At 38.9% G+C, this 72,089-nt stretch overlaps 5 protein-coding genes and 1 pseudogene across 5 annotated transcripts in view; 3 read left to right on the top strand and 3 right to left on the bottom strand.

Moving 5' to 3' along the window:
- The window catches only part of LOC100674278 (olfactory receptor 51H1-like), a 1,271-nt gene extending 430 nt beyond the window's left edge, over nucleotides 1-841 (top strand). The window contains exon 1 of the mRNA XM_003421430.3: nucleotides 1-841. This exon is cut by the window's left edge and continues 430 nt beyond it. Coding sequence (XP_003421478.2) covers nucleotides 1-841 — 841 coding nt within the window.
- A 10,906-nt stretch (nucleotides 842-11,747) lies between these two features.
- Nucleotides 11,748-13,392, top strand: LOC100674564 (olfactory receptor 51T1). The gene has a single exon (XM_010600945.3). It carries the CDS (start codon nucleotides 12,146-12,148, stop codon nucleotides 13,127-13,129), a length of 984 nt encoding a protein of 327 aa, XP_010599247.2. The 5' UTR covers nucleotides 11,748-12,145; the 3' UTR covers nucleotides 13,130-13,392.
- A 1,824-nt stretch (nucleotides 13,393-15,216) lies between these two features.
- LOC100670092 (olfactory receptor 51A7-like) lies at nucleotides 15,217-17,063 on the bottom strand. The gene has a single exon (XM_023540572.2). It carries the CDS (start codon nucleotides 16,999-17,001, stop codon nucleotides 16,045-16,047), a length of 957 nt encoding a protein of 318 aa, XP_023396340.2. The 5' UTR covers nucleotides 17,002-17,063; the 3' UTR covers nucleotides 15,217-16,044.
- Nucleotides 17,064-27,933: 10,870 nt separating this feature from the next.
- Nucleotides 27,934-30,871, top strand: LOC100674855 (olfactory receptor 51A7). Its single transcript, XM_003421432.4, has one exon. It carries the CDS (start codon nucleotides 28,296-28,298, stop codon nucleotides 29,247-29,249), a length of 954 nt encoding a protein of 317 aa, XP_003421480.3. The 5' UTR covers nucleotides 27,934-28,295; the 3' UTR covers nucleotides 29,250-30,871.
- Nucleotides 30,872-38,032: 7,161 nt separating this feature from the next.
- On the bottom strand, nucleotides 38,033-50,610 carry LOC100675142 (olfactory receptor 51G2). Its single transcript, XM_064289503.1, has 2 exons — nucleotides 50,541-50,610; nucleotides 38,033-39,084 (listed from the first exon to the last, which is right to left on the bottom strand). The coding sequence occupies exons 1-2, from the start codon at nucleotides 50,608-50,610 to the stop codon at nucleotides 38,033-38,035; spliced, it is 1,122 nt and encodes a 373-aa protein (XP_064145573.1).
- Nucleotides 50,611-52,480: 1,870 nt separating this feature from the next.
- Nucleotides 52,481-53,378, bottom strand: LOC100670382 (olfactory receptor 51G1-like; annotated as a pseudogene).
- Between the last annotated feature and the right edge of the window lie 18,711 nt (nucleotides 53,379-72,089).

Below are 72,089 nucleotides of genomic sequence, written 5' to 3'. Positions count from 1 at the left end.
CAGTACCACTTTCCTTGCCAATGTCACCATCCTTGTTGTCATCAAAGTAGAGCGCAGCCTACACAAGCCCATGTATTATTTTTTGGCCATGTTAGCTGCCACTGACCTCAGCCTTTCATTCTCTTCCATGCCCACCATGCTCAGTGTTCACTGGTTCAACTGGCGCTCAGTAACCTTTGATGCCTGTATCACCCAGATGTTCTTCATCCACACCTTTGAGGGAGTGGAATCAGGTGTTCTGGTGGCTATGGCCTTTGATCGCTTTGTTGCCATTCGGTTTCCTCTGCACTATGCTACCATTCTCACCCATGGTGTCATTGGCAAGATAGGTGCAGCAGTCCTTCTGAGAAGTGTAGGAGCTGTGTTACCAGTGCCTTTTCTTATCAAAAGGCTACCTTTCTGCAACTCCAATGTCCTTTCCCACACGTACTGCCTCCATCAGGATGCCATGAGGCTAGCCTGTGCTGACACCCGTGTCAATAACATCTATGGCTTACTGGCTGTGATCTTCACCATTGTGCTAGACACCTTGATCCTTCTGGTCTCTTATATTCTAATCTTTCATGCAGTCTTGGGCATTGCTTCCTGGGAAGAGAGGCTCAAGGCTCTCAATACTTGCCTCTCTCATATTTTTGCAGTGCTGCTTTTCTATGTGCCTCTCATTGGCATGACGCTGATTCACCGGTATGGGAAGCATTTGTCACCTGTAGTACACACACTCATGGCCAATATCTACCTGCTGCTCCCCCCTGTGCTCAATCTCATTATGTACAGTGTCAGAACCAAGCAGATCTGGTGGCAGATAGTCCGGGTTTTCTGCAGAGGCAGGATTGACCCTTAATGGTGTCTACTACTTCTGTGGAAATGCAATGAAGTCAGAGAAGAGTATATAATTCAGTGCTGTACGATATGACTGCCTGAAATGATAGAAATGCTCTATTTCTCTGTTTAAAACAGTAGCCACTAACCACATGTGGCTAGTGAGCAATTGAAATGTGGCTACTGTAACTGAAAAAATTAGTTTTTTGTTTTATTTACTTTAATTAATTTAAATGTAAATTTAAATAGCCACATGTGGCTAGGGGTTACTGTATTAGATAGTGCAGTTCTATTGGGTTTTAACATTGCATAATGGTTTTGATAAAAGTGAAATTTTGTCTTATACAGCTTGTTAAAAACATGAAATTTCATTTCTGAAAACAACAGCATGTGACTTTTTAAAAACATATACAGTAATATTTACTCTTTTTGGTTATGTATGTTTTGACAAATGGATGGGTAACCTCACCAAAACCAAGACACAGAACAATTCCATCACCCTCTAAAATTCTCTCATGTTGCTCTTTATAGTCCACCCCACCTGCCATGTCCAATACTGGCAACCACTGATCTGTTTTCATCTCTATAATTTTTTCTTTTCCATAATGTCATATAAATAGAATCCTAAAGTATGTATTCTTCTGTGTATGGCTTCTTATTATAATGCATTAGAGATTTACCCATATTGTTGCATGTGTTGGTAGTTCATTCCTTTTTAATATGGAGTATAATTCCATTATATTCCATTGTATAACAATCTTTTTTTAAAAAAAAAAAAATCCACCCAAATCCCAGATTGTTCTTGCTCCATTCTAATCATTCCGGAGAGGAAGAACTTCTGGTATGACATTAGGAAGAGCTCTGCGGATCTGCTTCCAGTGAAACTGGTGGAGATTATTTAAAACAAGCAAACATTTAAATTCTCTGGAAATGGCCCCAAGGACACACAACAAATGAAGAAACATTTATTTAAAAAGATCTACTTAAATTTGGTAAGAAGAGTAGGAGTCTATTGTATGAAAAGCAAGACCTAGTCCCCCCACTCCCTCAACTCAGTGAAATAAAAAATCCAGTCCAGACTGGTACAGCCAAGTACAGAGGAATCCCTCTAAGTCCAGCTTCCAGTAGGGGAACCCTCTTCCTGGGAGAAGTAGAACATCCTCATCATTTCTCATCCTGCCTACAGCTACCTGCCCATATTAAGCTCTGGGCAGTCATGTGTAGCAGAGAGGTGGAGCTCCTTTCTTTAGTTCAGCCCTCACTTATGGGATAAAGGCTCTACTTTGCGCATGGCATCACTGAGGATACTGGGGCCTCATCCTCATAGATATGTGGTTCCATATTGGGAGAGATTATCAGAGAAGAACTAAGGCTGCTGTTCCCCCTCCCCCCACTAAGTACTTAGCTCCTAAAGTGAGGAATATCTCAGATAAAGGGGCCACATTTTCCTTAACCTCAGCTTCGATATCCAAGCTCTGAGATTTTACCTCAGAGCAGAAGAAGTCCTGTAAAACTGAGAGCTCCTAACCTCTTCCGAAAAGAACTGACTCAATTTGCAACAGAGTGTGGAGAAGTTCAAACCTAAGGGCACTCTCAAAAATAGTGGTGGTTGTGATAAAAGACAATTGGGAAGAGATTGGTAGATTCATTGGAACATATAGGTTGAACTGTAGGATGGCTAGCCCTGGCAGCACAACGGTTAAGCGTTTAGCTGCTAACCCAAAGGTTGGTGGTTCAAGCCCAGTGGCAGTATGGGAGAAAGAGGTGATAATCTGCTTCTGTAAAGATAAAACCCATTGCTGGCAAGTCAATTCTTACTCATAGCCACCCTATAGGATAGAGTAGAACTGTCCCATAGGGTTTCCAAGGCTGTAAATCTTTACAGAAACAGACTGCCACATCTTTCTCCCACTGAGTGACTGGTGAGTTAGAACTGCTGACCTTTCAGTCAGCAGTCGAGTGCTTAACCACTGTGCCACCAGGACTCCTCTTATAAAAATTCTAGCCTATGAAAATCCTATGAGGCAGTTTTACTTTGTCACATGGGGTCACTGTAAGTCAAAATCTACTCCGTACCTGGCAACAACATAGGCTGGCTAGTTAGCCTAAGAGAACCAGGAAAAGAAACAGCTGGGAGGAACCCACCCCAGGAATTACCTCTTCAAAGGAGCCTGAATGTGATAGGTTTAGTCTGTGGAAGAAGGATGGCTAGAATGTTCCTCAGAAGAGAGTTGGAAAGACTTTTGTCTTACATAATTTGGACATGTTATCAGGAGTGACCAGCCCCTGGAGAATGACATCATGCTTGGTAAAGTAGAGGGTCAGTGAAAAAGAAGAAAACCCTCAATGAGGTGAATTGATGCAGTGGCTGCAACAATGGGCTCAAGCATAGAAACCGTTGTGAGGATGGCGCAGGACCTGACAGTATTTTGTTCTGTTGTACATAGGGTCGCTATGAGTCAGAACTCGATGGAACCTAACAAGTCTGAGGAGCAATTTATGCTCCAGAGAATTGTTGAAAACAATCAGGCAATCAGTCAGCAATTAGTGGAGCTTAATAGCTGGGTGTGGTCAGGAAAAGAGACAAAGAAAGTCCTGCTGAAACAACTGGTGTCCTAGGGTTTTCTTTTGAGCTGCCTTCAAATGAATTCTGACTCTTAAGGGTCCCATGTGTGCAGAGAAGAACTGTGCTCCCTAGCATTTTCAAGGCTGTGACCTTTCAGAAGCAGATTATCAGGACTGTGTTCCCAGATCTCTCTGGGTAGGTTCGAACCACCAACTTTTTGGCTAGTAGTTGTGGACCACCCAGGGACTCCTGTTGTCCCAGAGTAACAGTGAGCATACTCAAGACTGCACGTGTTGAGGAACAACATCAGACGCTTAACACTTTGGTGGAGGTGGGGAAGATAGACTTCACTAAAATAATCTAGCCCTTCACTAAAGAAATAAAGAACGACATAACAATATCAAGCTCGGAGTGGGTGGACGGGTAGTACTCAGAGTTGCTATAATATTTAACCTGGCTATATTTTAACTACTATAATAGTTCCAAGATGGATTCACTTATGCTAAGTCCCATATCAGCAAACCAAAACCTAGGTAGTTTCTACTTCCTGTAAATGTCTGACCTTCCCAGGAGCTGAAATATAAGTCAATCAATTGGTTCTCTCAGAAATGGAAACCTAAGCTAACCAATTAGAACTTCCCTGCTCAGTCAAACCTAGCTCAAAATTTCCCCTTAATTTCAAATAAGGAGATACCTGCCAGCCATTCCGAAAGTTTGCCTAGTTGAGTCAGAAATGACTCGATGGCACTGGGTATAGCATCCTTGTTCCTGTATGTCTGTGCCCGTAAAACTCTTCAGCTTTGTCTGCCTTCCAGACCTGATGCCCCCAACTCATGAACTGAAAGTAGAGCTCAGGAGTTCCTACACAAATATAGTCTTGTGGGAATTTTATTTTTGACAATATATTATCAAAAATGTCCAACAAAAAAAATAGGAACCATACAAAGAAACAAGAAACTATAAGCCATACAAAAAAAGCAAGCAACAGAAACCATTGTGAGAGTGAATAGATATTCAGATGTCAGATTCGATAGACAAAGCCTTCAAATCGCCATTATAAATATGTTCAAAGAACTAAAAGAAATCATGATTAATGGAGTAAAAGAAGGTAAGATGACAATGTTGCATCAGAGACTATCAATAAAGAGATAGAAATCATAAATGAGAACCATTTTTATCACTCTTATTCAATGCTGTATATTGAATTTACCACATTTTTACACAAAAAGCAAGTGTTGTGTGTTACTTGTTCCTGTAAAAAAATTAGCATAGTGCTTATGAAAATATCTTGTGTCGGGAGGGTATGGTTGGCAAACAAACGTAGAAAGCGTGAATTATTTGCATAAAAATATGATATTTTGTCTTGTCTTTTGTGTTTATTTATGTCTTCCTGGAGTATTTTCTATAAAAGACATATGGGTATGTGCAAGCTAGTGTGGAGATAAGAAAGAGAAAACAGCATATGTAAAGGCTGAAAGCATAGTGCATTCAGTGAGCAGGAAGAAGAGGGAATTCTAAACATACTTTAGATTTGCTTCATATCTCCCTTCTTTCCAAAAGGCTTTGCTGACCTGCCTTAGAGTATACTGGAGTCTTTCACTTTGTTGTTGTTGTTGTTAGGTGCCATTGAGTCAGTTCGGACTCATAGCTACCTTATGTACCACAGAACGGAACACTGCCCAGTCCTGTGCCATGCTCACCATCGTTGTTATGCTTGAGCACATTGTTGTAGCCACTGTGTCAATCCATCTTCTTGAGGGTCTTCCTCTTTTCAGCTGATGGTCTACATTACCAAGCATGATGTCCTTCTCCAGGGACTGATCCCCCCTGACAACATGTCTGAAGCATGTAAGATGTAATCTCTCCATCCTTGCTTCTAAGGAGCACTCTGGTTGTACTTCTTTCAAGACAGATTTGTTCATTCTTTTGGCAGACCATGATATGTCCAATATTCTTTGCCAACACCACAATTCAAAGGTGTCAGCTCTTCTTTGGTCTTCCTTACTTATTGTCTATCTTTTGCATGCATATTATGCGATTGAAAATACCACGGCTTGGGTCAGGCGCACCTTAGTCTTCAAGGTGACATCTTTGCTTTTCAGGTTTTTTTGCAGCAGATTTCCCAATGCAATATGTCTTTTGATTTCTTGACTTAGATTACATTGGAGTTTTACACTACATACTTTAATTACCTAATGGCATTTCTTCCCTGCTACTCTATAACATTTATAAGAACAGAACTCTTTTTTATTTCACTGTATCGTATCCCAAGTACTTAATGTAGTTCAGAACATGTGGTGGACAATTAATATATATTTTTGAATTAATGAATGAGTGAACTCCATACTTTTGCCAGATTGAGTTTATGCTTTCTAAATTCACTATTCTCCTTTAATATTAGTAAATCTCATTTGACATTCCAGGAGTTGCTCATCTTTGCTGATAGGAATCAGGGTGAAGGGGTGGTACTTACATATGAATATGAACATTACTTGATGTTTAAATTTATGGATTTACTTAACTTTTCTAGGTACTTATTGAAAAAGCATCTTTGCTCAGTGTTCCTGCTAGAGAAAATGGGTGGGAAAATGTTTCAAGGAGAATAAAAAGTCTCAGAATATTAGTAATGATCAGGGTTATTAATGCATTGCCTACAGTGGAGAACTAGGTCCTGTTCAAAATCAGGCTTAAATCATATCTGGTCATGCAGTTGGGAATGAAGCAATCAACAGAATGCATAGATTATCATGTATTGCAACCAGATTTCTCAAAGATATGATTGGACACAGACTACAATGTAAGACAATATAACATCGTGGTTAAAATCATGAGCTTTGGAGTAAAATAGAACAAGGATTTGAATACCAGCTCTGCCACTTCCTAACTTTGACATGAGTAAAGTTATTGAAAACCTCTCTGACCTTCAGTTTCTTCTGCTGTAAAATAGTGGAAAATAATACTTATTTCATAGGCTTGATGATGAAAAAAAAAAAGACTGTGTTTAAAGGGCATAGTAGAGTTTTTGGCATATATTGTGTTCAACAAATATTTGCGTAATTATATTTAAAAAGGTTAGTGGGCTGCAGATGTGGCTCAGTTAACAGGAAGGCTTATTGGGAGGGATTCCTGCATAAGAGGAGGAACACGCAAATGGCCAGGGGATCATGAGAAACTGAGGATGATGAGAATTGTTAGGAAGAGTACATGTTGGCAGCAGTTAACAGAAGAATACCTCTTTTCTCTGTCCTCTCCAACTCCAGCTCTGATGTTCAGGCAACCTTTCTAACTGAGTATCTGTAGCCTAAGGCTGGTTAAAGAGGAATTGTTGCAATTATCTGACCCAGCCAGTCAGATTTTGTAGACACCCGTTTCTGTCAGCCCCAGGGCCTGCATTCTGCTTCCAGCCCCTGATAGATGGTGTTTGCTTGGATTTGGAAGCAGAATATGAAGCTTAGTCTGAGTTGCTGTAGAAGAACATATCCATACGGGCTTCATCATTCTTGCACCACCCATTCACTCACCAATTAAGATAGCTCCGTGTTTCCTGATGACTCTACTAGGCTGCTTATAAAGCCTTCCACCCTTGGGAGCTGGTTCTGTCCCCCTTCTGTGCTGTTGGTGGTATTTCCTGCTGCTGTGAGCAGGTAAGGAGAGTAAATAAATGGGGAGGAATTAAAGAGAGGGGAACGGTAGGAACAAGGAGGGGAGGGAGAAGAAGCAATGCATTGATGGCAATAACAAGTATGGTGGGATGAAGAATGGAGGGGTATAATGGAACCTAAAAGGAATTGAGATAGGAGGACAGAGGAAAGCAGTAAAGGAGAAAAGAAGGAGAAAAGGGAAAGGGATGCAGAACTCTTTACTTGTGGCTACGATTGTTCAGCAATCGATCGATGATACTAACAGTCTAGCGTGCCAGGTCCTTTTTAGTAGCTAGCATCGAGGGAGAAAAAACAAGCATGCTCAAACTCTCAAGTAACTCACTCCAGGCAGAAAAAGGAGATGGCACTTTCATATGAAAATTACCAACATCGGCCACCATACCTCATTATTAAGGGCCAGATGTAAGGACAAAGCAATAAGTGGTAGAGAGATTTACAGACGAGAAGTTTCAGATTAACTGACCCAGAGCTGTCCGGGCAGGGTCCAGATTATGAACAGAATAGGTTTTCGGCATTGAGTAAAGAACACAAGGTGGGGAGGGAGAGATGTAAGTGAAGAAGATAGATTTATACACCTTTATTGATGCCAGAAAGCAGGGGTGTTAATCACGGGATCACAAAGTTATTGAGTTAAGAAACTGTTATCAAAGTCATTTAATATAGCCATCTGTATGTGAATGGACAGATCTTACCCTCTGCCTAGCCAATCAAATGGAACCTGTGGTTGAAGACAGAAATCGGTAGCCTATTCCTCTGGTTAGTGGCAGTGCAGAAAAAATCTTGACAAACTGAGGCATTGAACTTTGTCCCACTACTGGTTCCAGAGACCACAAACTCACTGAATTTATAGAGAAAACCCTCTGCTCTTTGTTTTGTCTTCGTATCTCCATTCAATGGAAACACAAGTTCCCAGGAAGCAAGCAAAATGAGCCTCTTTTTTTCTTCTCTCCCTGATCCTTATTCAGTGGCATCTTTCTGTCCTTTATGAGTCACTGTTCTAGAACAGAATACAACTGGAATATACTTTACTGGCATCTTCTCTCCCTGTTACTCTTCTACTCAAAACTCCTCTCTACATACCCCACATGGGGACAGACACAACAAAAATATGAGCAGATATTCACATATTTTTAAATGCACGTTAACTCCACATACGTTTTTCTTTACATGTGTCGTGAGGATACAGTTCTCTATTTTACTTATTTCTCATCTCTATTATTCTTTTTATGAATCACATAGGTACATGATATAACAATTATTTTATTTTAAAATAAGAATATCACACAGTCCAACTTGTCTCATAAGCCTCGCTTCTCTGATGGTGTGGTTCAGTGTAATAAAAAATGGACTTTGGAATTAGCAGATCTGGTTTTGAATCTTGAATCTGTATCTAGCTATTTTACCTTGGGTATGCTACTTTAACCTCACTGGATCCATTTTATTTCTTTAAAATAGAAGAAAAAATTTACGTCAATTTTTTGCTGGGATTATATAAAATGATACATAAAGCAGCTAGCAAAATGTATGTCATATAACAAGCATGCTAATTCTCCTTTCCCCATAGCCTACCCTCTTTTATTTATTTCCAAATCAGTGAAAGAGTGAGCACTCTTCTTTACGTTTTCTGGTTGGTTCTAGGCTCAATCTACATCTCTATCATCCAGTATTCATCCGTCTTTATATCATCTATCATTTATTCACTTATCCATCAATATTTTAACAGTTGCTGTTGAGTTGCCTCTGACTCACGTTGTTGTTGTTAGGTGCCGTCGAGTCGGTACCGACTCATAGAGACCCTGCGCACAACAGGACGAAACACTGCCCGGTCCTGTGCCATCCTTATAATCCTAGTTATGCTTGAGCTCACTTTTGCAGCCACTGTGTCAATCCACCTTGTTGAGGGTCTTCCTTTTTTCCGCTGACCCTGTACTTTGTCAAGAATGATGTTCTTCTCCAGGGACTGATCCTTCCTGACAACATGTCCAAAGTATGTAAGATGCAGTCTCGCCATCTTTGCCTCTAAGGAGCATTCTGGTTGCACTTCTTCCAAGACAGATCTGCTCATTCTTTTGGCAGTCCAGGGTATATTCAATATTCTTTGCCAACACCACAATTCAAAGGCGACAATTCTTCTTCGGTCTTTCTTATTCATTGTCCAGCATTCAGATCGTATGATGCGATTGAAAACACCATGGCTTGAGTCAGGTGCACCTTAGTCTTCAAGGTGACTTCTTTGTTTTTCAACACTTTAAGAGGTCCTTGTGGCAACCCCAAATGTGTCAGAGTAGAATTGTCCTCCATAGGGTTTTCAATGGTTGATTTTTTGGAAGTAGTTTACCAGACAGTTCTTGCAAGGTGCTTTTGAGTGGACTTGAAAGGTGTTCCCAGAGAGTGTATTCTAGTGAGGGAAAGAAATGTGACCAAGCAATTACAACAAAATATAAGCATTATAAAAAGTATATAAAAAGTGATTTTGGAGGATATGTGATGGACTGAATGGTTTTGTGTTGCAGAGGGACTTATGGATGGTTATTGCCTAAATGGAGATTCACTTATAATACCCAGCTTTGTGAGGCTGAGAAGAAGAAGAATGCAACAGAAATCTCAACAGTTTTGTTCTCAAATAGTTATGTTTTCCTATCTGACTATTTTGTCTTCCCTGGTTTTCCCAATAGGCCTCCATTAATATTTTGCCTTGGCTTCTTACTTCATTCAATTTTACTAGGTTGTGAGAGTTTTAAATACAGAAATAGTTCTTCACTCATTTCTGTCTTCCTGGCCCTCAGCACAATAACTGGTAGGAAATAGTCATTTAGAGACCTGAGTGGTTGATTTGGTTCAGTGCATTTATAATTTATATCTCATTTGGCATCAGCTTTCCTTTGTCTTACTTTTCTTTCCCAATCAAATACTAAAACCAAAAAACTCATTGCCATCAAGTTGATTGTGACTTATAGTGACCCTATAGGACAGAGTAGAACTGCCTCATATGGTTTCCAAGAAGTGGCTGGTAGATTTGAACTGCCAGCCTTTGGGTTGACAGCTGAGCTCTTAGCAACCAGGGCTCTAACCAAATACTGGCCATGTGTAATGTATCAGTACTAATGATTAAAATAGAAAAAGTATTGCTCCATCTTTTTTTTCCCCATTGATGTAACAAGTGATTATTTCCATCACTGTTATTAGTAGACTGGAGGAGGGTTAAAAAAACAATCCATGATCCTGCATATTCATTTTTATTTAGTGACAGTTAGGATCTGGCATTAATATTCCTTATATTTACTCTGTCACCAGTGCAGCAAGCCCAGACTACTGAAAGATGAAGACACTTAGGCCCTGCTGTGTCCACATAGACAATTGGGCTAGGTATATCATTCCTTGTTAGCTCTTTGTTGATGACTACTTGAACTAAGTAAAAAAAAAAAAGAAAGAAATCAGCAATGATAATATCAGTAGTCAGTTACAAGTTACAAGTACCCAGTAGAATTGTAATGGTAATATTAAGATTTAGGTCCTAGCTTCTGCCTCCTTTGTCACTCTGGTTCTTTTTCTTTGCAGCCTCCATTTTATATACTTTCTCATCCACTGAACTGCGTTTGATTCCAATATGTGATGTCATCTCAGCCTGGCTATTCCTGTAGTAACTCCTTTTGTGTTGCCAGGCCCTACTTTCAGCTCATTCATGCTTTTTCCAAAGTCATTCATCACATGTTGCTGACTGTTCCCATGCACAGATCAACATTCCTGAAAGTAATCTAACAACAGGGATATAACTAGGCCCCACAAAAGTGAATTTCACTAATTTACTTAGGAGAACTCTGTATATTGGCAGAAGTGGTTTACTCATAGCAGGTGAAGGAAAGCAAGGAAGGAGGAATGCACAGTTTGGTCATCCTGGATCCTCCTAATAACATAAAGTAGGTGCAAGGGCTACAGCTCAATCATAGTGTAGCCATTTAAGAAAAGTGTGGTTTCCAAGGTGACTTTTAAACTCTTGTTCTGACCTTGACAAAATATCAGAACTGAGGTAGAAGCTTTTTTGACAGGGGCCTTATGTAGGCTTATCTCCTATGCCCAGATCAGGATACTTAAATCATTTATTTCAAAACAATTTCTGGAATTCTTGGTGAGATTCATTAGAGCAGTCTGCTCGTAGTAAATGGATTCAAGATCATATGGTGGATATTCATGGAAAGCAGTAGAAATAGGTAACCCCAAGGTATAAGATGGAGATAAGGATAACAGGGATCAGTAAATCAAACCAAAACCAAACCCACTGCTGTAGAGTCAATTCCAACTCATAGCGACCCTATAGGACAGAGTAGAACTGCCCCACAGAGTTTCCAAGGAGTGCCTGGCAGATTTGAACTGCCAAGCTCTTGGTTACCAGCTGTAGCACTTAACTACTACGCCACCAGGGATCAGTAGACCTGGGAAATTACAGACACAGAAATAGAACACCAGACAAATCCAAGCCCCATAAACATGTGCAGTGGAGGAGAAAGTAAGTTACAGGAACTGGAATAGAGAAACCCTTCTAATAGAAAAGTCTAAGAAAGGAGTGTGGCCCATGACAGGGACAATGATAGCTCTGTATACAATATCCCAAACCAGCTTCCAGTAAGAATATTATAGGGTTTGCCTTCACAGGTGCCCAGTAGCTCCTGTGTGCCTCTCCATTACTTCTAGAGCAACTTATGTGGCATGGAGACTTAATACAAAGGTACATCAAGTTGTAGTTGTGGTTGTTGTTGCTTTGTTGGTATGGGCGCATGTGTGTGACAGAAATTGATAGGTTCTTCCTACCTCAAGTCAAGGTTAGTCTGGGCACTAGAGTAGGGATTAGCCTAGAGAGACTGATGGTTACAACACAGACAGGGTAGAGGCAGGAAAATGGGGCTAGGGTCTGACCAGAAAATCCAAGACACTAAAATTAAGTGATAGGCAAAGTAATTAGATTGGGGATGTTGAATAAAGAGAGACAATTGTGTAATTGTGGAAAGGGTTCAAAAAAGAGATTAGAACATGAGAAAAGGATCAATATCATAATAGGCATGGTAACTATTGCTTCTCTTTTCAGGTGTGTCCTCAATCTACCATGTTAATTTTCAATAACACCACATCGCCCTCCTCAAATTTCCTCCTCACTGCTTTCCCTGGCTTGGAACGTGGTCATGTGTGGATCTCCATTCCTGTGTGCTGTCTCTACACCATTGCCCTCTTGGGGAACAGCATGATTCTGTTTGTCATCATTACTAACAAGAGTCTCCACAAGCCTATGTACTATTTCCTCTCGATGCTGTCAGCTGTTGACCTATGCTTGACTATCACAACCCTCCCCACTGTGCTTGGGGTTCTCTGGTTACATTTCCAGGAGATCAGCTTTAAAGCCTGCCTCATTCAAATGTTCTTTATACATACCTTCTCCTTCCTGGAGTCCTCAGTGCTGGTAGCCATGGCCTTTGACCGCTTCATGGCCATCTGTAATCCACTGAAGTATGCCACTATCCTCACAGACATGATGACCACGGTGATTGGGCTGGTCATCTGCATCCGGCAAGTAATTATCATGTTTTTCATGTTTCTAGCTTTGAAGAACATGTCTTTCCAGGGAGGTCAAGAGCTCTCCCATCCATTTTGCTACTTCGCGGACATAATCAAATACGCATATTCTAACCCTTGGGTGGCCAGTTTTGGGGGCATGTTTTTTCAGCTGTATCTGACTGGCACTGACTTATTGTTCATCCTTTTATCCTATGTCCTCATCCTCCGTACTGTTCTGAGCATCGTGGCACCCAAGAAGCAACAAAAAGCCCTTAGCACTTGTGTCTGTCACATCTGTGCTGTCACTGTTTTCTACGTGCCAATGATCACCCTATCTATGGCACATCGCCTCTACAGCTCTACTCCAAGAGTGCTCTGTGGCATTTTGGCCAATGTTTATCTGCTTGTACCACCTGTACTGAATCCTGTAATTTATAGCTTGAAGACCAAGACAATCCGCCAGACTATGCTCCAGCTGTTCCAATCCAGGGGTTCAAGCAGATCCAGTGGGAGGGGTCTTAGAGGAAGGTGGGGCTGAAATGGTGGGGGATTGTCACAACATGAATTATGTATAAGTAGGAAAGGTATTTAGGACATTGGTATCCCCAGGCATTTTGGTTACTTAGGTGATTCCAACTCAATTATTGAAGCAAAGAAAAACAAATTTCTCTGAGCTTATCAAAGAGTTCAAGAATTAATACAATTCAAAATCAAATTAATTGTGTATACGCCCTTCAAATATTTTTAAAAATAATCACATGGGCTCCCATGTACAATAAATGCATAATAAGACCACTTTATCCTGACAAAAAATTTAATGATCTATTTAAGAAAGAAAATTCTTAGGCTACGAATAAATGACAATAATTTTTTTTCATTCAGATAAATAAACTCTTATTTTTTTCTTGTGATTAAATTTTCCAGAAGGCAATGAAGGTTTTTCCTTGACTTGGGAAAAAGTTATACATGTGCTCAAATGTAAGCACATAGAAATTTGCTATTTAACTCTAGGAAAATCTTGCATGGTTTTCAGTTCCTGAAGTCACCTCTACAGAGCCCTATGTCCCCAGAAATGTATTCCCTGTAACCTATGTTTTCTTTCCTTTCCTCCTTAGCGGAAGTGAAACTTTTTCAGTTCTAATTGCTGTTTTATATTTCCAATGAGTCCAATACGTAAAGTTAGAGATTGCCTTTGATTCTTTTCTCACCGACCAGATATTTAAATACAGTCCTAATTGTGATTCCATAGTCCCTTTTTGGTGTCTACTCTGTCTATGAAACACATTCTTTTTGTGTTTCTGCCCTTAATTATTGGATTGTTAACTTCCTACTTAGCTGTTAGCCACTGCCACCTTCCAGTGTACTTGCAATTGCACAGTGTCTTGAATGTTTTCAACAATCTTTAGATTACCTTTATTAACAACACTTGGTTTGTGAAGAAGAAACCTCAGGTACAGGGTTGATATGGTGTTGCAGAGAATTTTTCTACACACAGAATTATGAAACTGTAGTTCTCCCCCAGATAATATCATGTCTGAACACAGTACACCAAGTAGATATTCTGGTCTGGACCACTTTCTCCTATATCAACTTCATACTCCCTGGCAGGCAGGAAGCACCAGGCCCAAACTCTGGTATGTGAACCTAAACTTTCTTTGACTCATACAAAACTTCATTGTAAAGCTCAAGTGCTGCCAACTCTGTGACTCTGCTTTGCTTAAGCTCTAATCTCCTCTGCTTTAATCATTACCAACAATATTCACATTTATTTATAGATACTCCTTACTGATTTTGTCAATAGGTTTTCTATCAGTCCAGACGTTCAGTGTTGAGAGTACTTGTAATTTAGTAACATATTCTGAGTTGTGAAAGGTGTTTTTCTTTTTTGTTTTTTCATAGCAAATTGGGAGATGTTATATCAGGACCTACTAGCCAGCTGGAATTTTATACGTACTGTATAAGTAGCGGAGATATGACAATACATTTAATTTATGAAATCCTTTTGAGGAAACAAAATACAAATATGAAAGACAGACATGCAAACCAATAACATAGCAACATAAGTAGAGAAATGTTGGGGCCACAGAGAATCTCTTAATTCATAATACAAAATAGTTAAGGGTTGACTTATTCTGAATTTTAAGATTTCTACATTTTTCTGCTTCTATGTAATCACAAATAAAAGATGAAAAGAAACAAATGGATTTTTAGAGAAAATAATTCAAGACAATCATCTTTAGTTGACTATCTTTTTTTTAATGGAACTATATGTACATGAATATGATTTTATCTTGCATAATATGTGGTGATATTTTCTGCTACATTAAAACTCTTTCTAGTTTAAAGTAATTGAATATATCCTAGTTCAAAATACCATGTGCATAAACAAGCAAGAGAGCCATTATTTTATGATATATATTTTTACAACAGCTAATCAAGAATATCAGTGTTTCAAAAATTACTGTATTTCTATCTTTACTACTCCTTACTGTAGCAAAACTATCACTCTATCCTCCTTTTAGTAGCTATGGTTTCATGGACCCCTCAAGTAATGTAGAGAAAAAAGCTGGTCTGTTTTAAAAAATGTTACAAGAGAGTTTATTGTCATCATGATGCATGGTTATTAATGTTCTAAGGTAAAAGAGATAATCACTTATTGTTCAATTTGATTGTTAAGGAAATTAAGAAATATAGAGGTCTATGGCAATGTTTCTTTCTGTGAACAAAATGATTTTCACATTTTGAAATGGGAAATGGGAAATGATTGTAAGCCAAAGCATATTTGACCATAGACATCTTTCACTTAAATGGTGAATCCAGAAGAATTGCCACAAAATTCACTGAAGGCCCCTCAACAAATATTATCTGGAGGCCACCTGGAAGATGACCAGCAACTGGATTGGGGTAGCATCTTTTAACTTCCAGGTCTTTTGATATTCATTTTCTTTATGGAGATAGAATCTCTACTGCACATGTACTTATCCTTGCGCTGTGTTGTTAGATGCCATTGGATCGAGATTGGTTCATTGACCCCATGTGACAGAGTAGAACTGCCCCATAGGGTTTTCTTGGTTGTAATCTTTATGGAAGCAGCTCACTAGATCTTTCTCCTACAGCCCCGCTGGGTGGGTTTGAACCGCCTACATTTCAGTTAACAGCCAAGCTCTTAACTATTTGAGCTTGTAAACAGTGTAATTAAACAGTGTAATTAAAATTCCATATCAATGTGTTGATTCATGATTTTAATAACATTGTGTAACTGTCCAATAAATATCTGTCTATATATTTTTTTTATTCCTATATCAGTCCTAAATTTAGAGACCTCAGAGCCGATACAGTACTCCAGCCCATATGCTGTACCAATTGTAAGGATGATTAAGGCAGATAACCATCACTTCTCCATAACACTTTGCATAGATAGTGCTCACCCTGCTCTCCTTTTTTCCCATATCTTTATCTTAGACCCAATTTCCCCAGAAACTTTTCACGAATTTGCTGTGTCTTCACACAATATACAATGGGGTTCATCAAAGGTGGCACTAGCAAGAAAATGTTAGCAATGAGGATCATGGCCATTAGGGATTTGTGCTTGCCAAACCGATGGATGGAGGCCAAAGCAATAATGGGCACATAGAATATAAGCACAGCACAGATGTGGGAGACACAGGTATTGAGGGCCTTGAACCTCTCCTTATGGGATCCAATTCCCATCACAGTCTTTAGGATGAACACATAGGACACAGCAATGAACACACTGTCTGCTATCACACAGAGGGCAACAAAGAAACCATAGAAAAAGTTGACTGTGTTGTCAGAGCAGGCCAGCTTCATGACATCCTGATGGAGACAATAGGAGTGAGAAAGTAGGCTTTTCCTACAATATGTCAACCTTTTCAGAGTGAAAGGAAATGGAAGCACTAAGAATATACTTTTAATGAGAAATACCAGACCTATTTTGGCAACTCTAGCACTGGTCAGGATAGAGCTGTATCTCAGAGGGTTGTGTATGGCTAAAAAGCGGTCAAAGGACATGAGCAGAAGAACTGAGGATTCCATATCTGTGAATCCATGGATGAAGAATTCTTGAGCAAAGCAGGCATTTGGAGAAATTCCTGTGGCATTGAACAAGAAGACCCTTAGCATAGTCGGGAGGGAGGAGAGGGATAGGCCCAGGTCAGAGACGGCCAACATGGAAAGGAAATAGTACATGGGTGCATGGAGTGAGGGCTCTGTTCTGATCACAAAGAGGATGGCGCAATTGCCCAGAATGGCCACTAGGTACATGAGGCAGATAGGGATGGAGATCCAGACATGAATATGTTCCAATCCTGGGATTCCAACCAGGAAGAAGGTGGAGATTTCAATTTCAGAAGAATTGAGAGTGTGCATGGTGAGTAGGTTGAAAAGCATCTATTCCCAGAGCCAAAATTACACTTTTGACAATGTTTGTTGTCCTCATTTTCCTTCTCTCATCACTTTTTTCTGAGGCATAGACAAAGAAAATTCCAGTTTTGGAAAACTTCCCCTGTCAAAAAAGTAAAATAATAAACTTTTTTTCCTAAACATACTGTATGTAGTAGCGTGATATAATGCTAACTGGGAGATCAGGAATAGAGTTATTGTTTTTGACCAGTCACACCTCACCATAAGGTACTTAGGAAGAATACTCACATAAATAACTCTTCTCGAAATAAATCCACGTTTAACTATTAGGCTTTGCTCTGCCTACTGCCAATTCAGTGAAAAACTTTATACAGCCAGGCTGGACTATGGAGTAACTCCTTTTCCCGGCCCAGAAACAGACTAGAATTTAAAGACAAACAAACAAACAAATTAAACAAACCGGGAAAATCCAGAAAGTAGGTTGTAAAAGAACAGATAACCAGTGGTTTCTCACGTTTCTAGAGTTATTTGCTCCAAACTTTTCAAGGCCAGAGCTTGAGCTTCTAAAGCCGCTTTTACACACCAGCTTTCCAAAGGGAGAAGCCCAAAGAAAGGACAGAAAATATGCCATGTGTGCTTGACTTGTAACTCAATCTTATAGTACAGTGAGAGTTCCATCTTCTTAGCAAATAAAACGTTCTTAAACATGATTAATACCGATAGCAGTGCCCTCCATCTTTTAACATGGGAGAGGGGGGCCTGGACTTTCTTTCAGACCAACATAGACGCTCACAGATATTAAGTGGCTTAGTCAACTAGATTACAGGGCAGCTATTGTGGGTAGCAAGGTTAGACGTAGCGGGAGTACTGCCTACATCCATTTTTTCCCTGAAATCATAATATAAATGAAAATTTTAAAGAATTATAAATTTTATGAAAAATATAAGGGAAATAATAGGAGAGTTGAGAGGTTAGATGCGTAATAAAAACTTTACCCTTTATTTCACTTACTTTGATAGTAATAAGTAAACTTAAATATGAGTTTATCCAAGTGATATATTATGTAGACCATGTTTACAAACAGGATGAGGAAAGGGGGCATTCAAAATGATTTTGTAAATTGATTTCTTTGAGAGAAAATTCTAAATTTTACTGTGCCTCTGGGTGGATTCCAACTGCTAATCTCTGGGTGAGTACCTGAGTACTTAACTCTTTGTGCCATCCAGGGACTCCTAAATGTTACTAATAAGAATTAAAATTTTTGAATGCTTTAATTTAGTCAGCCATTCTTTTAAACTCTTTATATGTATCATCTTATTGAATCCTCAGAGCAACCTTATGAGGCAGGTACTGTTGTTAACACAGTTTATAAATTAGGAAATAAAGAAACGACTTGTAAAGGAAAGATCTGAAATTCAAATCTAAGTCTGTGTTATTCCCCTACTGAGTGTCAACAACTACCTTATACTTCTCTTTATGTTCCTTCCTTTCCAATCACATATCAGTCATTTGGAGTGGATGGGTTGTTCTTAGATTCCCGTTCCAAAGTTCTTTTTCCAATAATTTGAGGCCATAATATTATCTCACCTATTCTTTCTTCCAAGACTAAAGCCCTCTCTTCAGATTCCAGTCCAGTGGTTAGAATGCTGCTATCCGTGGACTAACTTCTGGACGTGGGATGTCTGTCTATTCTTTACTTAGGCAGACGGTTTATTCCCTTTCATCAGACTATCTGAACTTATTCCCAGTACTTTTTCCTCAAGGACTTCTGACTCCAGCTAGCATTTTATCTAAATGTGCAAGAACAATTGGACAATGTCTAAAATAAACTATAGATAAGTGAACAGTGCCAACGTAAAAAAAAAAAAAAAAAATGGCTAAAGGGGAATTTAGGGAGAGTTAGCACCTTCTTAATTTTCAAAGCTTCTTCTTCAAATTAAGTAAAGCTCTTCTCTTGCAATGCAAATATAACTCCAAGACAAGTGTCCCCACTCCCCATTGCAACAGCTTTTTTTTTTCTCTTTTAATCTCTAAGTTTCTCCTGTGCCAAAAATTCTGGAGCTTCTACTACATTTGCCCTTATTCTCAGCCCTCTCTAAAACCCAGTTTTTGGAAGACTCATGTTTCAGATACACTTCAGGAGACAAAGCCATGTTAAAAAAAAAGTTACGGTTTTATTGCACTTACCTTTTTACCTCATAGGGAAAGAGAAATAAGTTTAGACTAGACACTTCTCAGCCTTGGTGCCCCATATCTGCTGGCCCAGACTTTTATTTATAGACCATAAACACTTTATCTATTTTCTGAGTTTTGCTCTCTTGGGACACTGTTCTTCCAGCTCCGCCACCTTCTGTAAACACCTGATTTCACTGAGAAATTTCCTAGGAATTTTCAATAGAAGACCAAAATTTTGACTTATTGGTTCCCAGAAGGCCAAAACAGGGTCAAACTGAAATGGACCAAAAATTTCATAAACCTAGATATTTTAAAGAGAGCCTGCCCCAGAGATTGGGGAAAGCAACTGAGGCTACCAAGAAATTATTTAATCCGAAATTAATTGATACATTATTTTAGGTTCAGTTTCTTTTTTCTCTCATAGTCAAGAAAAGTGTCTTTCCTTTCTTTATTATTGAAATACAGTTTATACCTACTGTCTTAGTCATCTAGTGCTGCTCTAACAGAAATACCGCAAGTGGATGGCTTTAACAAAGAGAAGTTTATTCTCTCACAGTCTAGGAGGCTACAAGTCCAATTTCTTGGTGGTATGAGGTTCTCATGTCTCTCTGCTCGCTTATCCATTTTCTATCTCAAAGAGATTGGCTTAAGACACTAGCTAATTTTGTAGACTTCAGCAATATAACTGCCGCTAATCCATCTTATTACATCATAGTGATGGGATTTACAACACATAGAGAAATCACATCAGATGATAAAATGGTAGACAATCACACAATCATACAAGGGAATCATGACCTAGCCAAGTTGACAGGTATTTTGGGGGGACACAATTCAATCCATGACACTAGTAAGATATAGAAATCTGAAGTGTACAGCTCAATAGATTTTTACCTATATATGCAGTCAAGTAGCCATCAACTACCTAAAAACCAAAAAAAAAAAAAAAAAAAAAAAATTGCTGTGTAGTCAATTCCTACACATGGCAACCCTATAGGACAGAGTAGAACTGCTCCCATAGAGTTTCCAAGGAGTGCCTGGTGGATTTGAACTGGTGACATTTTGGTTAGCAGCTGCAGCTCTTAACCACTATGTCCCCAGGGTTTCCAAAGGAGTACTAAAATCTCCAAATCTGGTTGTGGATTTGTCCTTTTCTTTTTAGACCTGTTAATTGTTTATTTGTACATTTGAAGCTGTTCTATTTTATATATATATACAATTTAGGAATGCTCTGACTTTGTGGTGGATTGATTGGTTTACCAGTACAAAATGTGTTTTTTCTTGGTGATAATTCAGTCCTTAAAATCCATGTGCTCTAGAATGTTCTCCAGAATAGACCACATCTTAGGCCACAGAGCAACCGTCAACAAAATTCAAAACACTGAGATAATACAAAGTATCTTCTCTGACACGATGCCATCAAAGTAGAAATTAACAACAGGAAGAGCAAGGAAAAAAATCAATTACATGGAAACTGAATAACACCCTGCTTAAAAACCACTGGGTAATAGAAGAAACCAGAGATGGAATAAAAAAAAATTCCTAGAATCAAATGAAAATTAGAACACTTTATATCAAAACCTTTGGGACAAAGAAAGGCAGTGTTCAGAGGTCAATTTATAGCAATAGATGTACACATCAAAAAAGAAGAAAAGGACAAAATCAAAACATTAACTACACAACTTGAACAAATAGAAAGAGAACAGCAAAAGGAGCCCACAGCCACCAGAAAAAAGGAAATAATAGAGATCAGAGCAGAAATAAATGAAATAGAGAATAGAAAAACAATAGAAAGAATCAACAAAACCAAAAGTTGGTTCTTTGACAGGATCAACAAAATTGACAAATTATTGGCCAAACTGACAAAAGAAAAACAGAAGAGGATGCAAACAACCCAAAATAAGAAATGAAATGGGGCACATTACGACAGACCCAACTGAAATAAAAAGGATCAAAGCTGAGTATTATGAAAACCTATACTCCAACAAATTTGAAAACCTAGAGGAAATGGACAAATTTCTAGAAACACACTACCTACCCAACTAACACAAAATGATGCTGAAAATCTGAACAGACCCATAACAAGAGAAGAGATTGAAAAGGTAATGAAAAACAAATAAAATAACCCTCCCAACAACAACAAAAAAGCCCTGGCCCAGATGGCACTGGAGAATTCTACCAAACATTCAGAGAAGAGCTTACACAGGTACTACTCAAATGATTTCAGAGGATAGAAGAGGAAGGGATACTTCCAAACTCATTCTATGAAGCCGACATAACCTTGATACCAAAACCAGGCAAAGACACCATAAATAAATAAATAAATAAATAAATAAACCAATAACTCTCATGAATTAAAAAAAAAAAAAAATTTTTTTTTTTTTAGACACAAAAATTCTCAACAATATTTTAGCCTACAGAATTTCAGCATCATATCAAAAAGATAATACACCACAATCAAGTAGGATTCATACCAGGCATGCAAGGATGGTTCAACAATAGAAAATCAATTAACATAATTCACCACATAAATAAAAGAACCACATGATCATTTAAATTTACACAGAAAAGGCATTTGACAAAGTCCAACACCCATTCCTGATAAAAACTTTCAAAATAAGTATAGGAGGGAAATTCCTCAACATTGCAAAATGATACAACCATTTTGGATAAAGATATGGTTCTTCCTTTGAAAGCTAGAAATAGAAATACCATATGATCCAGCAATCCCACTCCTAGGAATATATCCTAGAGAAATAGGAGCTGTCACAAAAATAGACATCTGCACACCCATGTTCACTGCAACATTATTCACAACAGCAAAAAGATGGAAATGACCTAGATGCCCATCAACAGATGAATGGATAAACAAGCTGTGGTACATACACACAATGGAGTACTATGCAAAGATAAAGAATAATAATAAATCTGTGAAACATCTTACAACATGGATGAATCCGGAGGACAGCATACTAAGTAAAATAAGTCAATCACGAAAGGACAAATATTGTATGAGACCACTACTATAAAAATTCATGAAAAGTTTTAGACACAAAAAGAAACAATCTTTGATGGTTGTGAGGGAGGGAGGTGTGGGGATTGGAAAACACTACATAGACAATAGATAAGTGGTAAATTTGGTGAAGGGTAAGACAGTACACGTTGCTGGGGAAGCTGACAAGGCTTGTTCAAGGGAAGGTCATGGAAACTCCACAGTCATATGCAAACTCCCTGAGGGACTGAATTGCTGGGCTGACGGCAGTGGGAGTCATGGTCTTGGGGAACATCTAGCTCAATTGGCATAACATAGTTTATAAAGAAAATGTTCTACATTCTACTTTGGTGAGTAGCGTCTGCGGTCTTAAAAGCCTGTGAGTGGTTATCTAAGGTACTCCACTGGTCTCACCCCTTTGGGAGCAAGTAAGAATGAAGAAAACAAAAGATATTAGGAAAGATTAGTCCAAGAACTAATGGCCTCCACCAGACTGAGTCCAGTACAACTAGATGGTGCCTGGCTACCACCACTGACTACCTTGACAGGGATCACAATAGAGGGTCCTGGGCAGAGCTGGAAAAAAAAGTAGAACAAAATTCTAACTCACAAACAAAGACCAGACTTACTGACCTGACAGAGACTTGAGAAATCCTGAGAGTATGGCCTCTGACACACTTTTAGCTCAGCAATGAAGTTACTCCTGAGGTTCACCCTTCAGTCAAAGATTAGACGGACCCATAAAACAAAACAAGACTAAAGGGGCACACCAGCTCAAAGTCAAGGATTAGAAGGAAGGGACAGGAAAGCGAGTAATAGAGAACCCAAATTCGAGAAGGGAGTGTTGACATCTCATGGGGTTGTTACTGAATGTCATAAAACAACATGTGTATTAGCTATTTAATGAGAAGGTAGCGTGTTCTGTAAATCTTCATCCAAAATACAATTTAAAAAAATCCATGTGCTCTGATAATAATATGGCCCCACATGTTATGCGTGATGCATCTTTTTTTCCATTCTTTTACTCTAAACTATCTGTGTGTTTACATTTCCAGTGCACCTTTTGTAATCAGCACATGTTTTCTAGGCCAAGGTGACAAATGATGTTTTATAATTAGAGTTTTTAGCCCATTTACGTTTCATATAATTGATAATATATTAGTTTAAATCTATCTTGTTTTCTCTTTGTCTCATATGCCTTACGTTCTTTTTTACTGCTTTTCTGACTTTCAAATATCTTGAATCAAATCAAGTATGTTTTAGTATTCTATTTTTTCTCCTCAATTAGCTTTTTAGGTAAATTACCTACCTACCTATGTACGTACATATACAAAGAAAAATACAAAACACTACTGCAAGAAACCAAAAGACATCTATATAAATGGAAATATATACCATGCTCATGGATAGGTTAGACTCAACACTATGAGTACGTATCAGTCTATCTACCAATCTATCTATCTATCATCTATTGGCAGTGGGTATTATGGTATGCATCTATAACTTATAACAGTCCATCACCAAGTTAACATTGTACTCCTCCAAATGTAATGTAGCAACCTTTTAAGAGTATACTTCGTTTAACTCGTTTTTGTCTTTTATGTAATTATTGTCAAGTTTATATTTTTATCTGTGTTATAAACCTTGCAGTACACTGTAGTTATTTTGATTTATGTAGTAAACTTACCATATTCCAACAATTAAGAAAAGAGAAATTTTTACTTAAATTTACTCACTTATTCACTATTCCTAGCATTTTTTCATTCATTACTTTATGCCTGCCTTTCTAACTTGTACTATTTAACTTTGGGAGGCAGGGAAGTTGGATTACAGGGCTAGGTGGAAGGCAGTGAGTGGGTGCGGGGCAGGCCTGAGGGCCAGTGGGAAGGGACGGGAGGTGATGTATGGGTCTAGGCTGGAGGGAGGAAGAAAAGAAAAAAGAGAAAGCAAAATAAGCAAAAAAAACAAAAATGGCAGCATGGCAGGAGGAGACTACCTCATAGAGTTACCATGTTGAGAAAATGAGATAATTTAAGGCACAGTCCATCACAGTCCCTACATGTAAAAATCAAAAACAAAACAAAAACCAAACTCATTGCTGTTTAGTTGATTCTGACTCATAGTGACCCTACAGCACAGAGTAGAACTACTGCATAGGGTTCCCAAGACTGTAAATCTTTATGGAGACAGACTGGCACATCTCTTTCCCCTGGAGTGGCCAGTGGGTTTGAACTGCCAACCTTTTGGTTAGCAGCCAAGCACTTTACCAAAGAACTAATGTCTGAGTCCCAGGCCCAACCATTTATGTATAAGTTTACTGGAAGATCCAAGAAAGACTGCTTTTCTAGTGCTCCCAGGTGTCTACATCCCTGAGGGAAACTGAAGTAGATAAAATGGAGATCAAAGTGGAGACATCTTGTGATTATCTCTCAGGGACATATTGAGAACCTAGTTTCTGGTAAGTGCAAGGAAATAACATTCCTTTTGGAAACCTATACTTAAAAAAAAAAAAAAAAAAAGCTTTGTTAAATAGCTGATGTCTAAATAAATGATAATGGGGAGGAAGAGGATGTAGCTTTGAGGAGTGCGTGTGTATGTGTGTATGCGTATGTATGTGTGTGTTAATGAACGGAGGTTTGGATTGCACAGTCTGAAGGTTTAAATAAGATTTTTTTCAACTTAGATATTGGTAGGGTCCCATTTACTGGATTATATGACAAATAGAGTAAGCTTTACTGTCAATTAAAAAAAAAAAATGTTTCGGCCAGTCTGGGATTTGATGTCTGGAGGAAATGACTGAGAAATTTTTGTTGAAATAATTATTAGTAGCTGGTACTTACTGATTTTCTTCATTATGTTGGGGACTATATCAAACCGTCTAAAATAACTTTGAGGCAGAAACTGTCTACACTCGATGAAAGAGAAAGCATCTCTTGGGGGTCCAAGCAGTTTACTCAGATACAAAAAAATGGTATGTTGTAGAAAAAAAAAAATGTTGTAGAGCTGAGATTTATGCATGGATGTTGTGGATCAACCTTGGGGGCTGATTTCTTACCTGAAAGAACTGAAATTCTAACATATCTGGGCAACACTTGACTTGAGGACAAAACTCTCTGCATCTGACTCTCCTAGTTTTTCTCCCAACTCTCTAGGTATTTCTTTGCAATATTGCTGGTCCTCAAGATTCTACCTGAGATTTAAATTTTGGCTTTTGCACATTTTTCCTGGATAATTTCATCTGCTTCCATGATAGAAGCATTGCCTGAATGACCTAAGTCAGTACCCCTCAGTAAAAGAGGAAAAGAAAAGGAAAATAAGCTCTAAGGCTCTTGGAAATGAGGACATTTCTACTACTCCTGAGGGGGAGGGATCAGAATCATGTTGTTTAGTCGACACAATCTGACTGATCATACGCAGAATGATTTTCATGAGATTTGAAAATCTATCATCATCTCCAAAATATTCTTCCCCTGAGCTTGGGAGTAGGCTCACTGCCATAGTGGGAGATGAATAAGACATGGTTTAACTGTTCAGGGCTTCCATTCTAGAGGATTTGGCTCTATTTACAGGTTAACCAAACATATCTGGGTAGGTAAGACCCAGAAAAAATTAAATATATTAGTTCAGGGATGCTTGGCACTTATTGTGTTTGTCTTTGTTATTCTCAAAAAGAATTATGAAATACAACAGTAACTCACAATCAAGCTTCAATTAAAAAAAACAAAAAAACCCAGTGCTATTGAGTCAATTCTGACTCATAGCGACCCTATAGGACAGAGTAGAACTGCCCCATAGAGTTTCCAAGGAGCGCCTGGCAGATTCAAACTGCCAACCCTTTGGTTAGCAGCCATAGCACTTAACCACTACGCCACCAGGGTTTCCAGCTTCAATTCAGGGGAGTAATTTCCAGTGTACACTGTTTTTCATTGAAGACTGATGATTTTTTTTCTATTGCAGATTAAAAGTTTAATAATTCTGAAGTGAGGCTAACATCTCCAGTGATCTCCAGCCTTATACATTGGCTCTTTCCTCATCTTTTGAATCTTTGCCACTTTTTGCTATTTAAATTACCTGTTTCATAATTTTCATATCTTTTTGCATTTATTCACAGGTTTACAACATGTAGGTAAGCTTTATGGTGGTCAGCTTAGATATTTGTATTTCACTGGTAATTTATACCAATTGTTCAGTATTATGATATCCTGAAGCCCTAACATAGTAAGTTACAATATTGTATATTTTTACCTTTGAAATATCATTTGTTATATTTTTAAAACAGACTTTAAAAAATAAAATCAGGGTTCAGTTTTTTTTTATGTATATGGATTTTTAAATTTTATGGTACAATGATAAGTTAGGTATTGTGAATTTTTTTCATTTAAAATTTCTTTGGCTAATTGGATCATCTGAGAGAGAGATAAGATGAACATCCACTTGCTACTACTGCACAGCTTCAGCACTTTCCTTTCAAACGATGACCTGAACGTTGCCCATAAGTGATTACATTTCATGTGGGACTACATATTTGAAGACAATTAGGATACCTAATTCCAAGGGTATATGCACTATTCAAGTTCTCCTAGATATTCTATTGGAAACTCTTTATGTTAATCATCCAGTGTTGCTATAACAGAAATACCACAGGTGGATGGCTTTAGCAAAGAGAAATTAATTTTCTTACAGTCTACTAGGCTAGAAGTCCAAACTCAGGGTGTCAGCTGCAGAGGAAGGTTTCCTCTCTCTGTTGGCTCTGGAGGAAGGTCCTTGTCCTCCATCTTCCCTTAGTCTGGGAACATCTTGGTGCAGGAACCTCAGGTCCAAAGGACGCGCTCTGCTCCCAGCACTGCTTTCTTGGTAGTATGAGGTCTCCAACTCTCGGCTTGCTTCCCTTTCCTTTTATATATTGTAAGAAAAAAAGTGGTGCAGGCCACACCCCAGGGAAACTGCCTTTACATTGGATCAGGAATGTAACCTGGTAAGGGTGTTACAATCCCACCCTAATCCTCTTTAACATAAAATTACAATCACAAAATGGAGGACAACCACAGAATACTGGGAATCATGGCCTAACCAAGTTGATACACATATTTTGGGGGGGGACATATTTAAATCCATGACACCATTATATACAGTAATTAATATTTAAAGATACTCGTTAGCGATTTCGTGAACCTAGATCTGTTTAGTGCTTCACAAATCTCTAAACCTCAAAAATCTTTCAAGATTTTATTCAGTTTACAGATCTAAAAGGTAAAGCTCAGGTAGGTTAAATAATTTACTTAAAATTAAACAATGAAATGACAAATATGTTTGAAAACAATCTTTGCATGTATCTTCACATAATTCTTAATGGAATACATATGCTTACTTATGCATAAAATTGTGGATAATAAGTACCTACCTTGTAAGTTTTAGGAGTCTCTGGGCAGTACAAATGGTTAACACAATTGGTTGCTAACCAAAAGGTTAGTGGTTCAAGTCCACCCAGATGGTCTCAGAAGAAAGGCCTGGCTATTTACTTCTGAAAAGTCAGCCAGTGAAAACCCTATGGAGCACAGTTCTGTTCAGACACACATGGGATCACCATTAGTCAGACTCGAATTGAAAGCAACTGGTACTTCACAAGTTTAAGAAATAAACTAATCTATACATTTATTTTCTTTTTTTTTTATACATTTATTTTCTAGCTTTTAATACTTACCAAAGTGTAGCTATGTTCAGTAATCTCTGATTATTTCCTTAGAATATTATTTTCAAATTTTCTTCCATGAAGTCTGAGGGTCTTGTGAAGCCAACACATGGGTTGCTGAAGATCATATTGAAAAATGAGTGGGCAAGATTCTAGGTGTTCAACCATTGACTCAATCAAACCAACTACTTTGATGTATTCTATATATACATTTAAATGTTGGAAAATTACCAGCTCAGGTTAAATTGTTAAAGGGACATTGCTATGTTGGAGGGCACAAGAATGTTAAAGGCTTTGATAAAGTTTGAAAATTAATATTATGCCAAATACACTTTCCAGTACAGTATATAAAAGACCCACTTATCCTCCTAAAACTGGATTTTATCCAAAAGTGTAACTGCTTTCTGTTTATGTGGTTTCAGATCTGGGTAAAGGGCTCATGTTTCTCCTCTGGGTAAAGAGCTCATGTTCCTACTCACTATGACTGTTCTCAATAATTCCGAGGTCCAGCTTTTTCTTCTGATTGGAATCCCAGAGCTGGAATACACCCACATCTGGATCTCCACCCCAATCTGCCTCATGTTCTTGGTTGCCATCATAGGCAACTGCACAATTCTTGTTATCATAAAGGCAGAGCCCTCACTCCATGAGCCTATGTATTATTTCCTTGCCATGTTGGCTGTCTCTGACCTGGGCCTGTCCCTCTCCTCCTTTCCTACCATGCTGAGGGTTTTCTTGTTCAATGCCATGAGAATTTCACCCAGTGCTTGCTTTGCTCAAGAGTTCTTCATTCATGGATTCACTGTCATGGAATCCTCAGTTCTTCTAATTATGTCCTTGGATCGCTTTCTTGCCATTCATAATCCCCTGAGATATAATTCTATCCTCACTAGCAACAGGGTTGCTAAAATGGGACTGATCTTGGCTTTCAGGAGCATTCTTTTAGTGCTCCCATTCCCCTTCACTTTAAGGGGACTAAAATACTGTCAGAAGAATCTCCTTTCTCACTCATACTGTCTTCATCAGGATACCATGAAGCTGGCCTGCTCTGACAACAAGATCGATGTCGTCTATGGCTTCTTTGTTGCTCTCTGTACTATGCTGGACTTGGCACTGATTTTTCTGTCATATGTACTGATCTTGAGGACTGTACTCAGCATTGGATCTTTGGAAGAGCGGCTCAAAGCTCTCAACACCTGTGTCTCCCACATCTGTGCTGTGCTCATCTTCTATGTGCCCATCATCACCCTGTCTGCCATGCATCGCTTTGCCAAACACAAAAGCCCCCTTATTATGATCCTTATTGCAGATGTGTTCTTGTTAGTGCCACCCCTGATGAACCCCATTGTGTACTGTGTGAAGACCCAGCAGATCCGGGAGAAGGTCTTAGCGAAGTGGCTTAACATATGTGGGAGTTAAGAACTTGAATGTTGAGGTGATAAATTATCAATCAGTAAGTATTTACTAGCATTCATTATGTGTCTAATGTCACAGAGGTCACTATGTAATGAAGGACTGGGGTCGGGGGGCAGGGAGAGTGAAAAGCCGTGCAGCATCAAATTTATAACAAAGTTGGGGGTAAAATACTCAACAGAAAAGAAGAAATAATCAGGAGATATATGATATGTTTCATGAACATTTAATAAACATTTTAAGGTGAGTTGAGATAAAACAGCATGTAAAGCAGCAGTTGAGTTTTTAATCTTTAGTAGGTAAAATTGGACAATTGAGATTATGATTCAATTAGAATTTATTAAAAATTATATATACAATATATAATTACTATACTATCAAGGAAAAGTAAACTAGCAGATAGGATGAGCCAGGGGTACATGAGCGCATAGTAGCTACTGGGGATGTTATTGTGGTAGGAATGGAGAGTGTAATTTGGCAAATATTGAGTGATCATTTTGGGTAGTATGAGGAGTAGATTTTGGAGTACCTTGAAAAACTTTCAGAAGTCTAAATTTAGTGGGTACTGGGAAGCCAATTTATTCTCTGCAACAAGTACCTAACATAATAAATCTGATTTTAAGAACAGCATGCCAAAATGCATGAAGAAGATGGATTGAATGTGAAAGGGATGAAGAAAGGAGGCCAAATAAAGACTCTTGCAATAATTGTGCTGTAATATAATGACTCTGGGAGTAGGCAAAGAGAAAGATCTAAAGCATTTGTATTTTTTTTGAGGGGGGGAGGTGTTGTTATAAAACAAATATGTAATTTCTAGAAAATTCACAAATCCCACTAAGCAACTAAGAAATAATTTTAAACTACATAAGGTTTTACAGTTTATTTAGTCTTTTCTCTGTGCCTTTTATTAATTTTTTTTATTTTTCTATTATTTTATTAAAAATTGAATTTCTACAGTGTATGAAATTTTGTACCTTGATACTTTGCACTAAAATTTATATTCTAAGGTTTTTCTATTGTATAGAAAAACTATTTTAAGGTAAAGTCAAAAGATTAATACACAATTGTAAATTCAATATGGAGGAGGGCAAGGGGTTTAGATTTACGTGAACATCTCTCTAGGGTATTGAGGTATTGTTATAAACAAACAGACAAAAAAAAACTGGCTTAAATGATGAGTTCAAATTTCATCTTGAAGATTTGGCACATTCAAAGACAGATAACTGGCAGAGAGTTTGACACAGGGGATTGGTATGCTGCCCATCTGTCAAGACTAGAAAGTAGCATTGACCTCATCAACAAGGCAATAATACTTGGCAGTATATATGGAGGTAAATACATATTTGGTGCTCAAGCACTGAAGGTCCTCCCTTATTAAGGTATCTCTATTATGCTTTTTCATTCATTCATTCTCAATGCTGTGTCCTGGTTTGATTTAAAACTTCCCTTTCTATTCTATCATCCTGTCATCTGATCATCCTATCATCTGATTAGCTGTTGGAAATTTATTTATGAAATGTAAATTTAACCCCACTATTACCCAGTTAAAGCCCTTCAATGGTTGTCCAATAATTTGTAAGGCTCTATACATGCAAACAATGCTTTCCAGCAATCATTTCTTGATTTTCTCTACTACTTTATCAGTCATCCCCCTCTGCCTTGCACTTCAACAGAGTAATACAAATCAGGTATATCATGTTGTTATCTACACCTACAATTTTAATTATGGTGTGTTTTCTGCCAGGAGTGTTGTATTAGTTTCATATTGCTGCTCTACAAATTATCATAAACTTAGTGGTTAAAACAACACAAATTTATTACCTTATAGCCATGTAGGCTAGAAGTCTGACACGTGTCAGATGGGGCCACAGTCTAGGTGCTGGTAGGGCTGTGTTGCTTTCTGGAGGCAGTAGGGGTAAGTGTTCTCTTGCCTTTTCCAGCTTCTAGAGACCACCCACATTTCTTGGCTAGAGTGCCTTCCTCCATCTTTGGAGTCAGCAAGGTTACATCTCTTCGTGTCTTTATCCATAGTCATATCTCCCTCTGAACACAGCCAAGAAAGGTTCTCTGCTTTTAAGAGTCTATGTGATTAGGTTTGACCCACCTGGATAATATGGAATAATCTCTCCATCTTAAAACACTTAACCTTAATCACACCTGCAAAGTTTCATTTGCCAAGTAAAATAACAAGTCACAAATTCTGTGGATTAGGAAGAGGACATCTTTGGGGGGGACTCTTATTCTGCCTACCACAAATGCATTTCTTCAATTTCTCTTCCTGACGCTTAGCTCTCTAGTGGTACCCAACTTCAATATTCTTGTATTAATACTTTGAAAGAAAGCACTGGAAATCTATTCTCCAAAAATTAGCCAGCAAAGAGCCTATGAGTCACAATGGTCTGACATGCATGGGGATCATTCCATTGTACATGGGGTTACTAAGGGCCAGGGACTGACTCTATGGCAGCTAACAACGACTATTAACATTTTGTTGCCTTTTCAGCCTGTGCTGACTTCTACAACATAATCTATAATAATTATTAGCCTTTTTATTTATTTTTTTAATATTGTTTGCCTTAGACAAAGTGTAAACTCCATGAGATAGGGATATCTATATACCTTACATAATTTTGATCCCCAGTGCTTAGCACATCCTTGAGCTTCTTTAGGTACCGTCAAATAGGTCCTGACTTATAGCAACCCTATGTACAACAGAACAAAACGCTGCCTGGTCCTGTACCATCCTCACAATATTTGTTATGCATGATCCCGTAGTTGCAGCCATTGTGTCAATCCATCTCAGTGATGGTTTTCCTCTATTTTGCTGACCCTCTACTAAGTATGATGTCCTTCTCCAGGGTCTGGTCCCTCCTGATAACATGTCCAAAGAATGTGAGACAAAACTTCATCATCCTTGCTTTTAAGAAGCATTCTGGCTGTACTTCTTCCAAGACAGATTTGTTCGTTCTTCTGGCAGTCCACGATATACTCAATATTCTACACGAAAACCATTTTCCATTTTCCCTATTTATTGTCCAGCTTTTGAATGCATATAAGGCAACTGAAAATGCCATAATGTCTTAGGCTGGGTTCTCTAGAGAAACAAAACCAGTAAAGCATATAAATGTATATATATAGAGGTTTACATCAAGGAAAGTGCTCACGTGATTGTAGAGACTGGAACCTCCCAAGTCTTTGATTAGGATAGAGGTTTCTCCTGATTCATGTAGCTCCCAATTCATGTAGCTGAAGGGGCTGGAGAACCCAAGATCGGCAGTTCAGAGAGCAGGGCTCTTGCTTACAGGCTGTGAAGTTCGATGAATCCCAAGATTGGCAGGCAAGACTGCAAGGCTTCTCCTGATTCTCATAGTTGCAGTGGCTGGTGAACCCAAGATTGGTAGGCTGGAGAGCAGAGCTCTTGCTTACAGGCTGTGAAGTTTGACGAATCCCAAGATTGGCAGGCAAGACTGCAGGGCTTCTCCTGATGCTTATAGTTGCAGTGGCTGGTGAACCCAAGATCAGCAGGCTGGAGAACAGGAATCTTGCTCATAGGCTGTGAAAATTGATGAATCCCAAGATCAGCAGGTAAGTTGCTAGCTCAAGTCCCAAGAACTGGAGGGCAGGAGAACAAGAAGCAGCTGCAGGATCCAGAACAAGCCAAAAGCCTTGGCAAGGTGAGCAGGAAGAAAGTAGGCAGCAGAGGGCAAAGAGATGAAGGCTGAGGGGGTGGTGAACTGCCACAGGCCCCACCCCCTCAGTAGCACTCAGCAGGTTCCTGGGGGGGCGGTGGTGATCACATATCAGATTTCAACTGGGAAGTGATGACAACATTATACAACTGCCAAAACACTGAGAATCATGGCCTAGCCAAGTTGACACACAATCTTAACCACCACACATGGCTTGGGTCAGGCACACCTTAGTCCTCAAAATGACATTTTTGCTTTTGAACACTTTAAAGAGGTCTTTTACAGCAGACTTGCCCAGTGCAACACGTCATTTAATTTCTTAACAGTTACTCCCATGGGCATAAGTAAAATGAAAATCTTGACAACTTTGATCTTTTCTCCATTTATCATGACGTTGCTTATTGGTCCACTCGTGAGGAATTTTGTTTTCTTCATGTTGAGGTGCAATCCATACTGAAAGCAGTATTATTTGATTTTCATGAGTAAGTGCTTCAAGTCTCTTTCATTTTCAGCAAGTGATGTTGTGTTATCTGCATACGGTAGGTTGTTAATGAGTTTTTCTTCAATCCTGATGTTGTGTTCTTCTTCATACAGTCCAGCTTCTTGGATTATTTGCTCAGCATACAGATTGAGTAAATATGATGAAAGGATACAACCCTGATGAATACCTATTTGTGACTTTAAGCCACATAGTATCCCCTTGTCACGTTCGAAGGACTGCCTCTTGGTCTATGCACAGTTTCCTCATGAGCACAATTTAGTGTTCTGCAATTCACATTCTCCACAATGTTATCCATAATTTGTCATTCCACACAGTCAAATGCCTTTGCATAGTTAATAAAACATGTAACTGTCTTTCTCTGCTTTCAGCTAAGATCCATCTGACATCAGCAATGATATCACTTGTTCCACATCCTCTTCTGAATCCAGCTTGAACTTCTGGCAGTTCCCTGTCATGTACTGCTATACTGCTTTTAAAAGATCTTCAGCAAAATTTTACTTGTGTGTAATATTAATGATATTGTTTGGTAATTTCCACATTCTTTTGGATCAACTTTCTTTGAAATGGGGACAAATATGGATCTCTTCCAGTCGGTTGGCCAGGAAGCTTTCTTCCAAATTTTTTGACATAGACAAGTACCACCTCCAGTGCTACATCCATGTGTTGAAGCAATGTCCATTCAGTTCTTGGAGCCTTGCTTTTCACCATTCACTTCAATGCAGGTTGGGCTACCTTCTTCAGTACCACGGGTTCTTGATTATGTTACCTCCTGAAATGGTTGAATGTCAACCAATTTTTTTTTTTTTTTTTTTGGTACAGTGACTGTGTGTATTCCTTCCAACTTTTTTTGATGCTTCCTGCATCAGTCAATATTTTCCCTGTAGAATCCCTCAATATTGCAACTCAAGGCTTGAATTTTGTCTTCAGTTCTTTCAACTTGTGAAATGCTGAGCGTGTTCTTCCCTTTTGGTTTTCTAACTCCAGGTCCTTGCACATTTCATTATAATATTTTACTTTGCCTTCTCAAGCCACCCTTTGAAATCTTCTGTTCATCCTCTGTATGTCCCCTAATATAGAAGGGCTCAATAAAATATTTGTTGGTCACTTTGTGAATGCGTGAATGACCATCATTGTATAAATGAACTGCTTTGTTCCTAAGCTCAAAACCTTGAGCATCCTTGTGGAAGCATAGCAATCTCCTCAGATCAGGACACATCATTCCTCCCTCAGTAGCACCTTTCCTAGCGCTTGAGCCTCGCGAAGTCTAAAATAAAGACTGTAGAGTCTTTCAGAACTTTACTGTCTGTTTCACCAAAGGCCAGAGTACCTGTCTTCCTTATTATTTTTCCCTGCCGAAATCTATTCTTGCACCAATATCCACTATCTCACTGCGTTTCCCATATCCAATCTGACACAAGGTCCTATAGAAATTTACCTTCCAAGAATCTATCAAAATTTTCCTATTTTCTCCATCTCTCCTGTCATAATCCTTGTCCAAATTATGATCCTCTTATGCTAGAATTTTTTTAGGACCAAATCTAGTTGCCTTTGAGTTGACTCATGGTGATCTTACCTGTATCAGAGTAGAAGCATACTACACAGGGTTTTTACTGGCTGGTTTTTCAGAAGTAGCTCACCAGGCCTTTCTTTTTAGGTGCCTCAGGGTGAACTCAAATCTCCAGTCTTTCAGTTAGCAGGTAAGCACATTAACCATTTGTACCATCCAGGGACTCCAGAGTTTTCTTGTAACCTTCCATTTGTCCCCCTGTTTCAGTCTTACTCTCCAATCAGTTTCTCCACTTTGAAGTCCAGTGAATTTTAGTAAAAGAAAAACAAGTCATATTACCCACTCACCTAAAACACTTTCTTTCCCTCCTATTACCTTTGAGGTAAAGAATAAAGCTCATAGGTCTGAAGATTTCTTATATTTTGGCTGTTGTATCTTGCTTTGACTCATCTCAGGCCAGGGGTCTAAAGAAGCTTATTTTACTACAGATATGATAATAACACAGGCTAGAATAGAAATACAAGAAACAGAGAACAAAATTCTATTGCAAGAGAGAAGGGGACATAAAATTCATTGACTGTAAGTCCCCGATTTGGTAGAAAAAGGGGCCAGAACCCAGAAAAGTCAGTGACTTCCCCAAGGTCACACAACTAATGAAAGCTGACTGAAATGGTTAAAAAAATGGGATTGCAAATTTTTCATGTATTTATTTATTTTGGCCCTTAAAACAATCAACTAAAGTAGACATTATAAGCCCAAGAAAATCCTGGAACAGAAATCCAATGGGTAAAATGAAGGGGGAAATTTGAAGAATAACTTTCCTTGGTCAGAGAAAATGCCAGGCCTATGCCTATTTTCTAAAACTTTCCTAGGTGAGGGCATCATGGGTTTGGGGGTCTCTATGGTAGCTGGAAGAATTGAAGCCGTGGACGTTAATGCAAGGGGTACATTGGAACTTCGCCCTCTTTAATTTTAGATCAGTGTTTTGTGGTTGTTGTTGTTAGGTGCCATTGAGTTGTCTCTGACTTGTAGCAACCCTGTGTACAACAGAAGGAAACACTACGCTGTCCTGGACCATCCTCACAATGGTTGCTATGTTTGAGCCCGTTGTTGCAGCCACTGTGTCAATTCATCTCGTCAAGCATCTTCCTCTTTTTCCCTGACCCTCTACTTTACCAAGCGTGATGTCCTTTTCCAGGGACTGGTGCATCCTGATAACATGTTCTGTTTGGTAGTAAAACGGGCTTGAAAAAATAAAAAGTAGCTGTTTAGTCAGTTCCAACTCATGGTAACCCCATATGTGTCAGAGAAGAACTGGGTGGTCTCGAGCCACCAACCTTTCAATCAGCAGTGAGGCATGTTAAGTTTTTTCACCAACCTGGAACTCTGGTAAGACTGGTAGATTCAGCTTAGATGGATAAACTTTGTGTTCTGGAGAGATGAGGTCATTCATCTGAAGGGCAAACATATTGCCTACATTTAATTAATAATGTGTCATTTACCCCAAAACCACTGTCGTTGAGTCATTTTCAACTTATAGTGATCATATAGGACAGGGTAGAATTGCCCCGTAGGGTTTCCAAGGCTGTAAATCTTTATGGAACCAGCCTGCTACATCTTTCTCCCGTGGAGTGGCTGGTATGTTTGAACCACCGACCTTTCTGTTAGCAGTCAAGTGCGTAACCTCTGTGCCACCAGTGTTCCTTATTATGTGCCCCATACTTTACCAAATACATTGCATGCAGTGTCTCATATAATCCTTATAATAATTATCTGAAGTAAATATTAGTCTCATCTAGAATTTACACATTAGAGAAATTAACTGCTAAAATTACAGGTGATAGAACCAGGACTAGACTCAGGTCTATCTGGGGCTAGTGCCTTTCTTCTAAAGCCCTCTACTACATTGTTGCTAAGGAGATATTAGAACAAGAAATAAAGGGGGGGGGGGGGAACTTGCCTCTTTGGGTGATATTGGATAGGCCAGAAATGCAAACTGGTGGTCTACAGAACAACTCTTGCTGAATACTGTTTTATTTGATTAACATATTTGTGAATTATGAAAAAAATTGAATTACTTCCCAACATTTAAAAATTATGAGATCTCAAATAAGATTCTGGGTGTTTATTTTCTCTTTGAGGATCAGAACATTTGGTAATATCGGCCTAGTGTTCTGGAGCTGAGTAGTCATGTCCCTTAAAATAGGATTTGCCACATCCTTTTGCCCCTCTTGTTATTCATCTTTCACAAATTTTACTTCACTCATTTACTTCACTGCACTGCCTCTGTAAGGATTTGAATTTGTGACTTCAGCTCTAGACTTTGAAGAGAGATAAAGTGAGTAGTCTTGCTTAGCAATCATATTCTTAGATTCTGAGTTCTTGATCCCAGATTCCCTCAGGGCATGTGTGCGTACTTCTCAAGGTCGCTGCTGGTAAGTTATGTTTCCACTTGCTAAATAAGGAACCTTTCCTCTCTGACAGTGACCTTGGGATATTGGTTATGTAGCACTCCTCCCTTCTAACCCTCTTTAATATCACATGATCATTTGCTGATTATCCATCTCACAGTAACTTCTACACCATTTGATTCATTAAGACAGTTACAAAGTCCTACCCAGTTACGAGTAGAAAAGAAGTAGACTTTATAATAAGGGAGTGACAAGACTCTGGGAGAGCACGTGGATTAGAAATGTTTCTGTCACCATTTTTGGAAAGTACAATCTGCTACATCATACTACATTGTACTTTCCCCCTACAAGATTGAGAGTTCCGTGAGGGCTGTGACTGTATCTTATTCATCCCAGTATATATTATTAAGTAAATAAATAAAGATTTTCACCATTTCATGAAGGTTAAAAAAAAAAAAAAATTGCCATCGAGTCCTACTCATAGTGACCCTTAGGACAGGGTAGAACTGTTCTATAAAGTTTCCAAGAAGCAGCTAGTGGCTTCAAACTGCCAACCTTTTGGTTAGCAGACAAGCTCTTAACCACTATGCCGCCAGGGCTCCTCATGCAGGTTAGACATTATAAAGAAGGGAGGAGCAAGGGCACATTTAAGGAAATATTGACTCCAAGGCCAGACCCAGCTAATAACAAAAGGCTCGGGTCACCTGATCTCGGATCTGTTTGGTCTTCACACTGTAAACAATGGGATTCATCAGGGGAGGAACTAGAAGATACATGAAGCCCATGACCACCTGGACCAGATGGGGTGCCTGCTTGCCGAAGCGGTGGATGACAGATAAGCCAATCATTGGAGTATAAAAGAGCAACACAGCACAGATGTGAGAGACACAAGTGTTCAGAGCTTTGAGTCTCTCAGCCCTGGAGGCGATGGACAGCACAGTGTGCACGATTAGGGCATAGGAGAAGAAAATGAGCAGTAAGTCCACACCCACTGTAGAAATAATGACAAACATGCCATAGATGCTGTTGGCTTTGATATCTGCACAGCCCAAATTCATCACTTCCTGGTGGAGACAATAGGAATGTGAGAGAACTGAAGAGTGACAGTAGGGGAATCTCTTAAGCATAAAAGGCAACGGTAAGATGAGTGCTACACTTCGGCCCAAGGAAGCCAGGCCAATCCTGCCAATGGCTGTGTTGGTAAGGATGGACGCGTAGTGCAAGGGGTGACAAATGGCCACAAAGCGGTCGAAGGCCATTGACAGTAGCACAGAGGACTCCAGGAAGGATAAGCAGTGAATGAAAAAGAGCTGGGCAAAACAAGCATTGTGGCCAATCTCTCGTGTCCCCATCCAAAAGATGCCCAGCACTGTTGGGAGGGTACAAAGGGAGAGGCCTAGATCAGTCAAAGCCAGCATGGATAGGAAGAGGTACATAGGCTTATGGAGTGAGGGCTCAGTTTTAATAATGAAGAGAATCATGCAGTTTCCCAGGATGGAAACCAGGTACATGAAGCACAGGGGGATGGAGATCCATATGTGCATGTGCTCTAGCCCAGGAATACCACTCAGCAAGAAGGTAGAGGGAATGCTGCTGCTGTTTCCCAGGTATTCCAATATCTTGTGTCTGGAGGGAAGGGGAGGTGGATTCTCTCCGAAATCCCTGAAATGAATAGAGGAAATGACAGTGATTGCAAATGGGCAGGAAAAAAAAAAAAATAGAATTAAGCAGACTTAGAACTTTACAACTACTGCAGACGTTGTTGCACACCCGGGTTCCCTCAACACTTTTTTGATAGAAATGCTTTTAGTTTCATATTTTGATAAGGAAACTGAGACATGGAATTGCTGTTAAGGTCATGCAACTTCTAAGGGTTATGCTGAGTGAATTGGGTATTCTCCATTCTTTGAACTCTGCTCTTTCTGGATCACATCAGTCTCCTTTGCCTTCTGGCTTTTTGTTAGAATCAACCAATGGGAAGCACCTACAAGAAGTAGAAGCATGGGAGGAGGGAGAATCCAGGCCCTCTCCATGTGGCACTGTGGTTTAGCAGTGGCTGTGTTCTACCACCAAAAACCACAGTTCTACTTGGGGACTTTTCTCCCTCAGCAACAGGTCTCCATGGATTTCGGTAGCTACTCTCACTTTTTGTCCCTTCAGGCTAAGAGATGACAGGAATATTGGTGTCCCCATTGGTCAGACTTAACTTTTCTCATCCTTGTAAATAAATCTTTTCTTCTAAGATTATCGCAAATGTCCCTTTCTTTCTTTAATCTCTTCCTTTCCCTTTTCTTTCTTTGAGAATTTCGCTATTTTCATTTGTTTAAACTCACTGGCCAGGTATGACCTCTAACCTTAGACACAGGCCAACCCTTCACTCACCTCCTCCTCAGCTCTCCCTGTCTTAGAAGCCTGGCCTGGTTCAGATAGCTAGCTCATCAATGCTGCTCGACTCACCAGAGTCTAGAGAAAACTTGAGGGTGTGTGAATGGCTATCTGTAAAATTATTCCTGATGCAAGAATTATAAATCAAAGCTTATCTTCCAGCCAGTCAGTAGTTCTCATTCCCCAGAAGTCTAGGCTTCAACTGCCGTGGGTCCAGGTGGCACTGGAGGCTGAGGTATTTCCTAATCATGACCACATCCCCATTTGTAAGGCAGAGTCCATGAGATGCCGTAGAACAAAAGGGCAATGATACAGGTGGAGCTCAGTCTTCTGAAGATGAGAAAATGAGGCCTCAGGAGAGAACACTCAGTGAGCAGAGGTTGCACACTGAGTTAGATCTCCAGACTTCCCGGAACAGTGATCTTCATACTCTTAACTAATAATACCATTAGAATACAAGCTCAAAGAGAGCAGGGGCTTTACTCTGTTTTCCTCTATAAAACCAGTACCTATCATATGCCCTGGTGTACAGTTGGTGCTAAGATTTTTTTTTCTTTATGAATAGGAGTTAAATTTTACTTAGTACTAATTTATTTTATCTCCTTAAGAAAACTCTGTGAATAAATATTAATAAAACCCAGTGCCGTCAAGTGGATTCCTACTCATAGCGACCCTATAGGACAGAGTAGAACTCCCCATAGAGTTTCCAAGGAGTGTCTGGCGGATTCAAATTGCCGACCCTTTGGTTAGCAGCTGTACCACTTAACTGCTACGCCATCAGGGTTTCCTAAATACTAATAGCATTATACTATAGATGAAGACACAGAGGCTTAGAGAGATTAATTAATTTTTCTAAGATCAGAGAGAAAGTACAGGGTCAAAAAGGGAGTTGAGCTAAGGTCTGATATTTCTGTAGATTCCAGGCTTTAAACACTATTATGCTGCTTTTCCATAGAGGTGATAATTCACTGTCAAATATCCATAGTTAGCATAAAATCAGACTGCAGAAGTTGTGGAATGACATCAAGGAGACTGCACAAGAAGAAAGCAAGAGGTCACTGAAAAGACAAAATAGAAAAGACCAAAATGGATGTCACAAGAGACTCTGAAACTTGCTCTTGAATGTCGAGTAGCTAAAGTGAACAGAAGAAATGATGAAGTAAAAGAGCTGAACAGAAGATTTCAAAGGGCAGCTCCAGAAGACAAAGTAAAGTATTATAATGACATGTGCAAAGGCCAGAAGTTAGAAAATCAAAAGAGAAGAACAGGCTCAGCATTTCTCAAGTTGACAGAACAGAAGAAAAAATCCAAGCCTTGAGTTGCTATACTGAAGGATTCTATGGGCAAAATACTGAATGACACTGGAAGCATCAAAACAAGATGGAAGACTACACAGAGTTACTGTACCAAAAAAAATTGGTCGACATTCAGTTATTTTAGGAGGTAGCATATAATCAAGAACCAATGGTACTGAAGGAAGAAGTCCAAGCTGCACTGAAGACACTGGCAAAAAACAAGGCTCCAGGAATTGATGGGATACCAATTGGGATGTTTCAACAAACGGATGCAGTGCTGAAAGTGCTAACTCATCTATGGCAATAAATTTGGAAGACAGCTACCTGGCCAACTGACTAGAAGAGGTAGATATTTATGCCTATTCCAATGACATGTGATTCACTTGAATGGGGAAATATTGAACAATATCATTAACATCACACACAAGTCAAATTTTGCTGAAGATCATTATAAAGCAGTTGCTGAGGTACGTCGACAGAGAACTGCCAGAAATACAAGCTGGATTTAAAAGAGGACATGGAATGGGGGATATCGTTGCTGATGTCAGATGGATCTTGGCTGAAACCAGAGAATATCAGAAAGATGTTTACCTGTGTTTCATTTACTATGCAAAGGCATTCCACTGTGTGGGTCATAACAAATTATGGATAACACTGTGAACAATGGGAATTCTAGAACACATAATTGTGCTCCTGTGGAAACTGTACATAGATCAAGAGGCAGTTATTCAAACAGAACAATGGAATATTGCATGGTTTAAAGTCAGGAAATTTGTGTGTCAAGGTTATATCCTTTCACCATACTTAGTCTGTATATTGAGCAAATAATCTGAGAAGCTGGACTATATGAAGAAGAACTGGGCATCAGGATTGGAGGAAGACTCATTAACAACATGCAGATGGCACAACCTTGCTTGCTGAAAGTGAAGAGGATTTGAAGCACTTACTGTTGAAGTTCAAAGACTACAACCTTCAGTATGAATTACGCCTCAACATAAAAACAAACAAACAAACAAAAAACCCTCTCAACTGGACCACTAGGCAACATCATGATAAACAGAGAAAAGACTGAAGTTGTCAAGAATTTCATTTTGCTTGGATCCACAATCAACACCCATGGAAGCAGTAAACAAGAAATCAAAAGATGCATTGCATTGGGAAAAGCTACTGTAAAAGACCTATTTAAAGTATTAAAATTCAAAGATGTCATTTTAAGGATGAAGGCTCCCCTGACCCAAGCCATGGTGTTTTCAATAACCTCATATGCATGCGAAAGCTGGGCAATGGATAAGGAAGACAAAACAAAAAGAATTGATGCCTTTGAACTATGGTGTTGGCGAAGAATATTGAATATACCACGGACTGCCAAAAGAGTGAACAAATGTGTCTTGCAAGAAGTACAGCTAGAATGCTCCTTAGAAGTGAGGATGGCAAGACTTCTCACATGCTTTGGACATATTATCCGGAGGGATCAATCCTAGAGAAGGACATCATGCTTGGTAAAGTAGATGGTTGGTGAAAAAGAGCAAGACCCTCAAGAGATGAATTGACACAGTGGCTGCAACAATGGGCTCAAGCATAACAAAGATCTTGAGGATGTCGCAGGCCATCCTTTGTACATGTGGTCGCTATGAGTCTGAACCGACTCAATGATGACAAGAATGGCAAAAAATCATGTGCTTAATAGCCCTCAATAAGTACTGACTGTTTAGTTGAATTAATAAATGCTTTAATCTGAAGAAATACTCATAAACCCATACATAAACATTTTCTCACTATGAACACAAGTGTTATTAATATTCAGTGCCATTAACTCAGTGTCCCCTTGAAAGTCAGATTGATCCTTGTGCTTTGATCCTCAGCTTCTGCTGTGTTTATGTTCAATGGTGAATTACAAAGAACTGTGATTGGCAGGGAGAGAAGCTTAGAGGCAAACTGCATGGTGGTTAAACAATCTAACTCAAAACTTAAGTAGAAAATACTTTTGACATTAAAATGAAATAGGGTGGGGAAGAAGGAAGACGTATAATACTTGATGAATATCTATTCTTTGCCAGGCACTGCACCAGGAACATTGTAAGAGTACTAGACCTTAGAAAAACCTTGCAAAATTAGTATAATTACTTCAATTTGAGAATGAAGACATAGGGGTCTGAAAAATTTGATAATGTGCCTAAGTCATACAGCTAATCCCTGACAGGGTTTCAGACTTAGATCTCTGGAGCTCCAAAGCTCACTCTGAAAATTTAGAAAAATTTATGTCAACAAATCCAAGCAGCTACTTAAAATAAGACAGCCTGAAATGGGTAGAGGTTTAAATGATAAACAGAAACAACAAAAGTCTCCAGTGGTTCTCACCTTCTTGTTGCTGTCAGCTCAAGACGGACTCTTTAAAATCAGAGCTTGTGCTTCACATTGGAAGGGGTAGGGCAGAAATGGAATGGGAGAGATATAAGGATGAAAATAGTTTGAAGTAGAGGTCCTGGAAATAAAAGAAAAAATACAATAGTGAAGTCAGGAGATGTCAGCTTGGGAAGGATCACCTTCAGCTTGCAGGAGGGAGAGATCTTAGTAAATTAACAGTTCAGAATCCTTCTCATTTAAAGATTCTCAGTATAGATTCTTAAGTTTTGTAAGAATGTCATTGCTCCTGACCAGCACTAAAACATTGTCTCTGGTAGTGTGGGAGTGAATTTGGGGTATGGTTGAAAGTTCACATATGGTCTTTCTGCCACCAGTTGCTCTGCTTGGAAAATATGTCCTGGAGGAACTTTAGCAGGTTTAATGACTACTTCAAACTACGTTACTCACACTTTGTGGTCACTCAGGGAAATATCTCTTCAAGTCACAGACAAGTTTTTCTCACAGTCAGATTGGTTCCTCCTCCTCTACCTCTTTGGTTCCTGAGAATAACTCTAGATTCTGCTAACCCTGTGCCTTAACATAAGTGGTGGATGCAGAACCTATACTTATGAACACATCTCCTTGTTGCATCTTGATTTTGCTCATCCTATCCTGCCTTTCTCCATGGAAGTCATCAGTATTCCTACTGGAAACATACAGGGACCAACTCTCTGGGCAGGACACCAAGGAAGTAGACAGATGTGAGAAAATTGTTGACTCTTTCTGAGCTAGTGCTGAGACCAGACCAGGGATCCCATGAAATCAGTAAGAGCTGAATGTAGCTGGCACCATCTGCAGCAGATAACTTTCTTGTGCCTAGAAGTCGCTTCTCCCATCCTTTTCTCCAGAGCTCAGGCTCAGCCCTCTGGGACCTCTCCTTAGCTCCACAACCCACCACCAAACACCTGCCCACTGAATTGACTCCTCACCTATCCAGTCTGGGTCCAGACCTTACAAGAGGGAAGAAGGAAGGCAGAAATGAGAGATTTTGGGGAATGGAGAGAGATTGGAGAGTGAATATTTAAATCTTTGCTTTTTATGCCACTGCTTGAGGTCCCCACTGAGACCCTTTCAAGAGATTTTGATCAATCTCCTAGCAGGATTGACTCCCCGGACCTCATTAATCTCACACCCTGGGGGCGGGGGGAGAGAAGGAAGTAGTCTTGTGAGATACGCAGATGTCATGCACTTGTAGTGCCTGCTAAAGGATATGGTGAAAGTTTTGGACAACCTTTATAACTTCAAGAAAGCAAAGCATATGTTGTTGATATTGTTTTATGTATGATGTATTATATTGATACAGCTTATGCACATTGAATGTGACAGTGTGTACGCTTGGTGTGTATAACCGTAAGTGATACCAAAGAAAGACCCTTTTAATTGAATGCTCTTCCCATCACCAAGGGGGAAGAAAGATATCAAGTCAAGTCCAGTTCTTGGAAATATTGTGATGGCGTTAATGCTTTTTCCTGGTACCCCATGTAGCCCTACATGCACCTGATCCCAACCTAGATTCAGGGACCCTACCTCTTCTTCTCGTCTCTGATCCACTCAGAAATCAGCCTTTTGTTCCTAGACATAAACGAGCTAATTGGAGGTAAATGTAGAAGATATTTTAAAGAGGGGTGGGGCAAGGTCATTTCAGTGTTTCTCTTCCCAGCTAATTAGCATACAGCTTGTTGGAGCTGTTTCAAGAATATAAAGTCATACATATTAAGGAATGCCTTAACCAACCAGTCATAAAAAACTTATTCCAATTCATTGGCCTGGCTGGTCTCTGAAATACAGTGGGCATTGTGTGGCCACATCCCATTAATCTTTGGTGGAGAATATTGTGTACTCATTTATTAGATACATGATATTGGGTATAGCAGTTCACCTCATTGAACCTCTTGTCTAACAGGGCTATCTTAGAATTGCTGAGGAAATTGACACTTTTATGAAAATAAGGTCATACCAAACAAAATTTTTTTGCGAAAGTTAAAATTTTAACAAAATGACTATATTCAATGCTGTACTACACAAACATTATGCTCACTTTCATAGGAGTGTTATAAAGACACCTTTCAACTAACATTCCAAAGTTCCTATAAAGCATATGTTTTCTCTCCTACTTGAGTGTCAGGAGACCCCTTCTCCACAAATAACTACAGGCAATACTTGGGCAAGATGCTAGGTTATAGTTTTCTATTAATGAAAGAGCATAATTTTGATGTAAGTCATCAGTATGTGGCAGTCATCTAACATCCAGCTGGAGAACACCTTCCTGTCATAAAGTTTTATAGCTGACAAAAACTTACTTTAAAATTTTGATGCTGTAGTCTTAATTTCCCAGAAACAGTCAAATTGAATAGTGCATGTAGAGTCCTTTGACACAGTTTGTAGTACATGCTCAGGTGTTATTATTACTCTTATTACCTGACTCTTATTGTTGTTATTTCCCAAATAATCATTGAGAAATCTGCAGATGGGGAAGGGGTAGATACAGCATGTTGGATTTCTTTTGGAAGTTAAAATGTAGAAATGTTAAAGAATGTCCCAAATCCCCCGAAGAGTCTTGTGTCTTTTTTTTTTTTTTGACAGAATGTCAAGCACACATCCAGGCATTGATGCAAGATGTTAATTTTTACAGACTTTTGACTGAAAGTAAGTTTCCCTCAGCCTGCCTTCTAAGGTGGATGTTTGTAGGAATTATTCAAGAAATGCTTGTCTAAGGACGGTGAAAAGACTCAGGTTCTGGAAGAACATCTTAAGTTTGCTGAGGTGTAGGGGAGGTTTTTTTTTTTTTTTGTAGGGGAGGATTCTTCTGTGGCCAAGAGAGTAGTGAGTTCACAAGGTAAATAGGATTCATTTGACAAGTCACACTTTCTAGGTGCTTAAGGTACTACATCAAAATGTGTGATGGAGCTGATAAAACAAAGAACTTGCTTTAGGTTATGAGTTAATTAGGTTCTAATCAGGAGGTAGAAATCACACCATTATTTTAACAACAAGAACAAAAAGTTTTATTGTACTTTAGATGAAGATTTACAGAACAAACTAGTTTCTCTTTAAATAGTTAGTACACATATTGTTCTATGACATTGGTTAACAACTCCACGACATGTCAACACTTTTCGTTCTCAACCCTGGGTTCCCTATTACCAGGTTTCCTATTCCCTCTTGTCTTCCAGTCCCTGCGCCAGGGCTAGTGCACCCCTTTCGTCTTGTTTTGTTGCATGGGTCTATTCAAACTTTGGCTGAAGGGTGAACCTCAGGAGTGGCCTCATTACTGACCTGAAAGAGTGTCTGGGGGCCATACTCTCAGGGTTTCTCCAGACTGTCAGGCCAGCAAGTCTAGTCTTTCCTTTTGAGTTAGAATTTTGTTCTACTTTTTTCCCCATCTCTGTCCGGGACCCTCTATTGTGATCCCTATCAGAGCAGTCAGTAGTGGTAGCCAGGCACCATCTGGTTGTACTGGACTCAGTCTGATGGAGGCTGTGGTAGATGTGGTTCATTGGTCCTTTGAACTAATCTTTCTCTTGTATTTTTAGTTGTATTTATTCTTCCTTGCTCCTGAAGGGGTGAGACCAGTGGAGTATCCTAGATGACCGCTCACAGGCTTTTAAGACCCCAGACGCTACTCACCAAAGTAGAGTGTAGAACATTTTCTTTATAAACTGTTATGCTAATTGAGCTAGATGTTCCCCAAGACCATGATCCCTACAGCCCTCAGCCCAGCAATTTGGTCCCTTGGGAAGTTTGTATATGTCTATGGAACTACCATGACCTTGCCTTGTACAAGTTGTGCTGGCTTCCCTAGTATTGTGTACTGTCTGACCCTTCACCAAAGTTTCCACTTACGTATTGTCTATTAAGTGTTTTTCCGTCCCCACCCCTTCCCTCCCTCATAACCATCAAAGATTGTTTCTTTTCGTATGTAAACCTTTTCATGAGTTTTTACAGTAGCAGTCTCATACAATATTTGTCCTTTTGTGATTGACTTATTTTACTCAGAATAATGCCCTCCAGATTCATTCGTGTTACAAGATGTTTCACAGATTGATCTTTGTTCTTTATCGTTGCATAATACTCCATTGTGTATGTACCAGAGTTTGTTTATCCATTCATCTGTTGATGGGCATCTAGGTTGTTTCCATCTTTTTTCTATTGTGAACAATGCTGCAATGAACATGGGTGTGCATATGTCTGTTCATGTGATGACTCTTCTTTCTCTAGGATATATTCTTAGGAGTGGGGTTGCTGGATAGTATGGTATTTCTATTTCTAGCTTTCTAAGGATGTGCCATATTGTTTTCCAAAATGGATGTATCATTTTGCATTCCCACCAGCAGTGCATAGGGTTCTGATCTCCCTGCAGCCTCTGCGACATTTGTTATTTCTTGTTTTATTGAATCATGCCAGTAATGCTGGAGTGAGATGGTATCGCATCATGGCTTTGATATAACAAAAAAATTTAATGTAGCATCTTATTAAAATGATACTGAAGTCAGCAACCATATATTCAGTAGGAATCTAGTAGCCTATATATATATATATATATATATATATATATATATATATAAAACCCACCATTGCTGTCGAGTCGATATATATATATATATATATATATATATATATATATCTTCAGCAACTTAACAACAGAAAGACAAATAACCCAATCACAAATTGTGAAAAGGACTTGAATAGACATTTTACTAAAGATAACATTCAAATGGCCACCAAACACATAAAAAGATGCTCAGTGTCATTAGCCATCACGGAGATGGAAATCAAAACCACAACAAGATACCATTTCATTCGGCACTCCTTGGAAACTCTATGGAGGCAGTTCTACTCTGTCCTATAGGGTTACTATTATTTGGAATCTACTTGATTGGTTTGATTGATGAGTTTTTTTTTTTTTTAGGATGGCTAAGATAAAAAAAAAAAAAAAACAGAAAATAACAAATGTTGGTGAGGGTATGGGGAAATTGGAACACTTATCCATTTCTGGTGGGAATGTGAAATGGTACAAACATTGTGGAAAACAGTGTGATGATTTCTCAAAAAAACTAAAAATAGAACTACCACATGACCTAGCAATTCTATGCCTAGGTATATACCCAAAAGACTTGACATCAGAGACTCAAACAGAGACTTGTACACCAATGTTCATTGCAGCACTATTCACAATAGCCAAAAGGTAGACACAACTTAAATGACTATCAACAGATGAATGAATAACAAAATGTGGTACATACGTACAATGGAATACTGCTCAGCTAGTAGGAGAGATGAAGTCTTGATACATGCTACAATATGGATGGAGCTTTAAGACATTGTGTAGAGTGAAATAAGCCAGTCACAAAAGGACAAATATTGTATGACCTCACTTACATAAAAAGAGAAGAAAAGGCAAATATATAGAGAACAAAGTTTGTTAGAGCTTACCAGAGATGGGAGGGAGGGGGAAAAGGGGTTATCAATGATAGAAAAATCACATTGGTCAAGGGTAGGGTTGCAAAGCTGATTATTGTAATTACTGTCAATAAGTTGTACACTTGTAAAAAGGTGACTTGGAAAAAGTTGTGTGATACATATATTTACAACAATGACAAAAAAAAAGAGTAGATGCTGAGGCATTTTATGTACAATCAACCACCTCATGGATCTCGGCTCCATGGTTTGAAGTTTTAGAGTCATGGCTTCATGGGACATCCAAGTTAATTTGCCTGATAATGCTTTTAGTGCTTCTATTCTACCTCCTAGTTCCTTGGGTAGTATCTGGGGTCTTAAAAGCTTCCAAGTGATTATCCAAGGCACAATTGCTTTCTATTCACCTGGGGCAATAGAGGAAGAAGGAGAGTCAGTAAACAGGAGGAGGAAATGGGATGTGTGGCTAATTGCCTTCATGAACAACTGCCTCCTTTGCCATAAAACCAGAAGAACTGGATGGTGCCTGGTTACCTTTACTGAACATTTTGATCAAAGATTCTACAGAAGAATCCTGATCAAAAGGGGGAGATGCAGAACAGAATTTCAAATCCTCATGGATTCCAGACTTTTTGAAGCCATGGAGGCTGGGTGAATCCCTGAAACTGTTGTCCTGAGATAATCTTTAAACCTCAAACCAAAAATATCCTCTGAAATCTTCTTAAAACCAAACAGTGGTTTAGCTTAACTAGGAAAAATGTCTGCTTTGAGCATTATGTTCTATTAAGAGCTATCTATGTGGACTCAAATTGACAACAGGAACTCGAAAGGTTAGACAGGAACCTGCAGGAACAGTGAGTTTATATTATTGGGGGAAGAACAACTCAGAAAAGGAGGGTAAGAACAGTTGCATAACTAGAAAAATGTAATCAGTGTCAGTGAATTGTACATGTAGAAACTGCTGAATTGGTGTATGTTTTGCTGAGAATATTTTCTACAACAACAACAAAAATGATATTGGAGTAACAAGGAATGAACAAAAAGAGGTAAAAAACAAACAAACAAAAAAACCAACAAAACAAATTAAAAAAACTAAAGGATACTCCAGGGCTCTAGGGCTTAGGGAGATTATTTAAGGAAGGAAGAAAAATTCAGGGGACAAATCCTCCCCAAGGCTGGGATTCAAACCTCATTGAGCATATGGTTGAAGTCCACTGGATGACAGAGAATTTCACGAAGTTGATCTGCAATTATCAGGCTGATGCTGGGGCTGGGGGGAGAGCCACCTGCTCGGATGACAATGAAATTTGCCAGCATGTTGCCCATATTGATTGCTGCTGACTTTCTGGAAATTCAGCAGGGGCACCAGCTGGACTTACTAGAAAGCTGCTGGGCAGCTGCTTGAGGAAGGAGGGCTGCTCTTGACTTACTGAGAAGTCATCACTGAGGAACTTCATGGAAGCAAGCTGAGAACTCCTGGAAGTTATTACCTGCCCCCGGGAGTGCTGCTGAACTTGAAGTCCAAAGCCATTCACAGGAGCTGCGACCTGCTGCTGGCCACCCCCCCCCCCCAAAAAAAAAAAACCCAGTGCTGTCTCCAGCCACTACTAAAAGAGCCACACACACTGCAGGAGCACAGCTAGACAGGCATCCTGGAACCAGGAAGAAACCCCAGCCTCCTTCACTGTACATCCAGTGCCCTCTGCTGAAGGTCTAACATCCTGCAGGCTGACAGAAGAGAAGTACTTAACAAGGCTCATTTCCGTTATCAGAGATCAGCAAAAAGTGAATTTGGAACTGAAAGGCAATAAACTAATAACTGACATAGGCAGTGTGAATCAAACATTTAAACTTGTTTCCATTAAGTGTGAGAGATGTCCACACATTTTCTTTTATCATAAAATAAGAAAAAAGTATGTTAACAGTGATCTTAATTAATTAGCCTAGTAAGAGAAATTAAAAATACAGTAATAGTCAAAGACATACAGCACGTAATACGAAGAAATGTCTTCCTTCCTAAAACCAGTTGTATTTAATCACAGCATAATTGAGCCTCCATTATCACAGACTATTTTACAACATAAGCCTGAATTTTATTTAGTATTTAAGGCAAAACGGATGGTAGTAGGTTTGAGTTGAAGTATGCTTTCAGGCCATATTTTAATGAATTTTTATAGCAAGATCTAGAGCAAAGAGAAAAATGTGACTGGTTAGGATAGGGTGTACCATTGTTTTGCAGATCGCAAAATGTCACTGTCTAATTATCATATCACTAAGACTGTCCTTGCTCTGAACCTGGAAAAGGAGCTCTGTTAACCATCCACCCCTCCCTCTAGGTCTCCTGTCTAACGGTACGGACCTGGTTGCATATCTAGTTTTCTTTCCAAATTACTTATTTGTATGCTGAGGCTATACTCGATTTGCAATGACCTCCTTTGGGTATCTGGAGTCAAGCCAAGGGAACTAGAAAGAGAAGGGACTAGCTGAGCTAAAACTTTCTCTCCTTCCCATGACACCAGATAAAGTCCTAAGGTAGGACATATCTACCTACGTGAATACATAAACTGGCAGAGGTCTCTCCATATGTATCTAGACACATGTGGAATCTATGGAGATGCACATACATGAACAAGCTAACTGGGACATATCCACCAACACAAGTAAGCAAATCACAGTCAAACACACACACACACACACACACACAAGCATCAAAACACACTCCCAAAGAACAGTAGTATATGCATGTGTGTTGTTTACATGTGGCTGAACACAAATATGAGACAAATATCTAGCAAGCAAACATAAAATAACACATGCTTTCCCTCCATCTTTCCACTCCAGCAATGTAGAGAACAAATAAATGAACAAATCATATCCCTTGACTAGTCACTCAGCTGGTGAGTGACCACTCTCAGCTTCTATGTCTTCATTTGAGGATTATCCATGAATATATTTTTTCCTTCCAATTTGATAACTTTCCTCCAACTTCCAGGAAACCTGGTCTTTTACTCTACTTTGTGGATGTGTGTTTAGTGAGCACCTTCATAAAAAAGTCATTCTAATATAGCCCCAGACCAGCATTTCTAGGGGTGTGAGTACGTGTGTGTGGTAATCTGTTGCAAATGAATTAAAAAATGCCATAATTTTAATAAAGTAATACAAAAGGGATTAAAGTAAAAATTTTAAAAAGATAAATCATAGATAAAATTTCACTGCCCAGAGGAATGAAAAATAGCATTTATATACAATTTTGGATTTTCTCAAATAACAGTTAATATTTATTCAGAATTTTATATGTCTCAGGCACTGTTAAGAGATTTACGTAAATTATCTCACTGAATCTTCACAAAATCCATAAGAGGAAAGCATCATAATTATTTTCATGCTCATTCTGCAATTTAGGAAGCAAAAAAACAGGGAGGTAGGTAACATTCCCAAAGTCACACAGCCAGTATATCACACAAGTAATTCCTTTTTTGATAATAATGAGGAGTTAGTTGTTTTTGCTATAGCATAGCTGAAACTAAAATTATAAAGGCTTTAAGACCAAACATGGCACTCTATCTTATGCTAATTTTGCTGAAAACATCTCAGTGTCTTTACAAACTGAAACTTCTTAACAATTCGTAGTCAGATCTGCTTCGTCTTGATGCTGTAGACGATCGGGTTCATGAGAGGTAGTTCCAGAAGATACACATAAGACATGAGAAGGTGTACAATGTGGGGCAGATGTTCACCAAAGCGGTGCACAAGAGACAAGCCAATTATGGGGATGTAGAAGAGTAGCATAGCACAGATATGGGAGACACAGGTGTTGAGGGCCTGTAGTCGCTCCTGGTGGGAGGCAGTGCTCAGTACAGTGTGTAGGATAGGAGAGGAAGATGAGGATCAAGTCCACACCCACAGTGCAGGCTACAACAAAGAGCCCATAGATATGGTTGATGATGATGCTTGAGCAGGCCAGCTTCATGATCTCCAGGTGTAGACAGTAGGCATGGGCCAGTACATGGGAGCGGCAGTACCGAAAGTGTTTAAGGAGGAATGGCAGGGGGAGGATGAGGAGGGTACTTCTAAACACTGAGCTCATTCCCATCTTGACAATGCGTGCAAGTGTCAGGGTGGTAGAGTAATGCAGAGGGTTGCAGATGGCCACATAGCGCTCATTGGACATGGACAAGGGAACTGAAGATTCCAGTAGAGACAAGGTTTGAATAAAGAAGAGCTGAGTGAAGCAGGCAGGGATGCCAGTCTCTCTTGCATCAAACCAGAAGATGCCCAGGACAGTGAGTAGTGTGGAAAGGCAAAGGCCCAAGTCTGTGAGGGTCAGCATAGCCAAGAAATAGTACATGGGCTCAAGGAGGGTCGCATCAGTGTGGATGACGTGGAGGATGGTCAGGTTCCCTATAATAACTGTCAGGTAAGTGGAGCAGAAGGGAATAGAGATCCAGCCATGGAGATCTTCCAGACCTTGGAAGCCCGTCAGGAAGAAAGTAGCTTTTTGGAGGCTGCTATTATAATGTATTGTCATGGCTTACAATCTTGGATTCAAAAATCTGCAAAATAGAATGCGATTCCTGGAAAAGGATAGAGCTGAATTCCCACTCACCTAAATGTCCCAGGACCAATGAACCAGGAAGGTTCTGCAGATGAATTGGCAGATAATTGAGAGATCTAATCTACTAGCCTTTCTCTAGAGGGTCTAGGAAAGGGTTCATTATAGGAGACTGCTGTAGCCTATGGGTATCATGTGGTTTAGCCTTATGGAGGCATGACCATCAGTGGTAACCTCTCAGAGGTTTAATGAGGTTGCTTACAATGGTACTTCTTTCATATGTTGCTTCCTGATGAATCTTCAATTCAATCACCAAAGCATTGAGAATCCGTATTGCAAAAAATTGGTATGATATACTTTTTGCATAATCTTCTACTAAAATCAGATGTATGTGATGCACCTTCATATGTGTTTGTAATTTACCTGAGGAGCCCACCATGAAGGGCAGAGCAAGTGTTCAGTAAGCTTTTGCTGAAATCCTTGACCCTGAAGCTTTTGACCAGAGAGATGTTTCTCCTGTCTCTACACAAAAGATTTTGGTGGACGAAGAGGTAAATGGTGGTGTGCAATTCTGACCCGAGGAACATCTGAGAAGAAGTAGGCCTTCAGAAAAGAAGTAATTCTAGAAACGGGGTCTTTGGGTCTTAATTCTGAGAGAGACCAGGAGACATCAGGGCAGCTAAACTGGGGCCAGATGTAGAGGATAGGGATGCAGATAAGGTATGCATCAGGTTTAAAGCCAAAGGAACAAAGAGGAAAAACCTGAAGTGGCCAGGGAAAGTCTTTAATTTGTAGGTTGGAATGAAGAAGCCAAATTTGAAGGTTCTCAGAGTGAACTCTGCCTCTGGGGCTTCGATCGAGATGATACACGGGCATAGGTCTATTCCTATACTACCTCAGATGGAGGTCTTCTTTTTTCTGCCTTTACAACTTTTATTCAATTTCACTTATTGCCAGGCACTCTACCTTGAGTTCTATGCATATTAATATAGCCTGAGTGGTATGTGATCACATGCATAAAACATTTAAAAATATATTATGTGCCTGTCACCCCTCTAAATGCCTGATGTTTATTACCTTATTCAACTCTCACAGCAATCCTATGATGTATGTTCTGTTCTTACGCTCATATTACAGGTAAAAAAAAATAACAACTGTGGCATAGATTGGTGACATGATCAGGGTAAGATTACAAAACAAGTAACGGCTGAGGATGGGATTCAAACCCTGAAAGTGCACTCCAAGATCTCCACAATCAGTCTTTATACTATATCCCCTGCTACTACTTCATAGTGCTTTTCCTGCTACTACTTCATAGTGCTTTTGCCTTTACAAGGGTCAGAAAAATAAAAAATAAATGATAAAAACTTGTGAGTTTCCTACCTTGGACAAGTCTGTGATGGCTATTTCCATCATATGTATAACATTAGAGGAGCCAAGATGGGTGACAATAGAGAAGAAACATGTTGTGGGGCTGAGTTCTGCTTAGGATGTGCTGAATATGAGCTGAAAAAGGAATTTCTGGGAGAATGTGTTGAAAATATTACATGTAGCAATCATTTGTTTGAGTGTGGATTGAGTTACAGAATGTCTTACCTGAACATGGAAAAGCTACTAGTATATACAATGGGGAAAGGGAAGAGCAACGATTATTCTCTAACACTGGGACTAGTTCAAATTAAATTGGAAATAGAAAAGACAGAGAATCCGAAAAACAGGATGAAAATATGAGCATGGAATAGCAATAAAGTCAAGTTATCAGTGTTGATTGTTAAAAAGAAAAAAGATGAAGTAGTAGGAGAATTAAAAAAAATTGTGATGATGTGGGGTGATTCTTGGTTTTTTTTTTTAGAGAATATTTTCAGTAAAGTGAAGAAGGAGTATACGGGCTTAAGTTCACAGCGGGTAGGAAGGAATAGGAAAAAGTCCATTATTTTGTGTAATTTTCCTCTAAGAGAAGATCTATAGGACTAGTGAAGATACAAGGATATGATAAGGAAGAGGAATGGGAAGATGAGGGTACTTGTTCAAAAGGCTTCCTTCTCAGTAAAGTAGAAGAACATTGAAGGGCTGAGGATGACAAAAGAAAGGTCCATACCTAACTTTTTCCACTCACACTTCAAATAAAGACAAATAATAATAACATAATAATTTAATAATTACTATAATAATAAAAAAAAATTTTATAATAATAAAAAACCCACTTGTTTTGTGATTCCAAAGGAGAAACAAGAAAACGATATAAAGAAGGGCAGTTAAGAGAGAGGGAGAACAGAGGAGAGAAATGGACTGGAGAGAAGATGGACTGGAGAGAAAATATGGATGTCATAGGATTTGGAAAGCAGGCTGTGGGAGGCACAAACGACAAGGTGACCTTGCTCTGAAATTAACAGTCATTGAGAGAAAAAATGATAAGATCATTTTAAAAAGGAATGAAAATAAAGAAAGATAAAATTTCTATCAATAAAGCAGACATGCAACAATACATGCGTGGTGTGTTAGCTAGTGGACTCACAGTGAAGCTGGTTTCCATACTTCTTTCTTATTCTGAGACAACTCAGAGAGTTTGAGAAATAGAAGAAACATCTGAAATCATTTATTTCACCTATCTCCAGACAGGCGAGGGTTGTTCTGCCTGTTTAGTGAAAAGGGGTATTCATAGTATGCAATCTCAGCTATGATTTCCCTAACCCCTTCCAAATATAACCAAATAAACCAAACTTTTTGCCACTGAGTCAATTCTGACCCATAATGACCCTAGCTGACAGAGAACAACTGCCCCATAGGGTTTCCAAGGCTGTAATCTTTATGGAAGCAGGCTGCCACGACTTTCTTCCACAGAGCGCCTTGTAGGTTCCAACTGACCACCTTTCGGTTAGCAGCAGAGTGCTTTTAACCACTGTGTCACTAGAGCTCCTCTTCCAAATATACTCCTTGCATAGTATATTTTGGCAGGTAAAGGGTATGATGAGGCAAAAAATAAAAAAAATGGTAAATGCAACTCATGGCCAGCACCAGAGAGAAGGAACTTACATCAATAGAATTGCAACCCTGGAACAGACTTGGAACCTAATAAAATTTGCTGAATGTTGAATGAATGCACGAGTATGGTGAAGAAAAAAAAAAAAGAGAGAAGTAGCAGGGATTAAACAGGATAGTTTTTTGGGCAATTATTCTACTTTATCTTCTCAAAGACATTCACCTCCATATTAACGGATCAGAGAAGAGCTAGCTGATTTCTCCACTAGACTTTTGTGCTTTTGAGCCTCTCTTCAGGTCTAAATTAGATTGTCTAATTTATTGGGAAAAAGAGATATTCTCCTAGGGCTTCTGGCAAAGAGAGCAGGGATGGACTGAGCAGTGATCCCACTAACACCCTGATTCTCACGGGCTCCTATTCCTCATATAATTGGACACAAAGGTGTTTCTGATTATCAGCATTGGTGTTGGTGACAGTCTACAAAATTCCTCATTTTATTAGTATAGAATTTAACTGTTACAGAACACTGATAAATTCACTTCGATGTTTAATTATCATGTTACAATCTTAAGGTAGGAAAAGTAGAGTTTACAATTCCCATTTAAAAAAAAAAGAGGGATTAACGTTCCAAATAGATGAAGTTGGTTTTTAGAAGGTCACATACATTGACAAAGCCAAGGCTGTAACGGTAGGTCTCCTCTCCCCAGTCCAATTGCCTCTCAGGACTGTCTTGAATAACCTGAAGGAGAGATTTAACAGGTATCTCAGACTGAGAGTCCAGTGTTAGCCCTGGTCCTCTGGGTCCCAGTTATCTCTGTGCTCCTTGCTGCTCTCTGTGTGATACAACCTGATCACCAGCAGCTGGGAGAAAAGGGATGGGAGTACATACTTCCAGTCAGAGTTCAGGATTGGTAGTAGCTCAGCTACATGAATAAAAAAAAAAAATTCTGTTTAAAAAACAGGGCCTTTTTGAAGAGCTCAGCAGCTTCTCTTTGGGAGCCTCTGCTGAGGTTGGGCATTCGCTGGGGAATTCTCAAGGCTCTCTGCTAAGGATGGAGGCCTCGAGAGGCTGAGAAGCCCCAATACCTGAGCATAGGAGGAAAAAACTAAGCAAGTGCAAATGGAGCAAATGCTATCCTGTCTGTGCTTAAGGGAAGTCTTGGGTCAAGATGTTGAGATGTTTTTAAGCATGGATTTCACTTTCTGAAACTAGATAAGAAAGCCCTAACTAGACCTGAAAAAGTATTTTACACCAAAGAGAGGGAGAGAAAGAGGATTCAGATAAAGCCGATCTTTATCTGAAAAGACCTTATCTCTGCTGCCTTCTAACCACGTGATCTAGGACAAATTACTTTATCTCTCTGAGATTATTTCCGTATGTCTTAAAAAAAGGAATTTTTCGCTTCTTATTCACAGAGGTATAGGTATTATCAAACATTTTCATCTGCTTTAGAGTAGATTCTGATATGATTTGGTTTGAATTTAGGGTGAAGGAGGGTTCTCCTTGGCCTTCAGTCATAAGCTATAAGTTTCTGAATTTGCCATTCCTGTGCTTTCTCCCCCAGTAAACATGTGACTTGGGCCTTGATTCAGGAATTTATACTCCAATGTCAGTTCAATACCTTCAAATACTTCAACAACTTATTTTAACTACTAAGTCTACATCAAGAGTTCTTCCAGAATAAAATTAAACTATTGGAATAAACAGTTGGATAGAATAGCTGATGCTGAATGGGTTCTCAGTAAATACCGTTATTAAATAATTAACAAGGTAGCCACAATCTTAGTTTGACACTAATTTTGAAGTTCATTGTTATGCAAATAGAATGTCAGAACGTGGTCCTTAGTCAAGAAATGTACGATTGTTCTATCGTCGGTTTGAATAAAAATTTGTATACACCTTGCTATATACTCCTAGTTGCTCTCCTTCTAATGAGACAGCGCACTCCTTTTCTCCACTCTCTATTTTCATGTCCATTCAGCCAGCTTCTGACCCCCTCTGCCCTCTCATCTCCCCTCCGGACAGGAGCTGCCCGCATACTTGATCCAAGAAGCTCACTCTTCTCCAGTATTTCTTCTATCCCATAGTCCAGTCCAATCCCTGTCTGAAGAGTTGGCTTTGGGAACAGTTCCTGTCTTGGGCTAACAGAAGGTCTGGGGACCATGACCTCTGGGGTCCTTCTAGTCTCAGTCAGACCATTAAGTCTGGTCTTTTTACAAAGAATTTGAGGTTTGCATCCCACTGCTCTCCTGCTCCCTGAGGGGTTCTCTGTTGTGTTCCCTGTCAGGGCAGTCATCAGTTGTAGTCAGGCACCATCTAGTTCTTCTGCTCTCAGGCTGATGGAGTGTTTGGTTTATGTTGCCCTTTCTGTCTCTTGGGCTCATAATTACCTTGTGTCTTTGGTGTTGTTCATTTTCCTTTGCTCCAGGTGGGTTGAGACCAATTGGTGCATCTTAGATGGCCACTTGCTAGCTTTAAAGACCCCAGACACCACTCTTCAAAGTGGTATGGAAAATGTTTTCTCAATAGACTTTACTATGCCAATTGACCTAGATGTCCTCTGAAACCATGGTCCCCAACCCCCACCCCTGCTATGGTGGCCTTCGAAGTGTTGTTTATTCAGGAAACTTTGTTGCTTTTGGTTTAGTCCAGTTGTGCTTACCTCTGCTGTATTGTGTGTTGTCTTTCCCTTCTCCTAAAATAGTTCCTGTCTACTATCTAGTTAGTGAATACCCTTCTCCCTCCCTCCCTCCCCACTCTCGCAACCATCAAAGAATATTTTCTTCTCTGTTTAAATTATTTTTTGAGGTCCTATAATAGTGTTCTCATACAATATTTGTCATTTTGCAACTGACTAATTTCACTCAGCATAATGCCTTCCAGATTCCTCCATGTTATGAAATGTTTCCCAGATTCATCATTGTTCTTCATCCATTGTGTGAATATACCATATTTTATTTATCCATTCATCCATTGATGGGCACTTTGGTTGCTTCCATTGTTGCTGGGTTTTTAAGAGCAATACTAAAGAGAAAAAATAAAGTTTGGGAGAAGTTAAAAATCTGTCTAGGCTGTAGATGGTCAGGTAAAGCTTCAGATAGAAAGTGTGATCATATCTAGGTAAAAGATTGAGGAAAATAGTAAGATTTCTTTTGAATCATAAAAGAGATGCTCATCAATTAACTGGTTAAAGTTCACTGATTGCTGAGAAGCAGATATGTATGGGGAAAATGTCAGAAAAAGCAGTTACTGGAGTTGAGGATGTACAAATGAGAGACATATCCTCAGAGATATGATCATTGTGGGTTCTTTTTTTTAACAGTGTCTTAGTTATCTAGTTATCTAGTGCTGCTATAACAGAAATACCACAAATGGATGGCTTTAACAAAGTGAAGTTTATTCTCTTAAAGTTTGGGAGGCTGGAAGTCCAAATACAGGGGGCCAGCTCTTGGGGAAAGCTTTCTCTCTCTGTCAGTTCTGGTGGAAGTTCCCCATCATCAATCTTCCTGTGGTCTAGGAGCTTCTCAGCACAGGAACCTCAGGCCCAAAGGAAGTGCTCTGATGCCTGTGCTCCTTTCTTGATGGTATGAGGTTCTTTCATCTCTCTGCTCATTTCTCTCTTCTATATCTCAAAAGAAATGGACTCAAGATACAACCTAATGTTATAAATTGAGTTCTTCCTCATTAATATAACTGCCTCTAATCCTGCCTCATTAATATTATAGAGTCAGGATTTACAACACATAGGAAAATCACAACCACACTGGCCTAGCCAAGTTGACACACATTTCTGGGGGACACAGCTCAGTCCACAACCAATAGCTTTGGTGATAATGTCATTGACATATATGACTCCAGGATAATAACATCTATGGTTTGAATCTTTATGCCAAAATATGCTGTAGATAGACATATTTTAAAGTTCGTGAGGGAGTATATGGAGCTTTGGAGTCCTGGAATTAGACACACCAGTGTATTATCATAAAAATTAAGAAAAAAAAAAAAAAAAACAGAAGAATTGTTTTACATATTCTCTTAATAGGCTTTTATTTGCTTGGAAAGTGAATAAAGGTATATGTCTTAGTTATCTAGCACTGCTATAACAGAAATACCACAAGTGGATGGCTTTAACAAACAGGAATTTATTCTCTCATAGTTTAGGAGGCTAGACGTTTAAATTCAGGGTGTCAGCTCCAGGGGAAGGCTCCCTCTCTCTGTTGCCTCTGGGAGAAAGTCTTTGTTGTCAATCTCCTCCTGGGTCTAGGAATTTCTCAGCACAGGGATCCTGGGTCCAAAGCACATGCTTCGCTTCCAGCTTTTGTTTCTTGGAGGTATGAAGACCTCCTTTTTCCTGGATTCTCTATTTTACATCTTAAAAGAAATGGACTGAAGATACAACCTGATTCTGTAGATTGAGCCCTGCCTCATGAACATAATTGCCTCTATTCTTGCCTCATTAACATCATACAGATTAGGATTTACAACACATAGGATAAATACATCAGATCACCAAATGAAGGATAATCACACAATACTGGGAATCATGGCCTAGCCAAGTTGACACACATTTTGGGGGGACACAATTCAATCCATAACAGTAAGGAAACTATGTCTTTAAAGAGACATTGATACTGGTACTTTTCTTTTCTTTTTCTCTTTATTTTACTGGCATGTGTTCCAAAGAGCAGTAAGCAGAGGCTGCCAGTCTTCATTTAAGGCACAATCCCACCCTAATCTTCTCAACATAAAATTACGATCACAAAATGAAGGACAAGGACACAATCATGGGAATTATGGCCTAACCAAGTTGATACACATATTTTTTTGGGGGGGGATATAATTCAATTCATGACAGTGTTGAGTCTTACACTGGTAAGAAAAGTCTTATAGATGGTAAGAAAAGTCATTTCCTGAGAGGCAGGAATCTTGGGAGCTTTAGGGGATCTCAAGGAAAAAAATATTTTCCTAAAACTGCAGATAAAATCTGATGGGAATAGTTTCTTGGGCATGGCTTCTGAGCCTCTGCACTAATAACAGAAACTTCTAAAAGCCCAGTCTGAGAATTCTTATGAAAAATTTCAGCTTTATAAACTTAAGAAGGCCCCTATGGAAAATTAACATTCTTTTTTTTTTTTTTTTCATTGTACTTTAGACGAAAGTTTACAGGACAAACTAGCTTCTCATTTAACAGTTAGTACACTTATTGTTTTATGACGTTGGTTAACAACCCCATGACATGTCAACACTCTCCCTTCTAGACCATGGGTTCCCTATTACCAGCTTTCCTGTCCCCTCCTTCCTTGTAGTCCTTGCCCTCTTTAGTCTCATCTTATGAGCCTGTCTAATCTTTGGATGCAGGGTGAACTTGAGGAGTGACTTCATTACTGAGATAAAAGGGTGCCTGGGGGCTATACTCTCTGGGTTTCTTCAGTCTCTGTCAGGCCAGTAAGCCTGGTCTTTTTTTGTGAGTTAGAGTTTTGTTCTACATTTTTGTCCAGTTCTGTCCATGACCCCATATTCTGATCCCTGTTAGAACAGTCAGTGGTGGTAGCCAGGTACCATCTAGTTGTACTGGACTCAGTCTGGTGGAGGCCATGGTGGATGTGGTCCATTAGTCCTGTGGACTAATCTTTCCCTTGTGTCTTTAGTTTTCTTCATTCTCCCTTGCTCCTGCAGGGGTGAGACCAGTAAAGTATCTTAGATGTATGTTCACAGATTTTAAGGCCCCAGATGCTACTCACCAAAGTAGAATGTAGAACATTTTCTTTATAAACTATTTTATGCCAATTGAGCTGTATGTTCCCAGAGACCATTGTCCCCACATCCCTCAGCCTAGTAATTTGGTCCTTCAGGGAGTTTGGATGTGTGTATGGACTGTCCCTGACCTTTTCTTATACTTCCCCAGTATTGTATACTGTCTTACCCTTCACCAAAGTTACCACTTATCAATTGTCTATTTAGTGTTTTTCCAGCCTCACCCCTCCCCTCCTTTGTAACCATCAAAGATTGTTTGTAAACCTTTTCATGAATTTTTACAGTAGTAGTCTCATACAATATTTGTCCTTTGGTGATTGACTTATTTCACTCAGCATGATGCCCTCCAGATTCATCCATGTTGTGAGATGCTTCGCAGATTCATCATTGTTCTTCATGGTTGCAAAGTACTCCATTGTGTGCATATACCATAGTTTGTTTATCCATTCATCTGTTGATGGGCATCTAGGTTGTTTCCACCTTTTTGCTATTGTGAACAGTGCTGCAATGAACACAAGTGTGCATATGTCTTTATGTGTGACCGCTTTTATTTCTCTAGGATATATTCCTAGGAGTGGGATTGCTGGATAGTATGGTATTTCTATTTTTAGCTTTCTAAGTAAGTGCCATATTGTTTTCCAAAATGGCTGTACCATTTTGCATTCCCACCATCAGCTCATAAGAGTTCCAATCTCTCCACAGCCTCTCCAACGTTTGTTATTTTCTGTTTTTTGGATTCATGCTAGTAATCCTGGGGTAAGACGGTATCTCATTGTGGTTTTCATTTACATTTCTCTATTAGCTAGTAGGAAACCCTGGCGGAGTAGTGGTTAAGTGCTACGGCTGCTAACCGAAGGGTTGGCAGTTCGAATCTGCGAGGCGCTCCTTGGAAACTCTGTGGGGCAGTTCCACTCTGTCCTATAGGGTCGCTGAGTCAGAATTGACTCAACGGCACTGGGTCTGGGTTATTAGCTAGTGATCACGAGCATTGCCTCAGGATCCACTGGAATGTCTTCTTTGGTGAAATGTCTGTTCATGTTTTCCACATTTTTTAATTTGATTATATTAGTCTTTTTGTCGTAGAGGTGTTGAATTTCCTTTAGATTTTAAAGATTAGAACTTTGCTGGATTTGACATAGCCAATTTTTTTTTTTTTTTTTTCCCAGCCTGTAGCTTCCCTTTTTACTCTTTTGGTGAAATCTTCTGATGAGCATAAGTGTTTAATTTTTAGAGGATCCCATTTATCTAGCTTATCATCTGGAGTTCATGTTGTGAGTTACAGTTTGTATCCTGTTAATGCCATGTATTATGGCGTGGGGATGGATCCTGTTTTTCCTTCTACAATCTTTATAGTTTTTGGTTTTATTTTTAGGTCTTTGACCCATTTTTAATTAGTTTTTGTGTATGGTATGAGGTATGAGTACTGTTTCATTTTTTTTGCAGATGGACACCCAGTTTGCCAGCACCATTTATTAAAAAGACTGTCTTTTCCACATTTGATGGACTTTGGGCCCTTTTTGAAGATTACGTAACCATAGGTTGGTGGATTTAAATCTGGGTTCTCAACTGTGTTCCACTGGTCAATATACCAGTACAAGGTTGTTTTGACTGCCATAACTGTGTAGCAGGTTCTGAGGCCAGGTAGTGCAATTCCTCCTACTTTATTCTTTTTCTTCAATAGTGCTTTACTTATTTGGGGCCTCTTCCTTTTCCATATAAGGTTAACGATTAGTTTTTCCATGTCTTTAAAGAATGTTCTTGGTATTTGGATCAGGATTGCACTGTGTTTGTAAATTGCTTTGGGTAAAATTGTAAGTTTTACAACATTGAGTCTACCTGTCTGTGAGCATGATATGTTTTTCCATTTATGTAGATATCTTTTGGTTTCTTGCAGTAGTGTTTTGTAGTTTTCTTTACATAGGTCTTTTACATCTCTGGTTAGATTTATTCCAAAGTATTTTATTTTTTTTAGGGGTATTATAAATGGTATAGTTTTCCTAATTTCCTTTTTGTCTTTCTCTTTATTGGTGTATAGAAATTCAATAAATTTCTGCATGTTGATCTTGTATCCTGCTATTCTGCTGAATCTTTTTATTAGTTCCAGTAGTTTTCTCATAGAGTCTTTTGGGTTTTCTACATTTTGCATCATATCATCTACTAATAGGGATAGTTTTACTTCTTAAATACCAATTTGAATGCCTTTATTCCTTTTTCTTGCCTTGTTGCTCTGACTAGAACTTCCAGCACAAAGTTAAATCGGAGTGGTGATAAAGGGCATCCTTGTCTTGTTCCTGTTCTCTGGGTAAATGTTTTCAGCCTCTCTCCATTAAGAATGATGCTGGCTGTTGGTTTTGTATAGATGTCCTTTATTATATTGAGAAATTTCCCTTCGATACCTATTTTGTTGAGAGTTTTATCAGGAATGGGTGTTGGGCTTTGTTGAATGAATGCTTTCTGTGCATTGATTGAGATGATCGTGTGATTTTTTTCTTTTCTTTTTATGGCGGATTATGTTGATTGATTTTCTAATGTTGAGTCATCTTTGCATACCTGGTATGAATGCTACTTGGTCTTGGTGTATTATTATTATTATTTTATTATGATGCTGAATTCTATTGGCTAGAATTTTGTTGAGAATTTTTGCATCTATGTTCATGAGAAATATTGTTCTATAATTTTCTTTTTCTGTGGTGCCTTTGCCTGGTTTTGGAATCGAAGTTATGCTGGCTTCATAGAATGAATTTGGAAATATTCTTTCCTCTTCTATGTTCTGAAATAATTTGAGTACTACTTGTGTAAGCTCTTCTCTGAATGCTTCATTGAATTCTCCAGTGAAGCCATCTGAGCCAGGGCTTTTTTTTGTTGTTGGGAGCTTCTTTTTTTTTAATTACCTTTTCAATCTCTTATTATCAGTCTGTTCAGATTTTCAACATAATTTTGTGTTAGTTTGGGTAGGTAGTGTGTTTCTAGAAATTTGTCTATTTCCTCTAGGTTTTCAAATTTGTTGGAGTATAGTTTTTTATAGTTTTTCATAATACTCTGTTATGAGCCTTTTTATTTCAGTCGGGTCTGTTGTAATGTCCCCCATTTCATTTCTTATTTGGGTTATTTACGTCCTCCCCTGCTTTTTTTTTTTGTTGTTGTTAATTTGGCCAATGGATTGTCAATTTTGTTGATCCTTTCAAAAACTCAACTATTGGTTTTGTTGATTCAACTATTGTTTTTCTGTTCTCTATTTCATTTATTTCTGCTCTGATTTTTAATATTTTCTTTCATCTGGTGGCTGTGGGCTTCTTTTGCTGTTCTCTTTCTATTTGTTCAAGTTGTGTGGCTATTGTTTTGATTTTGTCACTTTCTTCTTTTTTTGATGTGTGCATCTATTGTTATAAATTGGCCTCTGAAGACTGCCTTTGCTGCTTCCCAAAGGTTTTGGTATGATGTGTATTTATTCTTATTTGGTTCTAGGAGTTTTTTTAATTCCATCTCTGATCTCTTCTATTACCAGTAGCTTTTAAGGAGTGTGTTATTCAGTTTCCATGTACTTGATTTTTTTTTCCTTACTCTTCCTGTTGTTAATTTCTACTTTGATGGTGTTGTGGTCAGAGAAGATACTTTGTATTATCTCAATATTTTGGATTTTGTTGAGGGTTGCTTTGTGGCCTAAGACGTGGTCTATTCTGGAGAATGTTCCATGTGTGTTGGAAAAGAATGTGTACTTTGCAGCTGTTGGGTGGAGTGTCCTATATCTATCTCTGTCTCTGTCTCTATCTCTATCTCTGTCTCAGTCTCTAGCTCTACCTCTATCAACTCTATCTCTATCATCTATATCTCTATCTATATCATCTGTATCTATATCTATATATAAGGTAAAGTTGGCTGATTGTGTCCTTTAGATCTTCTGTATCTTTGCTGAATTTCTTTCTAGATGTTCTGCTCTTTACTGAGAGTGGTGTGTCAAAGTCTCCTACTGTTATTGTGAAACTGTCAGTTTCTCTTTTCAGTGCTGTTAGAGCTTTTTTTTTTTTTGTATTTTGGAGCCCTGTCATTGGGTGCATAGGTATTTATTATGGTTATGTCTTCATGATGGATCGTCCCTTTAATCATTATATAGTGCCTTTCTTTGCCTTTTGTGGTTGATTTTATTTTAAAGTCTATTTTATCTGAGATTAATATTGCCAGTCCTGCTCTTTTTTGGTAGCTCTTTCCTTGATATATATATTTTCCAATCCTTTGATTTTTAATAAATTTACATCTTTGTTTCTAAGTTGTGTCTCTTGTAGACAGCTTATTGATGGATCTTGTTTTTTATTTTTTATCCATTCTGTCACTTTCTATCTCTTTACGGGTACATTTAGGCCATTTACTTTCAGTGTAATTATTGATGGGTGCGAGTTTATTGCTGTCATTTTGTAGTGCATTTTTGTGATGCTGACGGTTTCTTTTTTCCTCTTATTCTCCTGTGCTGAATTCCTTTTGTTTGTGTGTTCCCCCCCCCATTTCTTCTGTTTTGTAGATGTTGTTTTTACTGAGACTTTATGTCTTATTTATTTTAGTGAGTAGGTTTGCTGACTTTTCTATTAGAAAAATCCATACCTACACCATTTATGCCCTTTTTTATTGTTCCGACGCGTTGTCATTTACAGATTAATCTCTCTGGTTCCCTATTGTAAATATTTTTGTTTTGAACAGTCCTTGAGAGTTCATTTCCTTGGTTGGTATCTGACTGGTACAATCTTGAGTCTTAGATTCGGGCTGTCATCTGATTTATTTGTTCTCAAGTTGAAGAGCTCCCTTTAACAATTCTTGTAAGTTTGTTTTGGTTTTTACATATTCCTTTAATTTCTGTTTATCTGGAATGTCTTAATTTCACCATCATATTTGAATGAGAGTTTTGCACGATGTATTATTCTTGGTTGGCAATTTTTTTTTCTTTCCATGTTTTTTATATGTCATCCCATTGCCTTCTTGCTTGAATGGTTTTTGCTGAGTAATTGAAGCTTAGTTTTATTGTTTCCCTTCTGTATGTGACATTTCATTTTTCTTAAGTTGCTCTCAGGATTCTCTCTTTGTCTTTGGTTTTAGCGAGTGTGATTATGATACGCCTTGGTGATTTTCTTTTGGGGTCTATCCTACATGGGGTTTGTAGAGCTTTTTGGATGGCCAGCATTTCATCTTTCATGATATTAGAGACGTTTTCTATCAGCAATTCTTCAATGACGAGCTCTGTGTTTTCCGTTTTCTCCCCTTGATGTGGAACTCCAATCACTCAAAAATTTTTGCTTTTGATTGTATTCCACTTCACTCTTAGGGTTTCTTCATTTTTCTTCTTTCTTTTTCTGATTTTCCCTCAAACAAAATGGAATCCAAGTACTTGTCTTCAATTTCACTGATCATATCTTCTATTGTTTCAAGCCTGCTCCTCAGACCTTCTATGACACTATTTCTGAAATCTTGTTATTTACCTTTTAGATTTCTAATTGTTGTTTTTCTATGATTTCTAGCTGTGAGTTTATTTTGACAATTGTTCCTGTATTATTTTCCTGAATTCTTCCATTGTTTTGTCTGTATTTTCCATGAATTTGTCTATTATTTCCTTATTTTGCCTACTTTTTGTTCAACTCTTGAATAGCTGTGAATATTAGAAATTTGAATTCTCTATCAAGTAGTTCCAATGCCTTGTCTTCTACTGGAAAGTCATCTGGTGTTTTATTTTGGACTCCTACTGGAACGATTCTGTCATGTTTTATTATATGTTGTGATATTGTCTGCTGTCTTCAGGACATTAAGTAGTTATTTTCTTCATTTATTGAAGTGTAAGTTTGTTTCATCTTGCTTTTTTGTTTTATTTGGTTATGTCTGAGCAGGTGGGCTGTGCGTTCTTTGCTGTTTGCTTATCTGTGGGCATGATACTTTCACTTCCTTGTCAAATGGGCAGGGCCAGTTGCTCAGCTATGGTGCAGCGGGGCAGGTCTGGCTGAAGGAGAGGGGGTGGGATGGGTTGTTCGTGGCACATACTGGGGTTGACAGGGCAGGCTGGGTGTCAGTGAAGAGCAAGTTCCTGTAGTCCATCTCTGTACTGGTCAGGGAAGCAAAGTTCAGCTCATGGTGCAGGTAGGCAGGAGGGAGGGAGGCAGTTGTGATGTGTAGAGCTAAGATGGGTACAAGGAAGAAGACTGGAGAAACACGAACCAAAAAAAAAAAAAAGTGCTGAGGAACCCTGCCACTGGAGTGGAGAGATGAGAACTCAAGAAATGAAGAAAAACAAAAAGAAACAAAAAAAAAGAGGAGAAAAATGAAAATAAAAAAAAAGAAATGTTTGCAGGGATCCCACCAGTGACCAGTGAATTGGCTTTCTTGGGGCACAGCCTGTCTATAAGGGGCAGAGATGGCACACAGAGCCAGGTATCCAAGAGACAGTAAAAGAAGAAAGGTAGAGAGATGGAAAAATGAGAAATGAAGAAAAACAAAAAGGATTAAAGAAAAAGAGAAAAGAAAAAAAATGCCCCCATGGATCTCATTGGTGTGGCCACACAGACTGGGGAAATGGCTTCCAAGCCACATGCTGCAGCTTGGCTAGAAAGGGCTGAGATGGCACACAGCAACAGGTATTCTGAAGACAGAAAAGGTGAGTAGAGAGAGATGAGAAACCAAGAAATGAAAAACAAAAAGGAAAAAAGAAAGCAAACAAATAAAAAATCCCCAGGGATCCCACCAACGTGGTGGTGCAGACTGGGGAAGCACTTCTCCAGCCAAGCAGTGCTTCATAGCCTGTCAAGAAGATGGCATATGGATCCAGGTGTTTGAGAGAAAGGTTGGAGAGGAGGTAAGGTGCAAGGAAGAAACCAAAAGAAGCTGAAAAAAGCAATACTAGCAACAAAGAAGTGGCACTGAAGAAGTCGACTGGTGTGGGTGGGTGAATCTACGTGGCACAGAGCCAGTGCCTCCTGGGCTGTATTTGCTTGGCCCACTGGGAAGCGGTGGAGGCTAAGCAGGGGGAGGAAGGGTGGGGGTAGAAGAGCATATTATTCTTGTTTATTAGGTGCTTTGTCTTCTGCTGGGAGATCCGTGAAGCTGCATTCCTGTACTCCCTGTCCACTGATCTCTGATAGGAGTCCAAGATGGCAAATCCATGTTGTGTTAGCTGATAGGGGCCCTCTGCTCCATATCTCTCCTCACTTTCCTTTCTCTGTCAATTTCTTATCCCATTCAGTGTTTGGCTGAGATCCTTATCTCTTCATTTGATACTTAGGATTCCAGTATTGATGTTTATCTGTGTTTTACTTAGTTTTTTGGGTCTTTGCTGTGGAGGGATGGCGTTGTGCTTCTGTCTATAACACCATGTTGTCTCTGCCTCCCGGTAAATTAACATTCTTGCTGTACCTATGTACATAATCAGCCCAAATCTGATGAGGCCAGCCTTTTTTGTGATACAGAATAATCTTTATTTGAGATTATTTTTTATTAAAAATTGGAAGACTGCGAAAAAATGAGTATTTCAATGGAAAACTATGCATTGTTTAGATCACTCCCTTCTGGGTCATTTGATTGCGGTTGTATGGGGAGTTTTTTTTTTTTTTTTGGTCTTTCATTGCCTTTGAGCTATCTTATAACTCTGTAAATTAAAGGTATAATACCAGCAAAAATAGCTTATGTTTGTAGACATGTAAATAAATCTGCTTGATGGAGTTTCAATTGACTTCCCTTTCCCACTATGGAATAGGTCATTCGCAAATTTATTTCAATATTCCTGATGTATAAATGTGTCTGTTCTGTGAATTCTCCTTTGAGTCAGTTGTAACATTTGCCTGGTTTCCTCATTAAACCTGAATAAGTAAAATCTTAAATTCATGTTCATCTTATATCTGTGTGATGGCTATGGTTTCATCTTTTTTTGAAAATTATTCTTTAACAGGGTTTACATTCTTCTATGAGAAAGACACAAACCAGCAAAGTGCAGTATAATGAAGTATATCATTAAGTAGAACTCTCAAAGATACATGGAAGATAGAAAGCTCAGTCACCCTGCATGATGTACTAGGTTATGGTCAAACGATCCAGAAGAAAACATTGGAATAAGGGCATGAGTTAAATGATTCTTAATTTTTGTAACCTTTGTTTGTTTTGTTTTGTTGCTAGTTGTCACATGTGTGTGAGTGACGTTTCCCCATCTCAATTTAAGTTGCTGAGTGTTGAGGCATATGGATCAAAATTATGTGTTAAAGATGGATTTTTAAATGAAGAGGGCCATTTTAGTCACTTCTGGTCACTATGATACCAACCAAGTTGACAGATCAATGTATATTGTTAATTCTCATGTGAACATATACAGTATTCCTTTAAACATGAAGAAAACGATAGGCATATCTTCTCTTCCTAAGGCTGGTAAAGCAAATTGGGTATAAGTGGAAACTGGGAAAGTTTTTCATTTACATCAGTCCCCATGCCTAAATCCTAAATCAATAAATTAGCAAGGCTGATTCTCCAACCTTAGTAAACATACTGAAAGATCTATTATAAAGTAGTTCATATACATTGTGGTTCTTTACCTCTTCATTCTCTCCCTGTTATGCTCTCATTTACTAACTGCGTTTTGATTGTGGTTAAGCATGCCTGTCAACTTTGATTCTGACAGTTTCCCTAAGACCAGATTTCTTATCTGCTGGCTCTTCACACCATATATAGGGGAGTGATTTCCCTAATCTAAAAAGTCGTAGCTTTCTTTAATTTTGAGTATTCTGTCATTATCTCACGCAATGTTGATTGTCTAGAAATCTACCTGTCTGAAAAATGTTGACGCTTCTCAACTTAACTTCCTGGTTAGATTGCTTTATATTTTCAAACTCTTCACATATTTGCATTGCATTTTGGATGCATCCCTTAGTACTGCTCTCTAATTTATTAATTCTGTATTTACTTGTGTCTGGCTTCAAATTTATTTCAACTATTGAGTTTCTTTTCAATTATACTTTTTTATTTTTAATGAAGGATAATCTTGCATTTCAATTTATATTTACCAATTTATGAGAGTCAGATAGTTACCAAGGTGCAGGACACTGGATTTATACTTCAGAGTCAACAAAGATAAGCCAGAGATGATGCCACCCCAACCCCCATTGTTATACACATGGGTTGATAATGATATTTTGATTCCAGTCCTTCCACCCTGGTGCCTTTAAGTGGAACAAAGGCCTCTGGGGATTATAACTCAGGAGTCTGTACCCAGAAGTAATAAAATGCTCACAGGAGAATTTTTAAATGATAATGGAATCAAGGAGAGTCAGCTGAACTCACATATTGTATATGAATTAGCCTTTGGGGAGAAAATCCTATGAGGCCTCCCCTGGTCTCTCACCTGCAATTTCTGAACACTTTGTACCTGACTTTTCTTGAGCACTGGGTTTTTTTCTTGAGCAATTGCCAAAGTTGTTTTTCTAGGTTCTTATGTTTGAACCATTACAACTGGGTTTTCAGATTCTTAAGAAAAAAAAAAAGTTATTATTTAAAAAAATAGGGTAGTATTTATCAAAAATACTTAAAATGTGTCTGCTTATTAAAATAAGTAAATAATACTGACATGTTTAATGCAAAAAGTAAATGTCATCCCTTTTTTTATCCCTATATCCATAAACTCTAAAAACCAAACTTTTTGCCACTGAGTTGATTTTGACTCATAGCGACACTATAGTATAGGCTAGAATTGCCCTACAGGGTTTCCAAGGCTGTAATCTTTAAGGAAGCAGACTACCACCTCTTTCTTCCACAGAGTGGCTAGTGGGTTGGAACTGCAGATCTTTCAGTTAACAGCAGAGTACTTTAATGACTCTGCCACCATGTCTCTTTCCTACATCCATAACCAAACATAATCTCTGTTGTTTAACTGATGATTCTTTTCAGAGTGTCCTCTCTCTCTCCTCCTCTCTCTTTCTAGGTCCCTCTGATATGCTGCATACAT

Source organism: Loxodonta africana, chromosome 7 (genome assembly GCF_030014295.1).
Source record: "Loxodonta africana isolate mLoxAfr1 chromosome 7, mLoxAfr1.hap2, whole genome shotgun sequence".
Taxonomy (NCBI): Eukaryota; Metazoa; Chordata; class Mammalia; order Proboscidea; family Elephantidae; genus Loxodonta; species Loxodonta africana.
Note: the sequence above shows the minus strand (reverse complement) of the source record. Positions and strands in the feature narration are given on the sequence as shown.

Bases quoted from the DNA above. Each gene is read 5' to 3' on its own strand.
- LOC100674564 (XM_010600945.3), top strand. From the start codon at position 12,146: ATGTTAATTTTCAATAACACCACATCGCCCTCCTCAAATTTCCTCCTC.
- LOC100670092 (XM_023540572.2), bottom strand. From the start codon at position 17,001: ATGCTTTTCAACCTACTCACCATGCACACTCTCAATTCTTCTGAAATT.
- LOC100674855 (XM_003421432.4), top strand. From the start codon at position 28,296: ATGTTCCTACTCACTATGACTGTTCTCAATAATTCCGAGGTCCAGCTT.
- LOC100675142 (XM_064289503.1), bottom strand. From the start codon at position 50,610: ATGAGCCTTGTTAAGTACTTCTCTTCTGTCAGCCTGCAGGATGTTAGA. The intron at 39,085-50,540 runs GTACAGTGAAGG...TAAAGTTCTAAG, and splicing joins TTCAGCAGAGGGCACTGGAT to TCTGCTTAATTCTATTTTTT.